This window comes from Lynx canadensis, chromosome B3 (assembly GCF_007474595.2).
Source record: "Lynx canadensis isolate LIC74 chromosome B3, mLynCan4.pri.v2, whole genome shotgun sequence".
NCBI lineage: Eukaryota > Metazoa > Chordata > Mammalia > Carnivora > Felidae > Lynx > Lynx canadensis.
Genome location: NC_044308.2, coordinates 70,137,978 through 70,210,066, shown reverse-complemented (window position 1 = coordinate 70,210,066; position 72,089 = coordinate 70,137,978). Strand labels below are relative to the sequence as shown.

Below are 72,089 nucleotides of genomic sequence, written 5' to 3'. Positions count from 1 at the left end.
TCTGTAGATAAGTTTCTTTCTGTGTTTTACTCTATAATCACCCCTCTCCTTAATCCAATTATTTATACTCTGAGGAATCAAGAAATGAAAGCAGCCATTAAGAGACTCAGCAGCCAGCATATTGGCTCTTGGCTCACTTCCTAAAGAACGTTTATAACAGCTGACTGTTTTGTGTTCTCTGCTATTGGGGTTTTGATATTAAATATCAAATTTAATATTTATCAGAACAATCAAAATTAAAAATTTAAAGACTTTCAATTTCCTCCCTCAAAATTCGTGGAATATTAAGGTCAGTTTTATTAAAAATCTAATGGAAAGTGTTCATAGCAGTAATTTAATACATAAATTAGTGTGCATTCATTACTTCCTTGTACTTTCTTTCCTTAGAAGTCAGGGAAACGACCCTGATGACTGTTTAAAATATCCAATCATATGTCTTCTTACAAAAATTTTATAGTTTTAATGGCCCAGTATGTAAAAATGGGTAAATTTAGTAAGAGAGCACACTATATGGTGTTTATTATCAATTTTTATTTCTAAAGTTATATTAAGTAACTTCATAGGTGTGAAAACATCCATCAATATTTGTTAACCATATGGAGTCTTCACAGAGGCATTGTGATTTGAATGGGGATAAGAGTACTTTCTCACTATATAGCCTCAATATGTTAATCATCTTTAGTAGAATGTAAAAAAAATATGCCTAAAAATAAATGTTTCCAACATACCTTTGTGTACTCAAATAGTTTTCTAAGAATCAATATCAACACAAATATTACAGATTAAAACCATGAACTGCTTAGTGCAGCTTGCTGTACCAGAAAACATGTACACAATGATTTTTCAACTGAATTCAGTCATTTATGAAACAATAAAAAAATATTTACTAGGTACCAAGCACTGTCCAAAGCAATACAGATATATGGTTGTGGTTATAGACACAGACCTGGTCCCTGCTCTGGAGAGAATACCAAAGTGAGAGATCTATGTTAGGAGTGGTTGTCTCAGAAGATCACTTTCAGGAGAGATGTTTATACCAACACATTAAGAAAGCCCTAGAATTAGACATTTGTGCAAGGAAAAGAATATTCCAGGAAAAGGCCAGTGTACATAGACATTGTGAAGTGAGAAAGAGTTTGTAAGTATTAAAAGTAAACCTTGTGAAGGAGACGGATGAATGAAAGGGAAAAGATCTATGCCGAGATTTTTTAAAAAAATTTTTAATGTTTATTTATTTTTGAGAGAGAAAGAGAGAGTGTGTGTGAGGGGGGAAGGAACAGAGAGAGATGGAGACACAAAATCTGAAGCAGGCTCCAGGCTCTGAGCTGTCAGCAAAGAGCCTGACAGAGGCCTCGAACTCATGAGCTATGAGATCATAAGCTGAAGTTGGATGCTTAAGCCATGGAGCCACCCAGGCACCCCTGTGCTGAGATATTATAGAAGGGAAGAGACCAGAGTTTTCAGGCCTAATGGGTTCCTTTTTATTGCCAATGTAAAGCCATCGAAGTGTTTTGAGAAAGGGAAGGAGGGGATGCCATATTTATTACAGTTTGGTATATACCTCAGTCCTCATAAGTAGAGAATATAATGCATCAAAAGTGAAAGCAGAGGGAATAGTTTTTGGGCTGTTTCAGATAGTAAACCTGAATTTCTTAAATAAACACAAACAATGAGTATGTGGAAACTGTAAAGACTTCCAAAGGCAAATAGAAAACCTAAAAGTATTTGAACATCTTGGGGACATCTTTTTTGAAGTCTTTTTAAACATTTTTAAATGTCTCAGTTTAAAAATTGTTTTAAATATTTATTTATTTTTGAGAGAGAGAGACAGAGCACAATGGGGGGAGGGGCAGAGAGAGGGGGAGACAGAATCTGAAGCAGGCTCCAGGCTCGGAGCTGTCAGCACAGAGCCCGACATGGGGCTCGAACCCACAAACCATGAGATCATGACCCGAGCCAAAGTCAGATGTTTAACCGACTGAGCCACCCAGGTGCCCCTAAATGTCTCAGTTTAGAAAAATAATATTTTTATTTGAGTTTTTGATAAAATAAAATAAAAATATTTTTGTTTGAAAATTTTTCTTTGAGTATAGTTGACACACATATTACATTACTTTAAGGTGTACAACATTGGGTTTTGACAAACTTTTACATTATGCTATGCTCAACACAAGTGTAGCTCCATCTGTCACCATAAAACAGTATTGTAATTTCATTGACTGTATTTCTTATACTGTGCCTTTTATTCCTGTGACTTGTTCTTTCCATAACAGGCAACCTGTATCTCCCACTTACCATCACCATCCCCCTACCTGCCTCACCTCTGGCAAGCATTAGTTTGTTCACTGTATTTATATGTCGAATTCTGGTTTTTGTTGTTTTTTTTAACTCATTTATTTTGTGTTTTAGATTCCACATGAGTGAAATCATACAGTATTTGTCTTTCTCTGTCGGACTTATTTCACTTAACACCCTGTAGATCATTATGTTGTTGCAAATGGCAAGACTCCATTCTTTTTTATGTCTGAGTAATATTCCTCTCTCTCTCTCTCTCTCTCTCTCTTTCTCTCTCTCTCTCTCTCTCTCTGTGTGTGTGTGTGTGTGTGTGTGTGCATGCACATGTATAATATCTTCCTTATCCATTCATCTAGTAACGGACACTTTGGTTGCTTCCATATCTTGGATATTATAAATAATGCTACAATAAATGTAGGGGGTGCATAAATCGTTTCAAATTAGCGTTTTCATTTTCTTTGGTTAAATATCCAACAGTGGAATTACTAGATAACATAGTAATTCTATTTTTAATTTTTAGAGAAATCTCCATAATGTTTTCCACAGTGCCTGTACATTACATCCCACCAACAGAGGTAGGTGCACAAGGTTCCTTTTTCTCCACATCCTCACCAACAATCGTTATGTCTTGTCTTTTTGATTCTAGCCATTCTGACAAGTTTAAGGTATTATGTCATTGTGGTTTTGATTTGCATTTCCCTGATGATTAGTCATGTTGGGCACTTTTGCATGAGCCTGTTGACCATCTATATGGCTTCTTTGGAAAATGTCTGTTCAGGTCCTCTGCCCATTTTTGTCAGATTTTTTCCTTTTTGTGTGTTCAGTTGTATGAATTCTTTACATATTTTGGGTATTAACCCCTTATTGGATATATTACTTGCAAAAACCTTCCCCCAGCCAGTACGATAACTTTCTGTATTGTTGATGGTTTTCTTTGCAGTGCAAAAGCTTTACAATGTACTTTGCATATCAAACTTAGATATTTTCCCTGTTTATCCCCTTCTTCATCCTTTTAAAAATATATTTCTCCTACTTTAGTTTGGCTCCAGATTGTGTGCTTCTAACAGTTCAGATTTATTCTGAAAAATTCTATGTATGCCATCCTTACCAACTGGCTTGGACAATTAGGTCAGAGCACATAATACTGTTCTAATATTATCTTTTGATTTCTATATTTAAGAGTCTTCTTCTTGAAGCATCTCAAATGCCACACTGAACTGTGACACACACTTACTCACCATAAATATTCTTAAAAGGTTTATTTTTCATGGCAATTCTAATCGCTGTGGCTGTATAAGGAACTAAATTAAAAAACAAATTCTTGGTTTCAATCAAAAAGTGTGAAAAATTTGTTAACAATGTCTGTTGTGGCCTTTGGAAATTAATGTGGCACCACATATATCATATATTTGTTACCCTCGCTTTCTTGTAATCTTTTCAAGAGGCTTTTAATTGGACAAGCATGGAAGAGTTATATTTAAGAGTATTCAGAAAAATTTCTGTACCATATGAACTCATCTGCAATCACATTGTTACACTGATAGCTTTAAGAATTTTATTTGCTTAATTACATTGTTTTGTAAAGGTGTTGCTACAGATCTTTTTTAATACTTTTGAGTTACCATGAAGTTCTATATAATTATAAAGAGCTAGCAAAATTCTCTATCTTTAGAATGGTTGATTGCAAAACTCCACTAACCATTTATTGATTACCATTATTCCTTTATCGATTACCATGGTGAAAGCCTCCCCAGCTTGCTCATTCAAGCTCTTTCTGCTCTCTTTTTCTCTCTCTCCCTTTACATGTTAAAAGGAGATTTTTCTCTGCTAAGAATTGGCCTATACTTGTGAATTTCCTTATATGCTTTGTTCAGTGTGGGTAATATTTTAACTTTACTTGAATAAAAACAATTACCAAATTAATCACAAATATTCAGATTGAGGAAATCAAATTAATAGAATTATTATTTCCTCAAGACTATAATCTATAATAGATCAATTTTCTATCAATGTGCTTGTCCTGCCCCAACCAAAACACCTGAGTTAGTATGAAGCACTTACTAGAGAAAGTTCACATGGCTGATATACTTCATGAACACAATCCACTTAAATAATGAGAGAAGATTTGTTCATTTTGGCCACTCTGACTGGCGTGAGGTGATACCTGAGTGTGGTTTTGATTTGTATTTCCCTGATAAGGAGCGACGCTGAACATCTTTTCATGTGCCTGTTGGCCATCTGGATGTCTTCTTTAGAGAAGTGTCTATTCATGTTTTCTGCCCATTTCTTCACTGGGTTATTTGTTTTTCGGGTGTGGAGTTTGGTGAGCTCTTTATAGATTTTAGATACTAGCCCTTTGTCCGATATGTCATTTGCAAATATCTTTTCCCATTCCGTTGGTTGCCTTTTAGTTTTGTTGGTTGTTTCCTTTGCTGTGCAGAAGCTTTTTATCTTCATAAGGTCCCAGTAATTCACTTTTGCTTTTAATTCCCTTGCCTTTGGGGATGTGTTGAGTAAGAGATTGCTACGGCTGAGGTCAGAGAGGTCTTTTCCTGCTTTCTCCTCTAAGGTTTTGATGGTTTCCTGTCTCACATTTAGGTCCTTTATCCATTTTGAGTTTATTTTTGTAAATGGTGTGAGAAAGTGGTCTAGTTTCAACCTTCTGCATGTTGCTGTCCAGTTCTCCCAGCACCATTTGTTAAAGAGGCTGTCTTTTTTCCATTGGATGTTCTTTCCTGCTTTGTCAAAGATGAGTTGGCCATACGTTTGTGGGTCTAGTTCTGGGGTTTCTATTCTATTCCATTGGTCTGTGTGTCTGTTTTTGTGCCAATACCATGCTGTCTTGATGATGACAGCTTTGTAGTAGAGGCTGAAGTCTGGGATTGTGATGCCTCCTGCTTTGGTCTTCTTCCTCAAAATTCCTTTGGCTATTCGGGGCCTTTTGTGGTTCCATATGAATTTTAGGATTGCTTGTTCTAGTTTCGAGAAGAATGCTGGTGCAATTTTGATTGGGATTGCGTTGAATGTGTAGATAGCTTTGGGTAGTATTGACATTTTGACAATATTTATTTTTCCAATCCATGAGCAGGGAATGTCTTTCCATTTCTTTAAATCTTCTTCAATTACCTTCATAAGCTTTCTGTAGTTTTCAGCATACAGATCCTTTACATCTTTGGTTAGATTTATTCCTAGGTATTTTATGCTTCTTGGTGCAATTGTGAATGGGATCAGTTTCTTTATTTGTCTTTCTGTTGCTTCATTGTTAGTGTATAAGAATGCAACTGATTTCTGTACATTGATTTTCTATCCTGCAACTTTGCTGAATTCCCTATGACCCAGCAATAGCACTGCTAGGAATTTATCCAAGGGATACAGGAGTACTGATGCATAGGAGCACTTGTACCCCAATGTTCATAGCAGCACTCTCAACAATAGCCAAATTATGGAAAGAGCCTAAATGTCCATCAACTGATGAATGGATAAAGAAATTGTGGTTTATATACACAATGGAATACTACGTGGCAATGAGAAAAAATGAAATATGGCCTTTTGTAGCAACGTGGATGGAACTGGAGAGTGTTATGCTAAGTGAAATAAGCCATACAGAGAAAGACAGATACCATATGGTTTCACTCTTATGCGGATCCTAAGAAACTTAACAGGAACCCATGGGGGAGGGGAAGGAAAAAAAAAAAAAAAGAGGTTAGAGTGGGAGAGAGCCAAAGCATAAGAGACTGTTAAAAACTGAGAACAAACTGAGGGTTGATGGGGGGTGGGAGGGAGGGGAGGGTGGGTGATGGGTATTGAGGAGGGCACCTTTTGGGATGAGCACTGGGTGTTGTATGGAAACCAATATGTCAATAAATTTAATATATAAATAAATAAATAAATAAATAAATAAATAAATAAATAATGAGAGAAGAGGTCCTTGCTCTGAACTCTAGGGAACCCTAGCATATTTATTTTAATAATTCCCTTTGGGAGTTGAGCACAAGCCTATACCTTATGTATATGATTCTTGTCCTTTTTTTAAAAAAACTGCAAATGATGGTCATATATATTCATGGTGTAAAAAAGATATATATTCAGGATCTCACTGTGTCTGCACGTCTTTAAAGAGACCACTCCTCAGCTAGAACTGGTAGGTTTAGATAGCAGTGCTAACACCAAACTGCAGTTGCACACTTTAATAAAAGAAAAACTCAGAACTGAATTTTACAGAAACTTAGAACTGAATGATAACCATATTATCTGATAATGAGGGCAACAGTAAAAGATAATTTGGGTCAACTAGCAACTGCACAAATGTATCTAATTTCAGTAAGAGGAACAGCTAGTCTGACTGATAAATAGCACTCACATTCCTGATTTTAGGGGTCAGTTTTACAGTGCGAGTTTATTTTTTGCAATACAAACTTGGGTTTGTTTAATATGTTTGGGATAAAAAAAACTAAAAGAATTTAGAGTGTTGTAAAATAATGGAAAAATCGGATTCTTACTTGGCTAAGTTTAGCATTTGTGATAAGTCTAAAATGTAATCTATCAACACTTCAAATAATAAAATGGGAAACATTGACTTATTTTTTTCATATTAATTTACTCACATATGTTTTTACCTTCATACATTCAGTATGTATTTCAACACAGAAAACACTTAGGGAACATTAGGTGAGAGCAATGATTAATTTCAATCAGTATTTTTTAAAAAAATCTTCTCCCTCAAGTCTACAAGTATTTTCTTCACTGAAGTAATATAACTTTCTATTCAATATAATTATCTAATTGTACTGGTAATATATTTGTTTTTGGTAATTGTGCAAGCCAAGGACTATCTTCTATTTTTCTAAATCCACTGGTCTTCTTCCAACGTGTGTGTGTGTGTGTGTGTGTGTGTGTGTGTGTGTGTGTATTGAGAGAGAGAGAGAGAATGAGTGTGTGTACAAGCAGGGGAAGGGCAGAGAGAAGGACAGAAAGAGAGAATCCAAAGCAGAATCTGTGCTATCAGCACAGACCCCCAACACCAGGGCTCGAACTCAAGAACCATGAGATCATGACCTGACCTCAAATTAAGAGTCTCTCACTTAACCTAACTGAGCCACCCAGTGCCCCCTAACTACATTTAAAAGTTACTTTAATATTTCAAACTTGACCAATATATGAGAATAAAGTCCTTTGTGTATTTATAATGTTAAGTCTTTTTCTATTAATTGTAAAAGTTTATTTTTTAATCAGGAAAATATTTATAATGGCTATTTTGGCAGAATTTGAATTTTGCCTATAAAAGTGAATATTCCCCTTGGGTTAGATAATGTAGGCATGGCCTAATTCTCTCATAAGATTATTCATTTAAAAAAACCCTCAAGATCACTAAAAAGTGCAAAGCCTTTATTCTTATTAAAAGAACTGCCCGTTACACATTTCCACATATATTGTTTAAGTGCATTTGTGGAAATGTATGGAAAAGACTTTGTTACTGAATACAGAGACTCAGTATTGGGCATCCCACAGCTTTTCTTCCCCAGACAAGTGCCCTCAGTGGAAAAGAGTGCAGTACGTTTCCATACTTTAGTCACAAAAAAGGCACAGAAAGAGCCAGGCTCTCCAGTCACAGGTCAAGCATCCCATTCTCAGACAAATTCCTGCTACAGAGAAACCAAACCAGGCCCTATCCACTTTTATCCAATTATTTTTCATTCCTGTTCAGCTCATCATGTCTGTATAATACAGACCATGCAAAAGTTTAAACTTTCCACTTAAGGTTTAACTGTGACTTATGTTAGGAAGAATTATTTTCTTTTTCATACTCTATCTTATTTTTGTCTGTGTCTGAGCAGAAAAATATAGATTTTAAAGATATTTTATCTTTGGTCATGTGTATAAATTGTCATAATGAATGATTTCATCTATCGTAACAGAATGGAATCCATCTATATGATGGATATATTTAATGAAGAGGCTTGCAAATTGTTAAAAAAACTAAATTAATAAATATCCATTTTTTCTTTTAATTTTCCAATTTTACATATTAAATATTACAAAATCGCTTTTATAATTCTCAAGATTTTCTCCTGTTAGTACCATAAGACTGAGAAATGCATAATTTGAAGCTATACATAACTAGTACGCAGACTCAAGTACTGCATGAAATGGAATAACAATGATGGTGTTAAATCTTTATAATGAAGACAACTAAGGTAATTACATCATTTATATTTATAGAGAAAAATACTTTGACACTGTCTTCTTTACCAAGTCTTACATGGTAAGATTCTTCTGTGGTTCCTACTGGTTTGAGCATCCTTAAAATCATCAGAAAATGAGATAATGCTACAGATAGAATTATGTGATTGTACCTATGTAGGATCTATGGTTGTTTAATAAAATATAAAAATATATTCCAAATATGTTACCCTGGGGTCTCATAACAATCTATGAGGTAGTCGAGTAGGTATTATTTCATTTTATGGAAAAATAAATCAACGTTCAAAAGTTAAGAGTATACATCTCTAGTAAATGTTGAGGCCAGGGGCAGAATTTAAATCTTTATTCTTGATTCAGTTTCTTTTTTTAATTCTGATAGTTAGGCTAAACAAAAACTTCTGAATATTTCCTGAACTACTAAGCAAAAGAAAAAAGAAAAAAAAAGAAATTCAGAGTAGGTTTTGCATGCTCTGTTTTGGTGCTCCAGGACTAGAATGTGCTGTAAGTATCGTGCTTTTTGTTTGTATATGTATGAGCCTTCACCTATGTGTTTGGTGTATATCACTAATAGTTTTTTTTTAAGAAGAAAGAAAAACATGCTAGGACCAAAAGATCTAAATCAAAATTAAAAGTAGATAAAAGTAAGCCAACAGTGTCAGCCCAATCTGGATACATATACAGGGTACAAATGTCAAGGATGTGGGAGCCAAGATAAGAGTTGAGTCAGTCTGCACACAAGTGCAAAACAGTATCGGAGGAAAGCACTGGGTACAATAATGATAAGCATTTAGGAGCCAAGGAAACATAAACACTACTTGTAAAGGGTTTGTTGGTTGTTCACAGACCATCTATATACACAATATAAAGGGACAAGGAAAAAAAAAACAAACTCCAGCCAAGAACCCAGCAATAATACATTCAGGAAAATAGGCGAAAAGGCTCAGCAGTGGAGGACACAAGTTTTGTTCTGAATGCACAATGCTATTCAGAAGAAGGAGGAAGAGGAGGACAACATTGATGGGAGGAGGAGGAGGGGAAGGATGAAATGAAGACGGAAGGAAGGAAGGAAGGAAGGAAGGAAGGAAGGAAGGAAGGAAGGAAGGAAGGAAGGAAGGAAGGAAGAAAAAAGGAAGGGAGGGAGTAAGGAAGGAAAGAATGGAGGGAGGGAGGGAAGGAGGAAGGGAGAAAGAGAGAAACCTGGAAACTGAGAAACATTTATGGCCTTGCCTGGAAACTTCCTAGGAAGCTTGTTTTATTATAATTTAGGGGGGGCAATAAGAACATATGATAATCCATAACCAGATTATAGCTTCAGGAATAAGTGAAATCATTGCTATACCTCTTTAAGATAAAAGGGAGGGGTGATGATATAGTATAACTGATATAATAAATTACCCTAAAGCAAGTTGCTGAAAAAAATATATCAACTCACATGCACATATCTGAATATTTTATATTAGGGAAGGGGAAAGAAGCAAAAGATCAAATCCTAAGCACCATCACCACAAAGTTACACGACTGTATTAATACCCACTTGAATTAAATCATTTGACTAATGGTCGTTTGGCTCTTTTACTCATTGACACATTGAACTCATGGTTCATAAACTCATAAACTCATGATAGAAACAACAAATCAACGTGGAGATGCATTCTATACCTGCAAACACTGTTTACAAAATTTTACAATAAATTTCTTATCTTTGGTGCTTTTCTGGCTGAAAATAGATTTGGTAATGTGAATGTTGCTTAAATCAATAAATTGAATGTATTTTTTCAGAAATGTTCATCTTTTCTCTTTCTATAGGAATCAAATGCTACTTTCTATATGTTCATATCTTCAAAACTATCAAAGTTTAAATCATCACTTTTTTCAGATTTTCTACATTTTAATGACTTTCTGAAAACCCCTATATAGACTAGATGGATACAATGAATAGCTCAATGATATCAGAGTTTGTTTTGTTAGGACTCACCAACATTTGGGAACTTGAAATTTTCTTTTTTTTCATATTTTTGTTGGCCTATGCAGCTATTGTGGCAGGAAACTTTCTCATCGTGGTCACCGTAACCTTTGACTCACATCTGTACTCCACACCAATGTACTTCCTCCTTGGAAATCTCTCCTTTCTGGATATGTGTATTTCTACAATCACAACCCCTAAGATGGTCACAGATTTTCTCAAGGAGAACAAAACTATTTCCTTGTGGGGTTGTATGGCTCAGATGTTCTTCCTCCACTTTTTAGGGGGCAGTGAGATGACTCTTCTCATAGTCATGGCTGTTGATCGGTACATTGCAATATGCAAACCTCTTCACTACACATCCATCATGAACCACCGAGTCCTCACCGGCTCTGTGCTGCTGTCCTGGGTTGTCGGTTTTGTGCATACGATGAGCCAGATGATTTTTACTATCAACTTGCCCTTCTGTGGTCCCAATATATTGGACGATATTTTTTGTGACCTTCCCCTAGTTCTAAAACTTGCCTGCACTGAGACCTATGTTCTGGAGTTGCTGGTAACTGCTGACAGTGGACTGTTGTCTTTCATCTGCTTCATACTCTTGCTCATTTCCTACACTGTCATTCTGGTAACTGTCCGACGTCGATCTTCTGGTGGACTCTCCAAGGCTCTGTCCACACTGTCCGCTCACATTACTGTGGTCACTCTGTTCTTTGGGCCATGTATCTTCATTTATGCTTGGCCTGTCAGCAGCTTTTCAGTGGATAAATTTCTTTCTGTGTTTTATTCAATTATTACACCTTTACTGAACCCCATTATTTACACTCTGAGAAATAAGGAGATGAAAGCAGCCATGAGGAGGCTGAGGACCCAACATGTCAGATCCAGACAGATCTTCTAGGCAACAATCATGATGATAAAGCTTTTCAATGCAAAACTCATGTACAGTACATCTCAGAATAAGTTGATATTAATTCATTTTTGTAGATTTAAAAAATATTCATAATGTATATTAAAAATATCAAATGTGCCATTATACATTTCTATAACATGTTTTATTTTTTGGAAGAATAATTGTTTTAATTAAAATTCAATCCAAGTAGGGTTAATCATTTTTCAATGTAATAAAGAATTAAAAAGAAAAAAACTGGCTCACCAAGTATAGTCGGAAACCTAGAAATGTCCAAGACTAAATTTCATTAAATAAAGAGGAATTAAATAGGAATTTATTTATCTATTTTTAATTCAGAATTAGGGCTCTTTCAGCTAAATTCTCTAGTTGACTAAATGTGCATAAGATTGTATGAACTCTTCTAAAGTCTTTTTTTAACCCTGTTTTTTTTTAAACATGAAATTTATTGTCAAATTTGTTTCCATACAACACCTCATGCTCATCCTAACTCTTCTAAACTCTTTAACATTTATTCATCTTTGAGAGACAGAGAGAGACAGAGCATGAGAGGGGAAGGAGTAGAGAGAGTGAGACACAGAATCCTAAGCAGGCTCCAGGCTCTGAGCTGTCAGCACAGAGCCCAACATGGGGCTCAAACTCACGAACTGCGAGATCATGACCTGAGCCAAAGTCAGAGGCTCAACCGACTGAGCCACCCAGGCACCCCCCAACTCTTCTAAACTCTTAAACACACACACACACACACACACATGCACAAACACATAAGCTCAGATTTTTGTGGATCCTAATATGTGTAAGAATTATTACTTTTTTTAACAAGGCAAACAGGCTAGTTTCTATGAAGATAGATCTGTCATCTACTTACAAGAAACACATATTTCTTTCTTAAAAAATAGAAATTCCACCTGATATATATGTTACACACAGCTCATTTTACCTTATTCTTTCATTTATGTTTATACACATATTTGTTCTCATGTATCTCTCAAGAATCCAGTAAGAGCATTAATATTGTGTTAATCCCCATGGACAAAGGAAAATGAAGAAAGCCCCCTTATGTTCCAGGAAATAACACTACAACAAAACAGGAAGTATGCAAGCTCTCCAAGTTGTATAAAGTGTACTAAATTATAATGTTTCATCTATGGTTCATGGATATTAGAATAAAATGACATTGTATAGCCTCTTTGATATCAAATCCAAATGCTCTGCTCTCTTCTGAACACCCAGGAACATTTTTAGAGGCTTTTACCCAATTCTTTCTTCATTGCCTCTTAAGCAATATGTGCAATATACTAATTATAGATTAAAGAGTGTTTTAAAAATAGTATTTTGAGCCATGTGTGCATGCCATATTTTAGACTAAAATTTTATTTTCAAAACCTAAGGGAACCAGGTCCCTAAAGTTCATTGGGTTCTTTGGGTATATTTGTATTTATTTCTTATGAATTATTTCAATCATAGAATTAAGGGTAGACATTGATATAGCATGTAGTTTTATCAAATTTCTAACATTTTGCCACATTTTAGATTCTCTTTGACTACCAAAATATTTTATTAGAGATAATCAAGACCCCAAGCAATCATCTACACCCAGTTCTTTTATTGTAGCAAAGGTCATGGTCATCATTATCATCAACCCACAAGTATCATTCCTTTGTATGTTCTTAAAATCATTTCCCTCATATTTCATACATTGTGCATAAAAACATTTTGTGTGTTTTTAACTTGATATAAATGGAATTTATATAAATGTTATTATTCTAAAATGTATTTTTTTACTCAGTTTAATGTTTTGATGATTTATCTGTTTAAATATGTGCTTCTCTGGTTCTTTTTTATTGTGACAAAAATCATACAACATTTAAATTTTTTTTTTACATTTTATATATTTTTAAGTGTAGAGTATTGTTTCTATGTGTACCTTTTTGTGCAACAGATTTCTAGAACTTTTTCATCTTGCAAAAGTAAAACTCTATCCTCATTTACCAAAAACTCCCCTTTCCACATCTTGCTAGCTCCTGGCAAACACCATTCCAACCTTCTGTGTCCAAGAGTTTGACTACTAGAGATTTATGTAAGTGGATCATGCAGTATTTGTCATTTTGTGCTTGGCTTATTTCACTTACCATAACATCTTCGAATGTTAACCATATTGTAGCATGTAAGGATTTTTTTTTCTTTTGTAAAGCTGAATTCTAGGCCATTATGTATATATGCCACATTTTCTCTATCCATTCCTCTACTGATGGATATTTAAGTTGTTTCCTCCTCTAAGCTATTGGGAATAATGCTGCAATGAACACAGGTGTGCAAATATGTCTTCAAGATCCTGTTTTCAATTCTTTTAGATATATACCCAGAAGCCAGATTGTTGTATAATATGGTATTTCTACTTTTAATTTTTTGAGAAACTTCCCATAGTTTTCTAGAGTGGCTGCACCATTTACCTTCTTACTAAGTGCAGAAGGTTACAATTTTTCCACATCTCCACATCCTTGCCAGCACTTGTTATTTTCTGGTGTCTTCTTGTTTTTATTTTGATAGTGACCACCCTAAGAGGTGTGAAGTAATACCTCAGCGTGGTTTTGATTTGTACTTCTAATAATTAGTGATGTTGAGCATTTTTTCATATACTTGTTGGCTATTTGTGTATTTTCCTTGGATAAATATGTATTCAAATCCTTTGCCCATTAAACTGTTTGTTTGTTGTTGTTGTTAAATTATAGAAGTTCTTTATATATTGTGGATGTTAACTTTTTTATTTTAATTTTTTATTTGAATATAGTTGATACACAATGTTACATTGTATATAATTTATAAATATTTTCTTCCATTCTATGGGTTGCCTTTTCACTATATATATATATATAGTGAATATATATGTATATACTGTGTGTATATATATATATACACACACACACACACACACACACAAATTACATGAAAGGAAAGCATCTTCACTCCTACAGATTATATTAACACTTTGTGATGTTTATAAATTTATAAAATTTAAAATTGTTACATTTAATTATCTTTTTCTTTAGGTTTATGATTTTGTCTTTTATGTAATACATCTTTACATTTGATAGCCCAAAATATTATTTTCTTTTTTATAATTTTAAACTTTTCTCATCACATTTAATTATTTAATCCAACTGGAAGTTAAATTTTATATTGGTATCTGATAGGAATCTACTTTATTTTAATATGAATATAAATTATCATCCAAATACCAGCTACTAAATAGTTTCTCCCTACTGATTGTTACCCTTGCCATATGCCGAGTATCCAGGCATCCATTCCTGGCCTCTGTCACCCCTTCTAATGGACATTTTGTTTCTCAAGGAAAACACTACACAATCTTAAACATAGTTGCTATTTGTCATAGGGAATCTGTACCCTCAAAATGCTCTACTTTAAATATATCCCTGTTCTTGTCAATCAACTCATTCAGATGATTTTAGGATAACTTACCAAATTCTAGAGAAACAATTTAGAATAGCAATTGAAATCAGAATTTATAGACTTAGAAAAAATTAACAACTTTGTAATTTTTATTATTCTAGTTCATCAGTGTAGCATATCTTTTCATTTTGTTATATTTTATTTTATAATATATTTAGTGATATTTTAGTAGGTTGGATTTAATTTGGCTAAAACAATCAGTACAATGCTGAAGGGAAGGCATTTTTTAACCCTGAATTTACAGCGTTTGTTCACAAAATATCATGGACTATATTTTTTAAAATTAAGATATGTCTCTTTTATTAATTTCCAATCTTTTAAAATCATAAATGATTGTTGAATTTATGAAAAATTTATGCACATTTTGAGATAATTGTATCTTTCTTCATTTAATCTGTTACACTAGTGGATTGACTTAATATTGTCAACATGTCCTTGAATTTGTACTTGAAGCTCCAGTTTGTAATAATATGGATTTTATTTTGCTTTTCATCTTATCAGAATTATTTTACCAGTTGTTTCTGTTTTGGTTTGTTTTAGAATTGTTCATTGTGTAACTTTCTCTTTCTATTTTCTGAAAAGGTTTAAAATACATTAACGATAGCTCAGTTTTAAAAGGACTATAAGCTCTTTCACCTACCACCATCTTCTCTAAACTCACACCTACTCATTTTCAGGGAGAGCTCTGACTTCATCTGAGAGAAGCCTTCCCTAATCCTGCAAACGTGAGCAGAACTCTGTTGCAGGACTCCAAAGCAGCCTAGATTGCTGTTTTTTATGTCTGTCATACTGTAAATTATTTAATCAAATGCTTACATCTATCTATATTTCCCAATAGAACATAAAGGAATCATGAAGTCAAGGACCATGTCTACCGTACTCACTGGAACATCCCTAGCACATGTCTGCCATACGGTAGTTACTTAATAAACACTGCTTGACTGAGTGACTGATTAGATTGCAGGTGTCACTGACTTACCTTGTCAAATACATAAGCTCATTCTTCCTTGTAATTTTTAAGGGAAATTGTAGCCAAAATTTGAGAGACACTCTTCTTCATAACAGGACTTAATTAATTAATTGCTTCTTTATATCATGCAGAGAGGAAAAGATTTAGATGTCATTTATCAGTCGTTTTTCCCTTTTCTATAGTATCCTTTATGTAGCATCGAGATAAAAACAATGCCGCAGTTTATTGTACATGAGTCTATTTATTTTTATCTTTTCTTCCTAAATTAATTCTTCACTGAAATGATCTCATTCTAAATACATTTATTCCCCTTTAAATATGAAAATTTCCTTATTTTATAAATCTATGTGCATTAATTTACAAAAATACCGTTCTATTTTCTTTTCCTCTGAATACAATTCATATTGTTTTAATACAAAGAGAGTTCATCACTTCAAAGCATTGTTATTATTCACTAGTAAACTCTCGTTACTACCTACTCATCAAATGATGGACAGCTAAACTGCTTATGATTTCCTATTACCATAAATGATTTCATGATTAATATTTGTCCAACAGCCCTATGTAGGTGTAAGCGTTTCTCTGAGATAAACACCCAAAAGAAGCAAAACTGGATAATAAAGCATTTACCCACATAATTTCACTAAATATTACAAACTGCTTTCCAGGGTGACTCTAATTCCAGCTACACAGCAAGAATTCCCATTGCTCATGTCCCCACTAAAAAATTTACTGTAATTAGCCTTTCTAAATTTTTGTTTAAATGTAAAATAATATCTTGTTGCTCTAATTTGCCTTCTTTTTGCTTTTTTTTTTTTTTTTTTTTTTTGGTTATCAGTGAATTTGGTACCCCTCTCATACCTATTAGCTATTCAAGTTTTCCTATGGCTATTCTTTTAAGATTCTGGCTGACTTAAGTTTTTGAGCTTTTCTTGTTGATTTGCATGCTGTACTTCTGCACTGTTCAATACAGTAGCTGGTAACATATATATCTGTTTATTTTTAAGTTTTTGTATTCATTTTGAGACAGAGAGAAAGTGCAAGTGGGGGAGCGGCAGAGGGAGCGAGTTCCTTCCAAGCAGGCTCCACTGTCAGCACAGTGTAGAGCCCAACTAGGGGCTGATCTCACAAACCACGAGATCATGACCTAAGCTAAAATCAAGAATCAGACACGTAACCAACTGAGCCACCCAGGCACCCCTTATATGTCTGTTTAAATTCTAAGTTGAATGAATTAAAATAAATAAATTAAAATAAAATTGGAGACTAACTCATATTAGTCTCCTTCAGGTGTTTAATAGATATATGTAAATAGTGGCTACCAAATGGGACAAGACAGGTAGGTATAAACCATTTTCATTATCATAGAAAGTTCTATTTGGCAAAAGTGATTAGATATTAATATCACTTTAATTTAATTAATAGATTACAAATATTTCTTTTGAATTTCTCATGCATTACTCTTGTCTCTAGTTTCCTTGACTGGGTAAAAATTTGTGTTCAGGAACTTATTAAACGTTTGTCTTTTTATTCATTTAAAAAAGATATGATTATAAGAAATTCTTCCTCAACCATAAACCACACAGATATTCCTCAACATTTTCTTCTATTATGATCATATTTTTCACATTTTTGTGGTTAAAATGTGCCGAAAATGGTTTTAACCACATTTTGTGGTTAAAATGTGCCGAAAATGGTTTCGGCAGACCACCTTTGTATATTTGAAAGGTAGGGACCCAAATTTATTCTTCTCCTCTTAGTTAACCACTAGTCTCAGAAGCAACTACAAATCAATCTGTCCTTTCTTTACTGTTCTGCTTGGTCATCACATAAGTACGTGTGTGTGTGTATAAATATGTATATATGTGTGTGTATATATGTTTATATGTACATTGTATATGTATATCTCATATGTACACTCTTACATATATGTATCTCAGAAGACATTTGTATGCATATACATACATGACTTGAGTTTTCTACTCAGTTCCATCTATTCGTCTTTTATTTTATATTACCTTATTATTTTTGGTGCTCTCACTTGACATATGGTTTAATATCTAGTTGATATGTTCACCCGCTTTGTTATTCTATTCACAGTTCACTTAGAAAATCATGCACCTTTATGTAGGTTTCACTGTAAGCTCATTTAAAGTGCAGCTAAATTTTGGGGCATGAGCAGCTCAGTAGGTTTAGCATCCAACTCTTGACTTTGCCTGCTTGGAATTTTCTCCCTCTCCCTCTCTCTGCCTCTCCCCCACTCATACTTTCTCTCTCTCTCTCTCTCTCTCTCTCTCTCTCTCTCAACATAAATAAACTTAAATTAAAAAATTTAATTAAAAAAGCAGGTAAGAATACATATATTTAGGACAGTATTTAGCAGTAGAATACATATATTTAGGACAATACTAATGTCATTGCTATGTTATGTCATTCAATTTATGAGCATGATATGTCCTTCCATTTAATCAAATTGTAATCCTTATCTCCTAACAGAGGTTTTAATTTTTTCTATAGTATCATCCATATTTTCAACTTGCAAACATAATTTTAAGTTTGCCTATTATAGGTAATTAGTAAAGTTCATTTCTGCTGTAATATTAATAATATTTAACAGTGCTTTTATAGGTACATATAAAGGTATATAGTATAGGTATACAAAAAATATATTTGCATATATAAATCTATGTAAATATAAGATAAATAGATATTTACATATATTAAATTATATGTGTATATAGATACAATTATATGTGTATATATTCATATGTATATAATACATATGTGATATATGTATATTATATGTATACACATATATTTTTATTTCTGAATTTTGAGAGTAAGTTCTAGACATAATGCTCTTTTACCTCTAGCTACTTCAGTATGTATTTTCTAAAAAAATGTAATTTTCAAATTTGGAAATGAATATTAATATGATATGGATGTCTAATCTATCAAACTTATTCCTTTTTTTGCCAATTATGGCAATAATGTCCTTTAAGAAAAGAAAGTATGTGGTCCAGGACCAACCCAGGATCACAAGTTGTATTCCAATGCCATGTCTCTTTTTTTAAAGTAATCTTCAACAATTCCTCAATCTTTCTTTAATTTTCATGCACTCACTGCCTGTAAGTAACTAATCTCATTATTTGGTGGTTTGTTTCCTATGTTTAATTTTGCACAAATGTGAAGCTATATGGTTCCTTCCCCCCTTATTTTCCTCTTTGCTTGCATACTATAGACATTATTTTGGTCATTTCATTTGACACTGTATCCTAGAAATGACAAGTCACATGACCTCCATATCAGGTCATAAAGATCTTTCCCATTCTTCATCACAGCTGTGTGTATCAAATATTCTACTAAATATAATGAAAAAAGAAAAGAAAAGCAGCACAAATCAAATGTTCTGTGGCAGCTTGTCACACAACCCTCACAAGCCCTCATCTGCCTGGGACTAAAGTATTCATGTCAGATCAGGGCTACCATATGCTTCAAGATATTCTCATAAATTTTACTCTAGTTTCTCAGATCATTCACTTTCTTCTCATATCGGTGTCACCAGAGTTTGACCTCAATTAAAGAGTCTATATTCACTAATATCTGGATGCCAATATATCAGGGATGTCATTATTTTGTTTTCATAGTTACATTATAACAGCATCCTGTATGAATTCCATATTCTCTGCTGGTGAGGTTTGATTCAAAGTACAAACACTGAAAACTTGCTCCCCATCTCTCCTATCCCACTGTAGGACACTTAGACAGAGAGGGATTGAACCACATTTAAATTCTAGGGAAGTAATCCGATCACATCTTCCCTGGGGTAAGGAGGTGACATGTTTTTGCATTAATATCTGAGTTCATTGCAAATGATTTATATGTAGAGAATTCTATGTTTTGTGTCTTCTATTAAAAGCTTTGAACACCTTCACATTTTGGTAATCCCATTAGTGTAACTGCCTTGCCAATAAGGGATTTTTTTAAGGATATATTTCCTGGGGCACCTGGGTGGCTCAGTTAGTTCAGGTCATGATCTTACGGTTTGTGAGTCTGAGCCCTACATTGGGCTGTCTGCTGTCAGAGTGGAGCCTTCTTTGAATCCTCTGCCTTTTTCTCTCTTTCTCTCTCTCTCAAAAACAAACATTAAAAAGTCATTTAAAAAATAAAATAAATAAAATACAATAAAATAAAATAAAAACTATATTTCTCAACCAGATTCACAGCCAAGATGCAAGTACATGACTTATATTCCATCCATCTCATATCTCTATCCATCGGAGAGTTTTACATGAAAATGAATCATGTAGATACTAAGGCTAGTAATAGTCATTCATTTTGCTGGCACCAGAAGCAACAACATTTGCTTAATCTGATTATTTTACAACCAAAAAAATTTTTAAAACTTAATGGTTGCATAGCCACCTGAAGACAAGAGAAGAAAGTAAGCCACCAGCTCTAAAAATATCCCTAATCTCCCTAGTGGTCTCACCTCATCTGTCCTTTCAAACTGTTATTGCTCTAAAAGATGAAACCATCACAAAACACATTTTTGTGAAGCATTATTCTCTCAACAGACAGAATTCCCAATAGAATCACCTACTGAAGATTCTGAGAATTTTCTAGTACACACTACCTGATACCAATAGAAACTATATTCAGAAATCTAGGTTGGAGTTTATACATCTTATCAACCTGTTCCTTCTAAAAGAATTATGAATTCAGAAGATTCGCAGCCATCTAGAAATTTTCCCATCTCAACACATTGCCTGTAACTGTCTCTGAACTGGTAAGCAAAAGAGATGTTGCAAAGATAATAAAGTCAAACCACTTGCCTCTTAAAGCTCACACAAAATAGCAAATGTTAGCTGAGTTTGTTATAATCAGTAGTGAAAAGCACACTCAGGTTTGGAACGATGTGTCAGAGATTCTGGATGAGCTAGAAAGAAAATTTAAGTCAGAGCTATGAGAATTAAGAGAGATAATTTACATGAATTTCCTAAAAACATAATATGGCAAATAGCAGAATCTCAATAAATGACTGCATTTGTCATTGAGGAAAGATTTTTTTGCCAGGCAGCATGCTAGGAGCTAACATGACAATAAATAAATTTTAAAAATTTATAGTCTTTGAAGAAAGATATATATTTCTATATATATACAAATAATTATATCACTAGGTACCATGAGGGCACAGAGATGAGAAGCATTAATTATGACTCAACTTGTTAGGAAAAGATCCACTGAGAATTTTATGTAGGCATTAAGGACAAAGCAAAACAGTGATAAAGTCAAGAGGATTCATTTATGTAGGTCCATGTATCTCTTCTTGATATGGAGTTAAATTTCCTGAATCTATCTTTTTTACAAGCCTTTTCAAAGAGAGTGAGGCTGCTTCTAAATTAAGCTATTAAAACTTATAGCCAACTATCAATAACCCATGCTAATTTAAGAAAATTTAAGCATTTTTGTACCTAAACTGATAGCTTTATTTAGGGTTTTCTTTTGATGTGGTTGTTTAGACTACACCAGCTCCAAATAAATTATAGGAGATGTATTGCTGATCTTGGAACTGTTCCTGTGCAGCTAGAAAGAACAAAGAGTTTAGAAAGTATAACACGATGCTATACAATACAGACCTGCCCTGAACTACTCTTAGAACCTGCATAAACAACCAAAATGAGATCACCTGGGATCAGCTTAATTCCAGTGACCTCACCCATAATTACCTCTACTTCCCTGAGCCTGGGCTCCCTTTTCTGTATGATGTGCTCAGCAGCCCTGTCCAATTCCTATCCTCAGTGGGAAGAGCAAAAATTCATCACCCACTTTCTTTTCGTTGTATATTGAGCTAGAAAACAAAGAAAGGAAAGGGGGCTCTGGAAAGACTGACTAGGTCAAAGTAAAGAAAACAACAAATTGGACCTTACCATTTGAGGAATGAGGAAAAGAATGGGAGTCAATAAAAGAGCAACATAATGTTTATAGTTGGGAGTGCTTGGGGGAGGCAGGGAGGGAACAATTACTGGGACTGGAGAAGTCTTCAAGCACTGAGGAATCTTGAAAGCTGATAGGTGTTAGTTTCATCTAAAACTATGAATTCAGAAATAAAGTTTAAGCTCCTCAAACTCTTGTTCATGTTGCTATATTGACCTTTTCATGAATCAAAAATGTTCTTAATGGCATTTAGAAAGGTGAATCCTTTCCAGAAGGTTTTCAATCGACTTCTCCTAAGTCCATCAGAGGAATCACTATCTGTGGCAGTTATAGCCTTATAAAATGTATTTCTTAAATAATAAGACTTGAAAATTGAAATTACTCCTTGATCGCCAGGCTACAGAATGGATGTTGCATTGCCAGGCAGGAAAACAACATTATTCTCATTGTACATCTCCACCAGAGCTCTTGTGTGACCAGGTACGTTGTCAATGAATAGTATTATTTTGAAAGGAATCTTTTTTTCCTAAGGAGTTGTCTCAAAGTGAGCTTAAAGTATTCAGTAAATAATGTTGTAAACAGATTTGCTGTTACCGGGATTTGTTGTTGAAATTATAGAGCAAAGCAGAGAAGATTTGGCATAATTCTTAAGGGCCCTCGGATTTTCAGAATGGTAACTGAGCACTGGCTTCTACGTAAAGTCACCAACTGCATTAGCCCCTGACAAGAAAGTCTGCCTGTCTGTGAAGCTTTGAAGCCAGGCACTGACTCTCCCTTTATAGCTGTCAAAGTCCTAGATGACACCTTCTTTAGATATAAGATTGTTTCATTTACATTGAAATTCTGTTGTTTACTGTGGCCACCTTCATCAGCTGTCTTAGCTAGACCTTCTGGATAACTTTCTGCAGTTTCTACATCAGTACTCGCAGCTTCACCTTGCACTTTTATGTTTTAGAGGTAGTTTCTTGCTTTAAACTTCATGAACCAACTTCTGCTAACTTCAAACTTTTCTCCTGCAGCTTCCTCACCTCTCTCAGCCTTTCTAGAATTGAAGAGCGTTAGGGCCTTGTGCTAGCTTAGGCTTTGGCTTAAGGGAATACTGAGACTGGTTGGATCTTCTATCCAAAACTACAAAAACTTTCTGCCTACCACCAAAAATGCTGTTTTGCATTCTTACTATTTCATGTGTTCTTGGGAACAGCACCTCTAATTTCCTTCAAAAACTTTTTCTTTGCATTCACAACTTGGCTGTTTGGCACAAGAGGCCTAGTTTTTGGCCTGTCTCAGTTTTCAACATGCCTTCCTCATTAAGCGTAATCATTTCTAGCTTTTAATTTGAGGTGAGATGTGTGACTCTTCTTTTTACTTGGACACCTAAAGGCCACTGTAGGATTGTTAACTGGCCTAATATCAATGTTGTTTGCCTCTGGGAATAGGTAGCCCTGTGGAGATGGAGAGAGATGGGGGAACAGTTGTTGGAGCAGTCAGCACAAACATTTACCAATTAAATTTGCTATCTTATATGGGTATGGTTCATATACCCCAAAAAATTACAATGAAAGCAACAAAGATCAATGATCTCAGATAACCCTAACAAATATATAAAAGTTTAAATATTGTAAGAATTACCAAAATATAACACAGAGACACAAAGTAAGCAAATGCTGTGGCCTTAATATCTAGTGGCTCCCATTTCCCCTCTTGGCTCTGGCCTCATGATATGGAGAGATGCCCAGTGTGAACATTGTAAACAAGAGGGGTCTGGAAGCCCTGCCTGAGGGAGGGGACTTCATTTGGAGACAAATGCAGAAAATCTATGTCCAAGGCCTATTGTTTGAAACAATCAAGGTCACAGAAGAAACACCACTAGGGATCCTAAAAAAAATAAAAACTATTTTAAAGGAATAGTATGGAAAACTATATGCCAACAAATTACATAACTTATATAAAATGAACAAATGCCTAAAAGACACAATAAGAAATAGAAAATCTAAAGAGACATATAAGAAATAAAGACATTTTGTTCATAATTTTAAAACTTTTCAAAGGAAAACTCCAGGCCCTGATGGCTTCACTGATAAATTCTCCAAATTTTTAAAGAAGAAATAAGACCAATTCTCCAAAAATTCTTCCAGAAAATGGAGGAATGACCACTCACTCTATGTGGGCAGTTTTACCCAGATACCAAAGCCAGACAAAAACAGCACAAAATAAAAACAAACAAACAAAAAAACTATAAACCAATCTTCCATCAATATAGACTCAATGATATACTACAGCATAGAAACCCACTTTAAATATAAAGACAGATAGGTTAAACATGTAAAGAAAAGGAGAAGGACAAAGTCAGAGGACTGACACTACTCAATTTCAGGACTTACTATACAGCTACAGTAACCAAGACAATATGGTGTTGACACATATCAGTGGAATGAAATATACAATCCAGAAATAGACCCACATACATTTAGGCAACAGATCTTTGAAAGTAGCAGAGGCAATGCAATGGAGCAAAGATAGTTTTTTCAACAAATAACACTTGAGTAACTGGACATCAACATGCAAAAAAAAAAAAAAGAATCTATACAGACCTTACACATTTCACAGAATTTGACTCAAAATAGATCACAGATCTGTGAAGTGAAAAAAAATAAATCTCCTAGAAGATAACATAGGACAAAATCTAGATGACCTTTTATGTGGCAATTATCTTTTAGATACAACACCAAGGGCACAGTCCACGAAAGACGTAACTGACAGTCTGGATTGCATGGAAATTTAGACCATTTCTCTGACAAAGACAATGTCAAGGGAATGAGAAAACAAGCCAGACTTGGAGAAAGTATTTGCAAAAGATATATCTGAGAGAGAACTATTATCCAGTATACTCAAAGATTTCTTTAAACACAACAATAAGAAAACAATTTGATTAAAAAATAAGCAAAAGACCTGATCAAACATCTCACTAAAGAAATATATAGATGGCGAATAAGCATGTGAATGATGTTCAGCATCATGTATCATTAGAGAACTAAAAATGAAAACAAGATCCACAATAAACTTATTAGGCTTACTTACTACCTACATTGACAACATCAAGCGCTGGCAAGCATATGGAGCAACAGGAACTCCAATCCTGATTGGGAATGGAAAGCAGTACAGACACTTTGGAAGACAATTTGGCAATTTCTTACAAAACTAAACAAACTCTTACCAAATTCAATCCAGCTGTGCCGGTTGCTATTTACCCAAATGCATTGGAACAAAACCCTGCATACTGAAGTTCACGGAGGTTTTTTTCAAAATTTCCCAAACTTGGAATCAACCAAGATCTGCCTCATACAGTGAATGGATATATAAACTGTATTACATCCAGACAATGATATATTACTCAGTGCTAAAAGTAAATAAACTATCCAGCCACAAAAAGACACAGAAGAACTTACATGCATATTACAAAAAAAAAAAAAAAAAGCCAATGTGAAAAGGGTATATTTTGTATGATTCCAAGCATATGCCATTCTGGAAGATGCAAAACTATGGAATCAGTAAAATTTGTAGTTTCCAGGGGTTAGGAAAGAGGGAAAAGTAAGTAAGCAGAGCACAGATGATTTCAGGGAGGTAAAACTATTCTGTGTGATACTACAATGGTCAATACATGTCGTTATACATTTTCCAAAACCTACAGAATGTACAACACCAAAAGTGAACCCTAATGTAAACTATAGACTTTGAGCGATAGTCATATGTCAGTGTTGATTTACTAATTGTAAGGAATGTTCCACTGTAATATCAAATGTTGACTGTGGAGGTGGTTGTGTATGTGGGAGTACAGGAGGTATATGGGAATTCTGTACATCCCACTCAATCTTGCTGTAAATCTTAAACTACTCTAAAGAAAAAGTCCATTTAAAAATTTAAATAAAAGAATGAGATATATATTTACCATATGAACACAAATCAAAAGAAATCATCAGTGGCTATTTTAGTATCAAAGTATATTTCAGAGCAAAGAATATTACCAGGGATAAAGAAAGTTATTTCATACTAAGAAAGAAATCAATTAATCAGGAGGTAGTAACAATTTTAATTATTTATGTCCCAAATAACAGAGTTTTAAAATATATGCAACAAAAACTGATAGAGCTGCAAGGGGAAATAATTTTTTAAAATATAATCAGAGAATTGGAAGGGGAGGTCATCGAGAGGACATGACCACCAGTTGATCCATGAGTTAGAACTGGGCAATGGGAGGCTCCCCCCACCTCCCCTGTACTTGGAATGTGCATTCCACATACCTTCCTCCCTCCCAGAAGCTGCCCCAAGGATACAGCCTTGAGAGAGTGATGTGGTGTTGAGACTGTCTGGACACTATACATGGCTGAATCCACTTAAGGCCGCTATATTAACTTTAAGATTGGGCAGGTGGGTACAGAGAGCTTCTCATCATGAGGTCACCTATGATGTTGGTTATGTATCATACCAGTCAGGATATGACTCCTCTGGCAACTGGAAGTAAAACCTTAATTGAATTTGATGATATAAATCTACTTAGAGATTAATATTGCAAAAGACATGTCCTGAGTACTTATATGTTAAATGAAAAATACTTTAAAACTTCACTAATGTTTAATGCATAGCTGTTTATTTTTTTATTATTTTTTTAATATATGAAATTTATTGACAAATTGGTTTCCATACAACACCCAGTGCTCATCCCAAAAGGTGCCCTCCTCAATACCCATCACCCACCCTCCCCTCCCTCCCACCCCCCATCAACCCTCAGTTTGTTCTCAGTTTTTAACAGTCTCTTATGCTTTGGCTCTCTCCCACTCTAACGTCCTTTTTTTTTTTTTTCCTTCCCCTCCCCCATGGGTTCCTGTTAAGTTTCTGAGGATCCACATAAGAGTGAAACCATATGGTATCTGTCTTTCTCTGTATGGCTTGTTTCACTTAGCATCACATTCTCCAGTTCCATCCACGTTGCTACAAAAGGCCATATTTCATTTTTTCTCATTGCCACGTAGTATTCCATTGTGTATATAAACCACAATTTCTTTATCCATTCATCAGTTGATGGACATTTAGGCTCTTTCCATAATTTGGCTATTGTTGAGAGTGCTGCTATGAACATTGGGGTACAAGTGCCCCTATGCATCAGTACTCCTGTATCCCTTGGATAAATTCCTAGCAGTGCTATTGCTGGGTCATAGGGTAGGTCTATTTTTAATTTTCTGAGGAACCTCCACACTGCTTTCCAGAGCGGCTGCACCAATTTGCATTCCCACCAACAGTGCAAGAGGGTTCCCGTTTCTCCACATCCTCTCCAGCATCTATAGTCTCCTGATTTGTTCATTTTGGCCACTCTGACTGGCGTGAGGTGATACCTGAGTGTGGTTTTGATTTGTATTTCCCTGATAAGGAGCGACGCTGAACATCTTTTCATGTGCCTGTTGGCCATCTGGATGTCTTCTTTAGAGAAGTGTCTATTCATGTTTTCTGCCCATTTCTTCACTGGGTTATTTGTTTTTCGGGTGTGGAGTTTGGTGAGCTCTTTATAGATTTTAGATACTAGCCCTTTGTCCGATATGTCATTTGCAAATATCTTTTCCCATTCCGTTGGTTGCCTTTTAGTTTTGTTGGTTGTTTCCTTTGCTGTGCAGAAGCTTTTTATCTTCATAAGGTCCCAGTAATTCACTTTTGCTTTTAATTCCCTTGCCTTTGGGGATGTGTCGAGTAAGAGATTGCTACGGCTGAGGTCAGAGAGGTCTTTTCCTGCTTTCTCCTCTAAGGTTTTGATGGTTTCCTGTCTCACATTCAGGTCCTTTATCCATTTTGAGTTTATTTTTGTAAATGGTGTGAGAAAGTGGTCTAGTTTCAACCTTCTGCATGTTGCTGTCCAGTTCTCCCAGCACCATTTGTTAAAGAGGCTGTCTTTTTTCCATTGGATGTTCTTTCCTGCTTTGTCAAAGATGAGTTGGCCATACGTTTGTGGGTCTAGTTCTGGGGTTTCTATTCTATTCCATTGGTCTGTGTGTCTGTTTTTGTGCCAATACCATGCTGTCTTGATGATGACAGCTTTGTAGTAGAGGCTAAAGTCTGGGATTGTGATGCCTCCTGCTTTGGTCTTCTTCCTCAAAATTCCTTTGGCTATTCGGGGCCTTTTGTGGTTCCATATGAATTTTAGGATTGCTTGTTCTAGTTTCGAGAAGAATGCTGGTGCAATTTTGATTGGGATTGCATTGAATGTGTAGATAGCTTTGGGTAGTATTGACATTTTGACAATATTTATTTTTCCAATCCATGAGCAGAGAATGTCTTTCCATTTCTTTAAATCTTCTTCAATTACCTTCATAAGCTTTCTGTAGTTTTCAGCATACAGATCCTTTACATCTTTGGTTAGATTTATTCCTAGGTATTTTATGCTTCTTGGTGCAATTGTGAATGGGATCATTTTCTTTATTTGTCTTTCTGTTGCTTCATTGTTAGTGTATAAGAATGCAACTGATTTCTGTACATTGATTTTGTATCCTGCAACTTTGCTGAATTCATGTATCAGTTCTAGCAGACTTTTGGTGGAGTCTATCGGATTTTCCATGTATAATATCATGTCATCTGCAAAAAGCGAAAGCTTGACTTCATCTTTGCCAATTTTGATGCCTTTGATTTCCTTTTGTTGTCTGATTGCTGATGCTAGAACTTCCAGCACTATGTTAAACAACAGCGGTGAGAGTGGGCATCCCTGTCGTGTTCCTGATCTCAGGGAAAAAGCTCTCAGTTTTTCCCCGTTGAGGATGATGTGAGCTGTGGGCTTTTCATAAATGGCTTTTATGATCTTTAAGTATGTTCCTTCTATCCCGACTTTCTCAAGGGTTTTTATTAAGAAAGGGTGCTGGATTTTGTCAAAGGCCTTTTCTGCATCGATTGACAGGATCATATGGTTCTTCTCTTTTTTTTTGTTAATGTGATGTATCACGTTGATTGATTTGCGAATGTTGAACCAGCCCTGCATCCCAGGAATGAATCCCACTTGATCATGGTGAATAATTCTTTTTATATGCCATTGAATTCGATTTGCTAGTATCTTATTGAGAATTTTTGCATCCATATTCATCAGGGATATTGGCCTGTAGTTCTCTTTTTTTACTGGGTCTCTGTCTGGTTTAGGAATCAAAGTAATGCTGGCTTCATAGAATGAGTCTGGAAGTTTTCCTTCCCTTTCTATTTCTTGGAATAGCTTGAGAAGGATAGGTATTATCTCTGCTTTAAACGTCTGGTAGAACTCCCCTGGGAAGCCATCTGGTCCTGGACTCTTATTTGTTGGGAGATTTTTGATAACCGATTCAATTTCTTCGCTGGTTATGGGTCTGTTCAAGCTTTCTATTTCCTCCTGATTGAGTTTTGGAAGAGTGTGGGTGTTCAGGAATGTGTCCATTTCTTCCAGGTTGTCCAATTTGTTGGCATATAATTTTTCATAGTATTCCCTGATAATTGTTTGTATCTCTGAGGGATTGGTTGTAATAATTCCATTTTCATTCATGATTTTATCTATTTGGGTCATCTCCCTTTTCTTTTTGAGAAGCCTGGCTAGCGGTTTGTCAATTTTGTTTATTTTTTCAAAAAACCAACTCTTGGTTTCGTTGATCTGCTCTACAGTTTTTTTAGATTCTATATTGTTTATTTCTGCTCTGATCTTTATTATTTCTCTTCTTCTGCTGGGTTTAGGCTGCCTTTGCTGTTCTGCTTCTATTTCCTTTAGGTGTGCTGTTAGATTTTGTATTTGGGATTTTTCTTGTTTCTTGAGATAGGCCTGGATTGCAATGTATTTTCCTCTCAGGACTGCCTTCGCTGCGTCCCAAAGCGTTTGGATTGTTGTATTTTCATTTTCGTTTGTTCCATATATTTTTTGATTTCTTCTCTAATTGCCTGGTTGACCCACTCATTCGTTAGTAGGGTGTTCTTTAACCTCCACGCTTTTGGAGGTTTTCCAGACTTTTTCCTGTGGTTGATTTCAAGCTTCATAGCATTGTGGTCTGAAAGTATGCATGGTATAATTTCAATTCTTGTAAACTTATGAAGGGCTGTTTTGTGACCCAGTATATGATCTATCTTGGAGAATGTTCCATGTGCACTCGAGAAGAAAGTATATTCTGTTGCTTTGGGATGCAGAGTTCTAAATATATCTGTCAAGTCCATCTGATCCAGTGTCTCATTCAGGGCCCTTGTTTCTTTATTGACCGTGTGTCTAGATGATCTATCCATTTCTGTAAGTGGGGTGTTAAAGTCCCCAGCCATTACCACATTCTTATCAATAAGGTTGCTTCTGTTTATGAGTAATTGTTTTATATATTTGGGGGCTCCGGTATTCGGCGCACAGACATTTATAATTGTTAGCTCTTCCTGATGGATAGACCCTGTAACTATTATATAATGTCCTTCTTCATCTCTTGTTACAGCCTTTAATTTAAAGTCTAGTTTGTCTGATATAAGTATGGCTACTCCAGCTTTCTTTTGGCTTCCAGTAGCATGATAAATAGTTCTCCATCCCCTCACTCTGAATCTAAAGGTGTCCTCAGGTCTAAAATGAGTCTCTTGTAGACAGCAAATAGATGGGTCTTGTTTTTTTATCCATTCTGATACCCTATGTCTTTTGGTGGGCGCATTTAATCCATTTACATTCAGTGTTATTATAGAAAGATACGGGTTTAGAGTCATTGTGATGTCTGTATGTTTTATGCTTGTAGTGATGTCTCTGGTACTTTGTCTCACAGGGTCCCCCTTAGGATCTCTTGTAGGGCTGGTTTAGTGGTGACAAATTCCTTCAGTTTTTGTTTGTTTGGGAAGACCTTTATCTCTCCTTCTATTCTAAATGACAGACTTGCTGGATAAAGGATTCTCGGCTGCATATTTTTGCTGTCTAGCACCCTGAAAATCTCGTGCCAATTCTTTCTGGCCTGCCAAGTTTCAAAAGAGAGATCAGTCACGAGTCTTATAGGTCTCCCTTTATATGTGAGGGCACGTTTACCCCTTGCTGCTTTCAGAATTTTCTCTTTGTCCTTGTATTTTGCCAGTTTCACTATGATATGTCGTGCAGAAGATCGATTCAAGTTACGTCTGAAGGGAGTTCTCTGTGCCTCTTGGATTTCAATGCCTTTTTCCTTCCCCAGTTCAGGGAAGTTCTCAGCTATGATTTCTTCAAGTACCCCTTCAGCACCTTTCCCTCTCTCTTCCTCCTCTGGGATACCAATTATGCGTATATCATTTCTTTTTAGTGTATCACTTAGTTCTCTAATTTTCCCCTCATACTCCTGGATTTTTTTATCTCTCTTTTTCTCAGCTTCCTCTTTTTCCATAACTTTATCTTCTAGTTCACCTATTCTCTCCTCTGCCTCTTCCATCCGAGCCGTGGTGGTTTGCATTTTGTTTTGCATTTCCTTTAAGGCGTTTTTCAGCTCCTCGTGACTGTTCCTTAGTCCCTTGATCTCTGTAGCAAGAGATTCTCTGCTGTCCTGTATGCTGTTTTCCAGCCCAGCGATTAATTTTATGACTATTATTCTAAATTCACTTTCTGTTATATTATTTAAATCCTTTTTGATCAGCTCATTAGCTGTTGTTATTTCCTGGAGATTCTTCTGAGGGGAATTCTTCCGCTTGGTCATTTTGGATAGTCCCTGGTGGATGAGGAGCTGCAGGGCACTTCCCCTTTGCTGTGGTGTATAACTGGAGTTGGTGGGCGGAGCCGCAGTCAGTCCTGATGTCTGCCCCCAGCCCACCGCTGGGGCCACAGTCAGACTGGTGTGTGCCTTCTCTTCCCCTCTCCTAGGGGCGGGATTCACTGTGGGGTGGCGTGGCCCATCTGGGCTACTTGCACACTGCCAGGCTTGTGATGCTGGGGATCTGGCATATTAGCTGGGGTGGGAAGGCAAGGTGCACGGCGGCAGGGGGGGCAGGCTTAGCTCGCTTCTCCTTAGGTGATCCACTTCAGGAGGGGCCCTGTGGCAGCCGGAGGGAGTCAGATCCGCTGCCGGAGGTTTGGCTCCGCAGAAGCACAGAGTTGGGTGTTTGTGCGGAGCGAGCAATTTCCCTGGCCGGAACCGGTTCCCTTTGGGATTTTGGCTGGGGGATGGGCGGGGGAGATGGCGCTGGTGAGCGCCTTTGTTCCCCGCCAAACTGAGCTCTGTCATCCGGGGGCTCCGCAGCTCACCCTCCCTTTGTCCTCCAGCCTTCCCGCTTTCCGAGCAGAGCTGTTAACTTATGACCTCCCAGACGCTAAGTCGCGCTTGCTGTCGGAACACAGTCCGTCAGGCCCCTCCGCTTTTGCAAGCCGGACTCGGGGGCTCTGCTTGGCCGGCGAGCCGCCCCTCCACCCTGGCTCCCTCCCGCCAGTCCATGGAGCGTGCACCGTCTTGCCGTCCTTCCTACCCTCTTCCGTGGGCCTCTCGTCTGCACTTGGGTCCGGTGACTCCGTTCTGCTAATCCTCTGGCGGTTTTCTGGGTTATTTAGGCAGGTGTAGATGGAATCTAAGTGATCAGCAGGACGCGAGGTGAGCCCAGCGTCCTCCTACGCCGCCATCTTCCCAGAATCCACCAACGCATAGCTGTTTAAAGTGTAATTTGTCTTGTCTCCTTTTTCTGATTTCTAGAATATGAAAAAGTTTTTCTTGACAAAGAAGTCCCCAAGAGATGTCCAATGTATTTTCATGATTCTTGTTCTTCCCAGAATACAGAATAGGAGAATTTCACCCAAAGGATTCCTTCTAGTGGTGAATATGTGTCAGCCTGAGGGAAAGTACTTCTACAGATACTGTCTCCACCCAACTGCGAATGTCGTCTCAAGCATAAATCAGAAGAGAAGAGGAAATAGCAATCTGGTCTTAGAGAAAATTTGTGTTTAGTAAGTTATCTCATGTTCTCTGTAACTCTCTTCTTAAAGTAATTTTTAGAATATCTGTATGTATCTGCATTACCCATGCCCACTTGCTTCGAGTTGAGTGTGGCTTGTTTAACTTCTGACCTTTAAAGAAGGTAATATAGTTTTTCTCCTCCCATCCTATTCCTATGGGAGCTCCTATGGTCTCTTTGACAAAGGTGTACATATCATCATCATGCAGAACCACAGAGAAGTTCTCAGGTCAGCTTTTGGAAGATCTCCATTCTTTGATGGCTACTGGATATTAGCAAATTCCAGCTATCTTGACTCAAGTGGCTTTTTCCATTTAAGGAGATAAAGTTTTTCACATCAGATAGAGTATTTTATCTTAAAACAACGTTTAACATAGAGATAGAAGTAAAAACGGATATATATCCGGTGAGAAGTGATATAAAACTGAATTACTACAGAAATAAGATAAAACTCAAAACCTGAGAGAAAACGAAAGCACCTTAAGCTAGCAGAAGGAACTTGGACTTACTTCCTGAACACCTCACCAAGGGGGTATCTTAGGCAATGATTAAATTCGCTGAGTCCAAGTCTCTCCTTGAAAAAACATAAGTGATAAGATTCTCACAGTTTTAGAAAAATTATTATTTAAAAAAATCTTAGTGGATGGACATTGAATCCAGAAGAGCATGGAAAATGTGTTGCCATATTTTAATACTCCTAAAAGAGTAACTCAATTTGTCTCCTTTCCCTGTTTTTTCAAGTTATTCCCAAAGTTATTATTACACTTCTTGTGAAAATTCTCTGAATTACAGCTAAGAATTTCAAACATGCTTTAATAGAATGTGCTAATGCCTCTGGTAGAGATTCTTAAAATTGAATAACCCCTCTTGGATAAAGCCAGAAGTAAAAGGTGAAAAAGTTGCTAAGCTACTGTAAAGCAAGCAGCATGTCTGAAACTTCTTTTGCATCTGTATATCCTATAGGGTTGCTAAAAATACGCTTGTTAACTAGGAGAAAATGTAAGAGGTACTTTTTTAGTTTTTTTTTTTAAAGATAGTACCATGTATTTTACTTAAATAACATAGTTGGCTGGTCACTAAGATTGCCTCCAATAAGCTTTGGACACTTTACCGCTTTATGTTGCATATTTTAATGAACAAAAGAGGGAAATAATTGGAAGTTTGTAAGAATGTTTACACTTTTTTTTAAATTTTTTTAATGTTTATTTATTTTTGAGAGAGAGACAGAGTGTGGGCGGGGGGGAGGGGCAGAGAGAGAGGGAGACACAGACTCCCAAGCAGGCTCCAGGCTCCAAACTGTAGCACAGAGCCTGATGCAGGGCTTGAACCCACAAACCATGAGATCATGACCCGAGCTGAAGCCAGAAGCTTAACCAACTGAACCATCCAGGTGCCCCTACATGTTTTTTTTAATGTTTATTTATTTTTGATAGAGAGCATGAGTGGGAGAAGGGCAAAGAGAGAGGGGATCAGAGGATCTGAAGAGGGCTCCATGCTGACAGCCCAAAGGGAGGCTCAAACTCATGAACCACCCAGGAGATCATGACCCGAGTCGTAGTTGGACACTTAACCAACTGAGCCACCCAGGTGCCCCTACATGTTTAATTCTAAATATTTCCACTTCTTCCTAAGTAATGCCCTAAATTTCACAAACTATATTGTTATTCTGCAAACTACAAAAATAAATTTTGTGGCCAACTTCAGCAGGATCATATCTATATGTACAGAAGTAAGATATTTAAGAGCTGCCATAATGTTTTTCTGGTTCTCAGACTACAACCTGAAATCAACTTTTAAAAATCTGAGTTTGTCATTTATTTCTATAAGTATTCAGAAGAATCCACCACTCACCACACTCCTTAAAATCATCATTAGTAACAAAATGGTCAAGTACAATAGCCACTTGCTTCAGTTAGCCTTCAATACAATCAACACAATTATTTGTAATGCCACTGCCTACTGGTAATGGGTCACTAGCATGCCATTTCCCATGGGCAAGGATCTCAGGCTGTGCTCATTCCCAAGGACAAGACCAAGCCAATTCCCAATCCCCATATTTAAGGAGCTACTTCCTGGGACCAATTCTGTTACAAATTTAAAATTAGAACACACCAAAAAAAGACTTACTTGTTCTTTTAATAAAAAAATATCATTTAAAGATGGTTACCTAGGTATTGAAGAACTAAAAACAGACTTTTTAAAGCACTAAGGGATCATTTTAAAAGCAGCTGAAGGAAAAAAAAAATACCAGCTTCAGGGCTGCAGGAATAAAGGGGAGAGTTTGGCATTATTAAAACTCAGAAGCTTAGAGGACCCCACACACTGGAAACTCACACCTATGAAAGGGGGTCAGTGTAGGAGTTTTGAGAAGAAACATAACTTCTCTAAACCAGTTTCTGTAAAATAGCACTACATTCTCATAGCATGTTAAGGATAAAATGCATAACTTACATAAAACACTTAACAGTGTCTTTCACAAAGCAAACATACATACTATGAAAGCTCCCAAAGGCCATCCATTTATTGTTAGGATAAAGTTCAAACTGTGATGTTTTTCAATACCTGCATAATGTGGTTTCTGTCTGCAGACACACCTCAAAACCACGCTCCTCATTATCATCTCAGCTTCTCCAGGCCATGAATGGAAAACAAAACAAAAACCACAGATGATGCAATCCTAGAAATTCATAGTATATTTATTATTTGCTGTTGGTTTATTGTAGGCGATGGTTTCTTTACAAGGACACCCAAAGCACAATCAACAAAAGAAAAAATAGGTATACTGGACTTCATCCAAACTAAAAATATTTGTGTCAAAGACTCCACTCAAGAAAGTGAAAATAAAACCTGCGGATGAGAGAACGTAGTTGTAAGACCCTCTGATGAGGGTCTTGTAGCCAGTGGAGTGGTGGCCCTCAAAGAGATAGGTCTATATGCTATATCACAACTCCTGAAACTGTTGATGTGACCTCCCTTGGGGAAAAAAAAGGTCTTTGCAAATGTAATAAGGGTGCTGAGATGACATTAATTTGGAGAACCTGGGCTGGCTCTAAATCTAATTAACAACTGTCCTAATAAAAGACAAAGCGGAAAAGACAAGAATACAGAGGATAAGACCATGTGAAGACGGAGGTAGAGGATGAACTCTTATAGTCACAAGCCAAGGAACATCTGGAGCAACCAGAGCTGGAAGTGGCAAGGAAGGATTCTTCCCTGGAGCCTTGGAGGAAACGTAGCCCTGCCAACAGATTGATTTCAGAGTTCTAGCCTCCAAAATTGCAGAGACCAAATTTCTGTTTTAAACCACCAAGGCTGTTAATTTGTTATGACAGCCCTAGAAAGCTAATACAGGTCTAAATATAAAGAACTCTTAAAACTCAATAATAAAAACACAAACGACAAAACTAATTTGGACGTAAATTAAAAAAAAAAAAAGAAGCTTGGGAAATAAATGTATCACAAGGGAAAAAAAAAACACAAATGACAAAAAATATGAGATGACATTTCTCTCAAGAAGATGAACAAGTGGCTAACCAGGAACCACATGAAAAGGTGCTCAACACCTAGAGGAATGCAAATCAAAACCACAATGTGATCCTACTTCATATGCATTAGATTGGCCATAATAAAAAATAATAAAATAAAATAACAAGTGTTGCTGAGGATATGGGGAAATTAGGATGTTCATACACTGCTGATGTGATTGTGAAATGGTGCAGCTACTGTGGAAAAGTTTAACAGTTCTTCAAAATGCTAAACATAAAGTTACTATATGACAGCAATTCCACTCAAAATAATTGAAAACAGGTGTTCAAACAAGCAAACAAAAAAAATAGCACAAATGTTTGTAGAACAGTACTCACAATAGCCAAAGGTAGAGACAATCCAAATATTTGTCAACATATGAGTGGAAAAGCAAAGTGTGGTATGGTCATACAATGGAATAGTATTCAGCCATTGAAATGAATGAAATTCTGATACATGGTACAATATAGATGAACCTTCAGAACATTATGCCCAGTGAAAGAAGCCAGACACACACACAAACACACAAAATTCCATTTATATGAAATGTCCAAAATAGTCATATCCATAGAGACAAAAAGTGGTTTCATGGTTGCCAGGAAATGCGATGAGAAGGGAATTGGGACTGACTACTAACTGGTATGGGGTTTATTTTGGGTGATGAACATGTTTTAGGAAATGAAAAATAGGAAGTGTTGCATTGGCCAAAATTTATAAAAGGTCAGGAATGTAAATTCACTCACCACAAATTAATTTCCTCTATTCATGGATGTTCACATGAAAGAAAAAAAACTGAAATATAGTATGTTAGAAATGTTGAAAGAAGATCTCAATTGGTTTCCAAATGTGGGCAATTGGAAACAATCTTCATTACCAGGAACAAGCTGCTTTTAAGAATTCATTCATTCCATCCCTGACCTCCTACTGAAAATACCCAATAAACACCAGATACTGTGTCAAGTTCTGGCACAAAACTTTCACCTGCCTTCAGGAAGTATACTCCCTAGTGAAGGAACTAGACATTAAATAACCATTCACTGGTGTATCCAGTTACATGTTACATGTACACCTGAAAAGTGTATTCATTATAATTAGGTTAAAAAATCTGATATATATCCACAGACCCAAAACATCTAGCTTAGTGTGATCATATTTCTGATAATTTTAATTTTCAATTATTGTATTTCCCACTTGACCTGTCTTAGATTGAACACTGTTTATCAACGACTGTCAATAAATCTGTCCTATTTTGTTGTTTTGCTATACATCCAACATTGTACAAAATGTTACTTTCTTAACATCATTTTTCTTTAATACTGATAGATTTGAAGGATGGACTAACTATACCTTAAGGGCAACTATACATTGCCGCCAGCCTGATTTTCTGTCCTATTTAGGTTACTTCAGTTACTTTGAAAGGAGGCTCAGAAGATACAATACTTTAAATAGCAATAATTTTATTAGTATACATCTTGAAATTGACCATCTTGGATCAGATTTCCCAAGATGACTATAAGGTATTTCATTATACAGATTCCGGTCTTTTATTTCTGACACATTAATAACAGCATGAAATGTTAATTCTATTATATTGTCTCACTTTCAAATTATACAAATATTGAATATCATTTGCCTACTTCTATACAACTTTCTCTCTGAAAATTTTTTACTTTTGTCTTTAACTGGGTTTTATTTTCTTGATTCTTTTCATCTTTGTTTCCTGTATCCTTCATTGTAATTTTGGCCATTCTGGTCTCTTTTGAGTACCTAGTAGTTTATTTCTCATTTCTGAAATGATTTTGTCTTGTTCAAATTTTGTTCTGAGTATAAGTTGGCTCTTACTTTTTATTTCCAAATTATTCATTTTCAGTTAGAGATTCTGAATTTCTGATCCAAATGTTCTTATATATCTTGTGTTACAGGTTTAATGACATTTCACTTATGATAGAATATTATCATATAATTTTTCTCTGCTTTGTGGCTAGAATCAGTATCAGCTTATGCCCAGATTCCAAAAGAAATAAGTTTTAACAGAAAATTAAGTTGACATTTCAGGCTGCCTCATAAATACATACATACATAACCCTCATGAAAATTTCTAAATGAGGAATTTTGCTTAAAAAGACTTAAGATGTGTAGCCTCAGAAGGAATGTTTATCTTAACAGTAGAAGATATTATATTGCCATTTTTATTTTCAGACATAAAAGGAGGAGACATTATGGAAGATATTTCATTAGGCACAATTCTAGGTTACAAATAAGAAATACAATATGAAATACATAAGGAAGCAAATTCCATCTCAATATCAGTATAAAATGTCAGGGGTGCCTGGGTGGCTCAGTCAATTAAGCATCCCACTCTTGATTTCCACTAAGGTCAGGATCTCATTATCTGCAGGATCAGGCTCTGTGCTAACAATGCGGAGCCTGCTTGGGATTCTGTCTCTCCCTCCCTCTCTGCTCCTCCTTCTCTCTCTTTCAAAATAAATAAACTTTAAAAACAAAATGAGGGGCGCCTGGGTGGCGCAGTCGGTTAAGCGTCCGACTTCAGCCAGGTCACGATCTCGCGGTCCGTGAGTTCGAGCCCCGCGTCGGGCTCTGGGCTGATGATGGCCCAGAGCCTGGAGCCTGCTTCCGATTCTGTGTCTCCCTCTCTCTCTGCCCCTCCCCCGTTCATGCTCTGTCTCTCTCTGTCCCAAAAAAAAAATAAACGTTGAAAAAAAAAATTAAAAAAAAAAATGAAACAATAAAATTTCAATACGTAAGCATTTTCAAAAGGCATCGTTTTGCTTCGTGGGGTGGTGAACTGTCAGGCCTATAAGTCTAAACAGCACAGGCTTAATGCTTGAGCATGGAGTGGTATTCAGTATTGCATTGTATCCATGCTACATAAAGATATGTGGCAATACTACATAGGAGTTCCTTGTCTTTAACATTTTCTAAACCCCATCCTAGTTCTATTCTCTTTAATATATGTTATTTCTTAATTCACATCTTTCTAACACCAGTACACATTTAAAGGGAATAGTTAAAAGCAGAGTTGAGAGGAAGAAGTTATAACTTTGCCCACTTGGAAACCAGATCTTAATATGATCGCAAATACTAAGAGCTGTTTGACTGTTTTTTGTTGTTGTTGTTGTTGTTGTTGTTGTTTGCCCACTTTGTTGTTTTCTGCTTATGTGAATATCAGACAATATATAATCTATGACAAAAATTATATTCATGTAATGGAGTATATCTGTTAACATAAGTAACAAAGAAAAGGAAAAAGTAGCAGCACACCTGAACCAACTTAAATGCTTTGTTCACCCCCCCCCAAAAAAAAAAAGTTGTAAGAATCAATCATTCTGTCTACATGAGAATATATTCCAATCCAGTAACACAGAAAACTTTGTTTACACCATTGCTCTGCAAATACAGCACAGTGACTTCAAATTCATGAGCCACACAAAATGCAGGTTTTCAGTATTTTAAAATTTTAAAATAGGCAAAATGGTCTTAGATAAATAAATATGCATATAATCACACCACTGACCATTAACATGGAATAAACTATCTGAGATTTTTGTTCTAGTGAAAAATAAATTGTCTTAAGATAGTATATAACCCTTCAACACTTATCCACACAGTATTGCTTGCAGAAGGCACCACTTGTTTTCCCATGAGTTATTTAGGAGATCATTCTCAAACTCAGGAATTGACTGCTCAGTCTTTTCATTGCCATCTTCATTTCCTTGTTCCTCAATGTGTAGATAATGGGATTCAGAATGGGTGTGATCATAAAGTCCAAAATGGCAAGAAACTTATCCACTGGCACTGTGGGAAATGGCCACACATAAATAAAGATGCACGGTCCAAAGAACAAAACCACCACAGTGATGTGAGCTGACAGAGTAGAAAAGGCTTTAGACAAACCACCTGAGGGACGTTTCCATACAGTGACCAGGATGAAGATATAGGAGATGAGCAATAAGAAGAAGGTGCCCATGGAAATGAACCCACTGTTGGCAGTAACCATGAATTCCATTCTGTAGGTGTCTGTGCAGGCAACTTTGATAAACCAAGGAAGGTCACAGTAAAAGCTATCTATCTCATTAGGACCACAAAAAGGCAAATGGATGACAAAAGCTACCTGGATCACTGCATGAATGAGGCCAATAACCCAAGCACCGGACAGAAGCAAAATGCACATCTGTGGGCTCATGATAGTCAGGTAGTGGAGGGGCTTGCATATGGCCACATATCTGTCCAAGGCCATGGCGATGAGCAGGACCATCTCGGATCCACCCAGGACATGAAGGGCAAATATTTGGATGACACAGCCCTGAAAGGATATGGTTTTGTGCCCAGAACATAGGTTATGAATCATCTTAGGAACTGTTAAGGTAGAAAGGCACAAATCAATAAATGAGAGATTGGCTAAAAGGAAGTACATGGGGGAATGTAAATATGGGTCAAAAGTCACTGTAAACACAACAAAAAGGTTTCCCAAAACAATTGTTACATAAAACACGGTAGAGAAAGCAAGGAGGAAATGCTGCACTGGTCTATAGGTAGAAAGTCCCAGCAACACAAATTGAGACACTTCAGAGTAATTTGTTTCAAACATTGGCTTTACCTGGTGATACCTAAAAGAGCAAAAACAAAACAATAAAAAAGGAATTTACCAAAAATTATTATTTTAAAACAGATTTAAGCTTTCATTAAATCTGGTTTTAAGAAGAAATCTTTAGTAACAGCCAACAGGTGTTTTTAAAATATCATGTTAATTTATCTGTTCAGCTAATATACACACATAGTATAACTAATATTCCTATTGAAGGCTACCATATGTCCAGTTTTGAGGTAAAACACTGACCCTGACTTTAGGAGGCTTACAGGCTAATGGTGGATCTAGACATTAAATAGCTTTAGAGACAGATAGAACCCTCTTTTCCTTTAAAGAACAGAGTACCATAAGAACAATGTGGCTCATCCAAGTGGTGATTGATCAGATTCTGCTTAACAGGGAGTTACTACTGAAAAGTAGAGCCCACACTATGGAAATGCCAAGTGCAAAGATCATGAAACAGGAAGGTTAGCAGGGCAAAGGGATAAACAATTGAGATCAGGCTGGAGTAACAGGCCAGATAGGATGAAAGTTTGTATCCATAAATTGAACTTTGCTTTATATCCTATAAGCAATAGAGAATTATTAGGGATTTTAAGGAGTGGCTTGATATATTTCTGCTGTCAAACAGTCACAAGGCTTCAATGTAAGGAATTGAATGAAAGGCCTAAAGTAAAGTTAGTGAGACTACCGAAGAATCATATCAGTGTGGATAGGGTGAAGTATCCAACTAACAAGATTGGAACAGCAGATGGAACTTGGATAAATGGAGATCTTTGCCTTTTAACATAAACATAAGGAAATTTTTAATGAATACTTAAATGTTAAGAAAAAAACACAAGAAATATATAAATACTAAAAACAAACATTAAGATGGAAAATTCATTCTTAACACCCTTCATTAACAAGACAAGGAGGAAATAGTTGACAGTAACCAAGACATGGAAATCAAAATCACATTATATGTCGATATACACAGATATAGGACAGTATATATAGATATACACATAGGTATTTTTACATGAAGATAAGAGTGCTATAAAAATAAAAGTAAAAACACTGTGGAAATAGATTTGTTTGTTTGTTTGTTTGTTTAGAGAGAGAGTATGTGCATGCGAGCAGGGTAAGGGGTAGAGGGAGACACAGAGAATCTTAAGGAGGCTCCACACTCAGTACAGAGCCCAACACAGGACCCAGTCTCTCTAGCCTGGGATCATGACCTGAGCTGAAATCAAGACTCAGACACTCAACTGACTGAGCTACCCAGGCACTCCCAGATGATTAATATTTGTAATATGAAATTACCTCTTGCAAATACATTTCAAAAATGTAATATATCAATTTTAAAATGAGTAGAACATATGAAGACTATTGACAAAAGCAAAATGCCTATTAATCATAATCATGAAAAATAAAACACTCTTTAATCAGATAAATGTAACTAAGATTACACTAGAGTGCTATTTAGTTCTAACAAATTGTCTAAGTTTAAAAAAAATGATGATTGTCATGGATGAGGCTGTGAGGAATCAGACACACTCATACACTGATAATGGTAGTACAAACTAATACAATTCTCCAGAAGGTACATTCAAAATAGATACAAAAAGGCCAACAAATTAGACAAGCTAGAAGAAATGGATAAATTCCTAGAAACATACAACCTTTCAAAATGGAATCAGGAAGAAATAGAAAATCTGAATAGACAAATTACTAGTAATGAAACTGAGTTGGGTGGGGGGGGACTCTCAACAAACAAACGTCCAGGACCAGGATTTACAGGTGAATTCTATCAAACAATTAAAGATTTATTCCCAATTTCTTTCAAACTATTTCAAAAAATACAAGAGGAAGGAAAGTTTCCAAATTCATTCTATTAGGCCAGCATTACCCCAATATCAAAACCAAAGACACTACTAAAAAGAAAAACTATAGGCCAATATTCCTTATGAATAGACATGCAAAAATACTCAATAAAATATTAGCAAACTGAGTTCAACAATATATTAAAGGGATCATTCACCACAATCAAGTGGGATTTATGCCACAGAAGCAAGGATGGTTCCCTATTCACAAGTAAATCAACATCATATTAACAAAATTAATTAAAACTATATAATCATATAAAAACATACAGAAAAAGCATTTGACAAAATTAAACATCTGTTCCTGATAAAAACTCTCAACAATGTGGGTTTAGACAGAATATACCTCAACATAATAGAAGCCACATATGACAAACACACAGCTAACATCATATTCCATGATAAAAAAAAAAAAAAAAAAAACTGAGAGCTTTTCCTCTAGCAACAGGACCAAGACAAGGATGTCCCTTAGTGCTACCTTTATTCAACATAGCACTGGAAGTCATGGCCACAGCAATCAGACAACAATAACAATAACAACAAAATTAAAGACATCCAAATTGATAAGAAGGAAGTAAAACTGTCACTATTTGCAGATAACATAATACTTTACATTGGCAATCCTCAAGACTCAAAAAAAAAAAAAACCTACTAGAACTGGTAAATCAATTCAGTAAGGTAACAGGGAACAAAATTAATATACAGAAATCTGTTGCATTTGTATACACTAATAATGAAGTAACAAAGGGAAATTAACACACAAACACCAGTTACAATTGCACCCAAAAGAAAAAATATCTAAGAATAAATTTAACAAAGAAGATAAAAGAGGTGTGCTCTGAAAACTATAAGACATTGAAGAAAGATATTGAAAACAACACGCAGAAATGGAAAGATATACCATGCTCATGCACTGTAAGAATTAATATCACTAAAATGTCCATACTACCCAAAGGAACCTACAGATTTCAGGCAATGGCTATCAAAATACAAATAGCATTTTTCACAGATCTAAAACCAATAAACCTAATCTTTGTATGGAACACAAAAGATTCCAAATAGCCAAAACAATCTAGAGAAAAGGACAAAGTTGGAATTATCACAAGCCTTGATTTCAAGATATCCTACAAAGCTATCATTTATAAACAAATATTATGGAACTGGAACAAAAATAGACATGTTAGGTCAATGGAACATAATAAAGAGCCCAGAAATAACCCCATAATTATATGATCAATTTATCTCTGACAAAGGAGGTAATAAGGAAAAGGCAATCTTTTCGATAAGTGGTGTTGGGAAAACTGGACATCTACATACAAAAGAATGAAACTGGACCATTTTCTTACACTATACATAAAAATAAACCCAAAATGCATTAAAGGCCTAAATGTGAGACCTGAAACTATAAAATTCCTAAAATAAAAGATAGGCAGTAATCTCTTGGACATTGGCCTTAGCAACATGCATATGGATATGTCTCCTCAGGCAAGGGAAATAAGAGCAAAAATGAACTATTGGGTCTACATCAATCTAAAAGGCTTTGGCACAATGAAGGAAACCATCAACAAAACAAAAAAGGCAACCTATGAATGGGAGAAGATATCTGTAAATAATATATCTGACAAGCGGTTAATATCAAAAAATATCAAAGAACTTATAAAACTCATACCAAAAAAACAAATAATTTTAAAAAATCACCAAAGTACCCAAATAGACATTTTTCAAAAAAAGGCCTACAAATGACCAAAAGACAAGTAAAAAGATGCTCACTCACTAATCATCAGGGAAGTGCAAATCAAAATTAGAGATATCAACTCACACCTGTTGGAATAGCTAGAATGAAAACAACAAGAAATAACAAGTTTGGGCAAGGATGTGGAGAAAAAAGAACCCTCCCTATGTATTATTGGTGAGAGTGTAAATTGGCATACCCACTGTGGAAAACAGTTTGGGGTTTCCTCAAAAGATTAAAAACAGAAATACTAGATAATCTAACAATTCCAGTACTGCAATTTACCCAAAGAAAACAAAACCATCTATTCAAAAAGATATCTGCATTCCTAAGTTTATTGCAGTATTATTTACAAGATATGGAAGCAACCTAATACTAATATATATATATATATATATATGTATAGGTTAATATATATTACACACACACACACACACACACACACACACACACACACATACACACAATGGAATATTACCCAGACAAAATAGGGAATGAGATCTTTCCTTTTGTGATAACTTTGGTAGACCTAGAGAATGTTAAGTGAATACCAAATTATTTCACTTATATATGAAATCCAAAAAGCAAGGCAAACAATAATAAAAAATACAGGAACACACTCATAAATATAGAGAAGAAATTGATGGGGGTGTCAGTATGGGCAAAGTAGGTGAAGGGTATTAAGAGATACTCTTCCTGGGGGACCTGGGTGGCTCAGTCAGTTAAGTGTCCAACTTCAGCTTAGGTCATGATCTCACAGCTCATGGGTTCAAGCCCTATGTTGGGCTCTGTGCTGACAGCTTGGAGCCTGGAACCTGCTTCACATTCTGTGTCTCCCTCTCTCTCTGGCCCTCCCCTGCTCATGCTCTGTCTCTCCCTCTCAAAACTAAATAAACATTTACAAATTTTAAAACAAAGAGGTACTCTTCCTATTATAAAATAAGTAGGTCACTAGAGAATATAGGCAATAATACTGTAATAATATTGTTCGGTGACAGACAGTAACTACACTTATCATGGTGAGTGCTGTGAAATGTATAGAATTGGTGAATTACTATACTCTACACCTGAAGCAAGTATAACATTGTATGTGAACTATACTTCAATAAAAAATAAACCAGAATTCTTTGACATGACAATAATAATACACACCAAAAAGTTTCAATTATCCTTCATTTATGACCAAGAATCTCACTTGAAGAAAATTTGCTTAATGCTACAATAGATCAGTTAAAAAATAAGCTATAGGGCTACATATATATTAGAACCATACTTATTAAAAAATATTAGAAATAACCTAAATGTCTACAATAGAGAATTAAATTATTAATGATAATTCCACCTGAGGAGCCATTCAAACATGTATAATGAAATAAAAGTCAGTAACATGAAAATATATGAATAATTTTCATTAAATAAAAAGAAATGGTTATCAAATAAGATGAATAGGAAATCCTAACCCCTAATCCATACCCTTGGGAGAGGTCTCTGAACAGCAGGATATTAGGTACATACCCTAACCCTAACCCTAGATCTGAGAGAAACAAATGAATAGGAAACCCATTTTTTAAACTTATATGTCCAGGAAAAAAAATAGAAATTCTTATCTTCTATGCTTATCAATAAATTGTTACTCTCTGGACTTCTGTGTATTTATTAGTTTGAAGCATATGGAATTGTTCTTTCTGTAGGTCCAAAGATGATTAAATTTTAATGTTATAAATTTCAATCTAATATATTAACTAATTTGTTTCTTACATAATTTTCTAAACTACCATTAAGCAACCAAACTAAATTATGGATGCTTATTTCATGTCTGAATTAAATAACGTGGTTCCCCCAATGCACTGCCACCACCAATTTTCCCCCCAGCGCCACACTACTAACAACCATTCTTTCTTATGTCATCATTCTTCCCTTTTACTACCCCACATCACCCAGGTTCCTGCATGTCACAAGTCTGTGCTTCCTCAGCAGGAAAGAAGCATAAGAAGGTGGGAGCACCATGCTCCCACTATAGCCAAGAACAGACTTGAGAGGAGTCAGGCCAGGCAGTAATAGGAATCCTGAGGGTTACTGTAGCCAAAAGGAAACACTACAGAGGTCCTACTAAGAGGACCCACCACAAGGGCAATGGATGTAGAATTTTATAGCCAATAACTGAGATAAAATACATAAAGATTAAGCAAAGAATAATGGGGTAATTACAGAACTGAATAGCTGTGGATATGACATCTCAAAGGACCTATAATCAACTCTATCTAAAGATTTTGAACACACAATGTGTGGATATTTTAAAATATGGATATTCTGGAATACAAAAAGACACACATTTAGTATGTTCCCAACTGTATAAAATAAATAAAAATATTTTAACGACCAACAGAAAAGTCAGTAAAAATAAAAGATTATTTTTTTTCTTAGTCACAGGAAAATTAGGTGTTTTTCCCTGTTTTTCTATTTTCTTTATTTTCCAAATGTTAAAAAAATCCTTTATTGAACAAGTGGTCTTAATTTGACACATTTCAATAGATAGGAAAAATATTCTCGTCAATCAGAGTGGTATATTTGATAGAAAAATCAATATATTAACTCTACAAGGAGAAGGTCTAACTTTAAAAAGTGGGAAGGCATGCACAGGTAACTAACACCAGGAACAGCAACAACACATACAACTGGCCAATAAACATATTTATTGATATTTAGTCTCATCATCATCAGTGATCATCATCAATCTTCATTGTTTTGTGTTTTACTGATCAACAGAGAAAGAGAATTCTCAGTATTATCAAGGTTTCAAAAAAAAGTTTCTCTTACACATTGATGAAGGGATTATGAATTGATATTTGTTAGAATTTAAAATGTACAAATCTATTCCTAGAAGTACTAGCGTAAGAGCAAATATTATGTACATGCAGCACATATGTTCATATAATATATGTGTATTTACAAACAGATACACACATGTATACAAATAATAGAATGTTGTTGGCCCATGTCAATCAATAGAAAAGGTATTAATCACATTTTAGTATATTTATATAATGGAATACCCTGAAGTTCTTAAAATCAACTAAATAATTCTACACATACAGATCTGGAAAGATTTAAATTTTACGTGAAAAGAAACTGCATAAAATTAATATGAAACTTTGTGTTTGAATAAAAAAATTCTCCAAGAAAGAATACAAAATATTATAAATAGTAAGTCCTGAAAAGTAAGGTTACATGTGGCTTTCACTTCCTCAAGTCTGTATTTCTGTTCTGTTTAAATGATCTGAAACAACTTAAATTGTTTTTGACTTAAAAAGTATGATTTTTAAATACAAAATAAGGGGTTCAAGATGTACACCCTTTCAAATTCAGATTATAGTGATATCAATATTCAAATAAGCATTTAAAAATTGAAATAAAATTTTACAAATGTGTGAACAACTGTATAGTCATAAAAGTATCACAACCGTCACTTTAAAAATGTTCTCAGAGATTCATTGCCATGATAAAGTGACTTGTGAGCAGTCTATTGCTATTGTTTAGTTGATGGATACTAGTAAGAAAGGAGAGGGTAGGAAAAGGCAGGAGAAGGGAGGAGCGAGAAAGGACAGGAGCAATGAAAGAAAAGAAAGAGAGAGGAATAGAAGCAAGGATTACCATAAAGGTTTTAAGAGAGGCAGTTAACATACATACCAGGAGAATATTTCCTGTTTCTTCTGTCACCTACTTACTGCTTAAAATTACACAGTAATTTTTCCTGCTCTCTCAACATCACAGCATTTTGGCATATAAAACTCTTGGGAGCTGTCTATAGCCCATCTTTCTTGCACCTCACAAATGTCATGAACTACCTTGCTCCTTCATGAATGCTCAGCTTTACCCATACTTTTGTTCTGCACTTAAGGCACCCTGACTTTTTTCATTTAGCTGATTATTTCTTATTATAAAAATTCATTCCATCTATTCCACAACTAGTCAATGATGTCTCACTCTCCTCCAGTCTGGATTAGATATTCCCCTTCTATGCTTTCACATCATACTTGCAAACCTTTCATAATTTTTCATGATAATATAATTTACACTTAAATAGTCTCTCCATCACCCCTGCTAGGTCTATGAGCTTCTTGAGAGAAGGGACTGTGCTTAGTCATAAATGCTGGCCCATGTAAGTGTTGTGAGTTTGGGGAAAAAGATGAGTGGTTGGATGGATGTGGGCATGCATATGTATATAAATGCATGGATAGTTGATGGTAATGGTTTTGTGATAAAGACTTTGATTTTATACTTTATTCCTATTGAAAACTGATTCCAGTAGAATAGAAAACAATTTCCACTCTAGAAATTGCCACAAATATATGGCAGGTATAAGGTTACTCACATTAAAACCAGTTGCTAAGATCTTTTCTAGTCTCTATCCAAATGTAATACAATCAAGACTCAGAAATTTCCCTGTAAATCAAGACATAATCTAGGCATATGGAGCAATACATACAGCCTGAAATGAAAATTCTCACTTCCCTTGGAGAGACCAGCACCACTGGGTGTCCAAAAAGTGCTTGTCAAATTGGAAAACAGAAATGGAGATTTATTAGTTTTATTATTTTTTTAAATTTTATTTATTTATTTCTGGGAGAGAGAGAGCACAAGCAAGGGAGGGGCAGAGAGGGAGACACAGAATCTGAAGCAGGCTCCAGGCTCTGAGCTGTCAACACAGAACCCAACACGGGGCTCGAATCCACAAACCATGAGATCATGACCTGAGCCGAAGTTGGTCGCTTAACCGACTGAGCCACCCAGGTGGCCCCAGAAATGGAGATTTGAAAAAAAAGGAAAGAGGGAGAGATTTTCTAATGTTGTGCCATAAATGTATACACTGTTAGGATAAAAAGAATAGCCAATAATTTTAGCAGGCTATTGACATAATATCTCCACTTACCTGGCCAAAAAAAAATTTTTTTTAACCCAGAAAGTAATATTTTCACTGTTACTGGATCTTTTAAAAAAATGTTTCCCTCTTTGATGCTATATGGGTAGTGCTTCTCACAGCTGCTCCTGCTCTAACAATAATCTAACAACACCTTTTCGGGACCACTTAATGGTTCCATGACCTGAGTCCCCAAGCCATTCATCATGGGAGTTTTACTTAATTCTCATGGCATGGCATTAAGAGAAGGAAAGAGTATTAGAAGTTTGGTTAAATAAGTAAATGGAAAGCAAAGGAAACTGCGTATAATAAACTATGACAGCAAAATATCTTTAAGGAAAGTTAGCATCTTCTAAAATTTTAATGTCTATTTATAAACTAATTATCATATAGATCAAATACCAGTGAAAAAGGAATAGTTATTAACAAATTCATTAAGAATCATTTAGGATATTTTTGAAAGCATATCCATGGACTATCCTTGGAAACACTGTACTTGCTTTTTACCTTATTTATACAATTAACATCCCCATTTTAGAGATACTAATATTATATACCAGAAAAAGACTAAACATGTTGGCAAAGGTCACTATGCTAGAGTCAGATCTATATTCAAAAACCGTTATTTTTTAATTTCAAAGTACATGGATTTAATCCTACACTCTACTGCATCCTTTTATATGATTGCTATAACATAAAAATAAGAACTTACAGATTTGTCTTTTAAATTTTCTGAGTGTTTTTTTTTTTATATTTTTATGAAATTTATTGACAAATTGGTTTCCATACAACACCCAGTGCTCATCCCAAAAGGTGCCCTCCTCAATACCCATCACCCACCCTCCCCTCCCTCCCACCCCCCATCAACCCTCTTCTGAGTGTTTTTACACATATTATCTCATTTATTTTTTCAAACAAAATGGTGAGATGGAAATGCAATATTCCTCCCTATAAGATGAAGAAACAGGTTGTCAGTTATATCCAGTTAATAGCAGAAAATAGTTAGAATTCATGTTCCTTGGGATTCAGTGCAGTGATCTTTTTATTCATTAACTGAATGCAGACATACTGAATGTCTCTAACTGCTTAGAAAAGCAATGTCTGTTTTTAAGACACAAAGAAGAAAAAATATCACACATTCTCGTATCTTGTAACACTACTATAAGAGCTCCATTTCAACATATTGTTCTAATAAACTTGATTGTTATTAAATTGTTAATAATTATTCTCATTATATAAAATTTTTTAAACTAAATTCTACATAATATCTGACCTGGAGAGTTTAAAATGAGCAAAAACTTAGTGTGTGAATTTTAACATACTTTTTAAGATCAAAACTGAATTTTCACCTAAATATCTAGCAGAGGGAAAGGTAAACCTAAGCCAACTATGACTGAAAAACAATATGCCAAAATAAAGTAGACAACTAAAATCTTAATTCATAATAGAGAATAATATGTCCTCATTTATCTTTCTCAGGTATTTAATTTTATTGAGGGAAAATTCACACAACACAAGATCATTTGAAGGGTAGAATCCAATGGCACAATTCTGTGCAACCACAACTTCTATCTAGTTCCAAAATATTTCCATCACCCCAAGGAAAACTCCATATCCATCGAGCAGTCACTGGCCATTCCTCTCTTCCAGCTCCTGACAAACACTAATCTGCTTTCTGTCTCCATGCACTTACCAATTCTGAATATTTCATATAAATAAAATCAAAACAATATGTGACCTTTAATGTCTGGCTTCTTTCATTTAGAATTTTCAAGTTTATATATATTGAAGTGTATATCAGTACATTTCTTTTTATGATTGAGTAATATCCCTTTGTGTGGATAAACCACATTTGTTTCTCCATTCATCAGATGATAAACATTTGCATTGTTTCCACCTTTGGCTATTGTGAAAAGTTCTACTAAAAATATACATGCACAAGATTTTTTTTTACCTGTTTTCAAATATTTTGTATAAATACCTAGGAGTAGAATTAATGGGTTATATGCTGTAGAATTAATGGATTATATGGTAATTCCCTGTTTAACTTTTTAAGGAAATGCAATACTGTTTTCCACAGTGGGTGTCCCTTTTTATATTCATACTAATGATGCACAAAAGTTCTAATTTCTCCACATCCTAGCCAACACTCATTTTGTTTTTTTGTTTTTTTTTTCTTGCTAATAGACAACTTAATGGTCAAAAGGCGGTATTTCATTGTGGTTTTGACTTATAATTCCCTAATGACTAACAATGTGGAATATCTTTTCATGTGTTTGTTGGCCATTTGTATATCTTCATTGGAGAAATGTCTATTCGGGGGCTCCTGGGTGGCGCAGTTGGTTGAGCGTCCGACTTCAGCCAGGTCACGATCTCGCGGTCCGTGAGTTCGAGCCCCGCGTCAGGCTCTGGGCTGATGGCTCAGAGCCTGGAGCCTGTTTCTGATTCTGTGTCTCCCTCTCTCTCTGACCCTCCCCCGTTCATGCTCTGTCTCTCTCTGTCCCATAAATAAATAAACGTTGAGAAATGTCTATTCGGGTCTTTTGCCCATTTTTATTGAGTTGGTTTTTATTTTTACTGTTGAGTTATAAGAGTTCCTTAAATATTGTCAATAGAAGACCCTTATCAGATATATGACTTGCAAATATTTTCTCCAATTCTATCTAACATACTATCTTTTCACTTTCTTGATATTGTACTTTGATACACAATTATTTATTTATTTTTTCTTGATGTCATACCTCCTTAGGCTGTTCTTGGCTGTAATACTTACCTAGACTTTCTATGTATTTAATGACCTTGACAGTTTTAAGGAGCACTGGCCATAAATGTTGTAGGATACCCTTCTATTGGAATGTATTTGATTTTTTTTTTCATGATTAGACCAGAGTCATGGATTTGGGGGAGGAACACCACAAATAAAGTGCCATTTTAATCACCTCCTATCAAGGTTATATTCATTTCTCGTGGCCTTGATTATCAGGCTGAAATAGTGTTTGTCAGTTTTCTTCATTGTAAAGTTACTTTTCCCTGCTTTCCATACTGTACACTTTGGAAAGAAGTCATCATGCTGAACCCGTATTTAAGAAATGAGGGGTTATGTTCCTCCAGGTTTAGGTTTAGGTTAGAGTGTCTACATAATTTACTTGTAATTCTTCTGTATGGAAAATTTCTACCCTACTTATTAATTTATTCAATCATTTATATCAATATGGGCTCATGGATATTTATTTTATAATTTGGATTAAGATACTTATTTGGATTAAATATTATTTTATTTTGTTGTACAAATTTTTTCAGTTTAGCCCAGTGGGAGCTCTTTCATTTGGTTCCTGATATACCCTGATATCCTCCATCAAATGGGTGAGTGTGTATATATTTGAACATTTCCTTATTTTCTGGCATTACAGAATGTTCCAGGCTTATCTTGTGTATTTCTGCCCTATTTCTATAGTCAGCCACTTCTCCAAGGATGTCTGGTTCCTTTTACTGGAGATGATATTAGAAACAAACATCTGGGCACTACACATGCTCGTTGTTGCCAGGGCATCATTCCTTTTAGGTTCTCATTGATGACACAGTATGCATAAAACCACATATCGAAAATTATCCTATCATATAGAATAGTATCACTGCACTGAAATCTCCTGTACCTCACCTATTCATCCACCCCACTGAACCCCTGAACCCTTGATAACCACACATCTTTTCACTGTCTCCATAGTTTTGCATTTTCCATAATGTCATATAGATGGAATAAGTATGCAGCCTTCTCAGATTTGCTGCTTTCACTTAGCAATATACACTTCAGTTTCCTGAATATACATTCATGATATGATACCTTATTTTATTTATTGCTAAATAATCCATTGTATGATATACCACAGTTTTTTTAATCCATTCACCTATTGAAGGACATCTTGGTTTTCTATAGTTTTTGGTAATTATGAATAAAGTTCCTATATACATGCAGTTTTTATGGGAACATAAGTTTTTAACCAATCTGGTAAATACCTAGGAATACTATCGCTTTATCTTATGGTAATATTATCATCAGCTTTGTAAGAAACTACCAAAATGTATGTCCCATTTCCTATTTCCACCAGCAGTGAATGAGAGTTTTGAAAAAAATTTTTCAGTTTTATTGAGGTATAAAAGAAAGACAAATACTACATGGTATCACCAATATGTGAAATAAAAGAAAAAAGCATAGAAACAAAGAGTACAAAGTGGTTGCAAGGGGCTGGGTAGGGGAGGGGAGGAGGAAATAGGGAGATGTTGGTAAAAATACAAACTTTCAGCTATAAGATGAATAAGGTATGAAGATCTAATGTAAAACAAGGTTACTATAGTTGATCACAGTGTATTGTATAATTGAAAGTTGCTAAAGGAGTAGAACTTAAGTGTTCTCACAAAAAAATTAAATAAATATGTAAAGTGATGGATGTGTTAATTAATGTTTTTATCATGATGAGGATAATGTTTTTACAATGTATATGTATGTCAAATCACCACGATGCACACTTTAAACTTCTTACAGTTTTGTTAAAGAGAGTTCCTCTTGCTCTGCATCCTTGCTACCATTTAATGTTGTCAGTTTTTTAAGCCAATTGAATAGGTGTACAGTTGTATCTCATTTGTTGTCAAAAGTTGAAATTCCTCAATGACAAATGATGTTGTGTCTTTTCATGTGTATGTGTGTGTGGGGGTGTGTTTGTTTCTCTGTTTGTTTTGCCATCTGTATATCTTTTATGGTGGGGTTTGGTCTGTTTAGAATTTTTGCCCATTTTGTAATCGACCTGTTTATTTTCTGAGGGTTGAGCTTTAAGAATTCCTTGTATATTTTGGATATATTTCTTTATCAAATATGTGTTTTCCAACGATTTTCTCCCAATCCTTGGTTTGTCTTTCAATTCTCTTACCATGGTCTTTCACAGAACAGAAGTTTTTAAATTTTAGAAAGTTCCACTTATCAATTTTTTCTTCCATGTATCATGTTTTTTTGGAATTGTGTCAAAAAACTCCTCTCCAAATCCAAGATCACTGAAATTTTGTCCTCTTTAACTTCTGGATGTTTTGGAGTTTTGCAATTTATATTTAATTGTATGATCCATTTTTAGTCATTTTAGTGAAAGACAAAAGGCCTATGTTTTCATTCCTTTTCTGCATATGAATGTCATATTATCCCAAAACCATTGAAAAGACTATCATTTCTCCACTGAATTGCCTTTGCTCCTTTGTCAAAGACCAGTTGACTGTTTTCATGGGTCTATTTATAGACTGTCTCCTCTCCTCCATTGCCATACATGTCAATTTTTACACTAATGCCACATTATCTTGGTTACTGTAACTTTATAGCAGTCCTTGAATTCAAGTAGTAGCTATCTCCTACTTTGCTCTTTTTCTGTATTGTGTTGTGTATCCAGATTTTTTTCTTTCCATATAAAGTTTAGAATCAATTTGTCAAAGTTCACAAAACAGCTTGCTGAGGTTTGGGTTGGGATCGCATTAACTCTCTAGATCAAGTTAGGAATAATCCACATCTTAACAATATTCTCCACTATTCAGATATTCTTTGATATCTTTTTTTTACTTTTTTTTTTAACATTTATTCATTTTTGAGAGACAGAGACAGAACATGAATTGGGGAGGGGCAGAGAGAGCTTGAGACATAGAATCCAATGCAGGCTCCAGGCTCTGAGCTGCCAGCATAGAGCCCCACATGGGGCTTGAACTAACAGACCATGAGATCATGACCTGAGATGAAGTTGGATGCTTAACTGACTGAGCCACCCAGACACCCTGAGTCTTTGGCATCTTAACAGAGTTTTATAACTTTCTGCAAATATATCACATATATATTTCATAGGATTTTACCTAAATGTTTCATTTTTCATGGTAATATAAATGGTATTGTTTAATTTTAGATTCCAATTGTGTAGGGCCGTATATAGGAAAACAATTTACTTTGGGATATGAATTTTGTTTTTATGACATTGCTATAATTGCTTATTAGTTCCAGGAGGATTTCTTCTCATTTGTTTGGTATTTTCTACGTAGAAAATTATGTTATCTGTGAACAAACGCAGTTTTATTTCTTTGTTCTGAGTCTACATACCCAATATTTTTCTAGTCTTATTGCACTAGTGAGGGCTTCCAGTATAATGTTGAATAGGAGAAATGAAATATTGTTGCAGTATTAGGGGGTAAACAACCAGATTCTCCCTCTCAAGTGAGATGTTAGCTGTTTTAGTTGTTGGTTTTCATAATTGTTTTTTCACCAAATTGAGAAAATTCTCCTCTATTGTTAGTTTGCTGAAAGTTTTCACCATGAATGGGTGTTGGATTTTATCAAACACAAAATGCACCAAATATTTTAATGTATCACCTCATATGATCATGCGATTTTTGTTCTTTAGCTTGTTATAATTTAATTGCTTTTCAAATGTTCAAGACTTGTGTAACTAGAATAACTCCCCATCGGTCTTGGGTATAATCTTTTTAAATATTGTTGATTTAGATTTGCTAATATTTTGTTAGGGATTTTGCATGTATGTTCATGAAAGATATTGGTCTCCAGTTTTTCTTTCTCATAATGTCAACATCTGATTTGGGTATAAGAATAATACTAGAAGGGGCACTTGGATGGCTCAGTCAGTTAAGTCTCAGACTCTTCATCTCATCTCAGGTCATGATCTCACCATTCTTGAGTTCAAGCCCCGCATTGGGCTATGCACTGTCAGTGCCAAGCCTGCTTCGAATTCTCTCTCCCTCTCTCTCTGTCCCTCTCCCACTCATCCTCTCTCTCTCACTCTCTCAAAATAAATAAATAAACTTTTTTCTTAAAACAAAGAATAATGCTAGAAAGCATTCCCTTTGCTTTTTATTTTTGGAAGAAATTGTAGAGAATTAGTATCATTTATTCCATAAATGTTTGGCAAATTCACCAGTGAAATGAATTGGGCAAGTTGCATTTTTTGAAGGTTATTCATTATTGATTCATTTTTTTATTACAGATAAGCCTATCATATTATCTATTTCTCTATTAGGTAAGTTTTGGTAGTTTGTGTCTTTCAAGGAATTAATTGATGCATTTCATCTAAGGTATCAAATTTGTGGGCTTAAGGTTGTTAAAAAATATCTCCTTATTATTCTTTTAGTATTCGTGGAATCATTAGTAATGACCCTTCTTTTATTTCTAATATTGGTATTTGTGTCTTCTCTCTCTTTCTTTTGTTTGCCAGGCTGGAAGTTTATTACTTTCATTGATTTGCTTAAAAAACTACCTTTTTAATGTTGTTGGTTTTTTCTATTTTGTTTTAAATTTTATTGATTTCTGCTCAAATATTTATGTCTTTTTTTCACTTGCTTTAGGCTTAACTTGTTCTTTCTCTTTTTTTTCAGTTTCCTAACATGTAAGCTTTAAAGTACTGAGTTTAGATCTTTTATCTTTTCTAATATATGAATTCAATGGTATAAATTTCCCTCTAAGTACTTTTTTCATTGTGTTCCACACATTTTGATAAATTGTAGTTTAAAAAATTTTTTTTTAACATTTATTTATTTTTGAGAGAGAGAGCGACACAGAATGAACGGGGGAGGGTCAGAGAGAGAGGGAGACACAGAATCCGAAGCAGGCTCCAGGCTCTGAGCTGTCAGCACAGAGCCTAACACGGGGCTCGAACTCACAGACCACGAGATCATGACCTGTGTCGAAGTTGGGCGCTTAACCAACTGAGACACCCAGGCGCCCCGATAAATTGTAGTTTAATTTCCATGTGGTTAAAAACATTTTTAGGGGCTCCTGGGTGGCTCACTCGGTTAAGTATCCAACTTCGGCTCAGGTCATTATCTCACCGTTCGTTGAGTTTGAGCCCTGCCTCGGGCTCTGTGCTGACAGCTCAGAGCCTGGAGCCTGCTTTGGATTCTGTGTCTCCCTCTCACTCTGTTCCTTCCCTGCTTGCATTCTGTTGTCTCTCTCTCAAAAATAAAGATAGATTTTAAAAAATTAAAAAAAAACATTTTTAATATCTTTTAAGACTTCTTCTTTGATCCATGTGCTATTTAGAATTGTATGGCTTAATCTCCAAATGCATTAGAATGTTCCAGCTATCTTTGTTACTGATTTTTAGTTTCATTCCAATGTGATTTGAGAACATACTTTGTCTGATTTCTACTCTTTTTGAGGTGTGTTTTATGACCCAGAAAGTGATCTATCTTGCTGAACATTCCATGTGAATTGGAAAAGAATGTATATTCTGTTATTGTTGGATGAAGTGATCTATAAATATAATTAGATCAAGCTGATTGATGGTTCCTTTGAGAGCAACTATGAGCTTACTGAAGTTCTGCCTTCTGGATGTATCAATTACTGAAAACAGAGACTTGAAGTTTCCAACTATAATAGTGGATTTGCCTATTTCTCATTGGACTTATATCAAGTTTTGCCTCATGTATTTTCATGGTCTGTTTTTAGGTGCATACAAACTAAGGAATGTTATGTCTTCTTGAAGAATGAGTGATTTCTCTCTGAGAACTTTTTTTTTCTCCTACACTTTTGGAGGATAATTTTGCTGAACATAGAAATCTAGATTAATTTTTTTAACAAGGTAAATATTTCACTTCACTCTTTCAACCATAACATGGGTATGACAAGAAGTCTGATGGAATTCTTATCCTTGTTCCTCTATAAATAATGTTTACCCTCCTTGGATTCCTTCAAGATTTTCTCTTTTGTTTTCTACAGTTTGAATATAATATGCCTATGTATAGACTTTTTTCTTGTTTCTTTTTTTTTTCATGTTTGTCATTATTTTTGGAAAATTCTCAAGCCATTATTATTTCAAATATTTCTTCTCCTTTTCCTCTTTCTTTTCCTCTGTTATTCCAATTATACATATATCCTTTTATTATTGTACCCCATTCTTGAATAATATATATGATTATTTTTGTCATTTTTTTCCTTCCAAGTATTTGAATTTGGGAAGTTTCTACTGATGTATCTTCAAGCTCAAAGATTCCATCCTTGTTATGTCCAATCTAGTGATGAGCCTATGAAAGGCATCCTTCATTTGTCTTACCATGTTTTTGATTTCCAGCATTTCCTTTTGATTCATATAGCTTCTATCTCTCTGTTTACCTCACCAATCTGTTTTTGCATATAGTCTACTTTTCCAATTAGAACGCTTTATGTATTAATTATAATTATTTTAAATTCCTTATACAATAATTCCAAAATATGTCATATCTGACTCAGCTTCTGATAATTGCTTTCTCCCAAGATTGTAGTTTCTCTTGCTTTTTATTGTGCTTTGAAATAAACCTGATTTTAAAACACTTTTATTTCTTGTGGCATATATATACATACATACATGTGTGTGCATACACACACACACACACACACATATATATATACACACATATATATACATATATATGTATATACATATACATATACATACACACACACACACACACACACACACACACACATATATAAAATGAGAAGTTGGGAATAAGTTTAGAAATTCCATGGGCTTGCACCAATGGGTTGACAAGGCATGAAGAATTACAAAGCCATAGGATGCTCACACCCAAATTTGGGTAAACAAGATTAGTCAAATAAGGATAGAGAGGGCGGGGCAAAGGCCCCCAAGATAGAGACAAGGGGCAAAAGCCCCAAAACAAATGTATATGGAGTATACAAGGTTAGGTATTCAGGGTGAAAACACCTCCCAATTTAGTACAACAGCAGAAAGTTGCTTTCACAGGAAGGAAGGACCAAATTAGGTAAACAGGTAAATAGGGCTATAGACCATGGTGGGGGGTGAAGCTGCCCAGAGAGGAGCTAATTAGCAAAAGAAAGGTGCCTTGTTAACCCTGAGGCAGCATGGTTTATTTGTCTTATCCCCTAGGCTGGCTAAGATAAACAGACACAGAGCCTCTTGTCTGCAGTTAACATCCATCTGCCCTGAGCCAGGATTTTTATATTGACCTAAACCCCTAACACTGTATATCTTCAAAACCCCCTTTCCCTCACACCCATGAGTTAATGTTCAAAGATTCACTGTCTCTTTGTGCACATCCATCACGCTTGTAAGCCTTCTGATGCTAATAAGTACGGAGCAAGGACCCTTATTCAGGACTCTTGTCTTTTCCTGGACATCTCTCGCATTTTAATCCTGCATCCCACTTTCTTGCTGGACAAGAAAGAACTCTAGACCCAGAGTCTATGACACAATTGAGGCCAGAATTACCCTGAGACCAAAACCAGAAAAAGATACCACACAAAAAAGAAAACTATAGGCCAATAGCCCTGATAAACACAGATGCAAAAATCCCCAACAAAATGCAAATGGTATATAGCAATGCATTAAAAAGATAATTCACCATGATCCAGTGGGATTTATTCTGGGCTGCAAGGGTGGTTCAATATTCACACATCAATCAATGCATAAAGGACATCAACAAACAAAAAAGATAAAAATCAAATTGCCTTATCATTAGATGGGGGGGGGAAGCATTTGATAAAATTCAATGTCCATTCATGATAAAAACTCTCAACCAGATGGGGTTAGGGAAAACATACTTCCACATAATAAAGGCTATATATGAAAAACCATAGCTAACATCATACTCAATGGTGAAAAACAGAGAGCTTTTCCTCTAAGATCAGGAACAAGACAAGGATGTCCACTCTCACCACTTTCATCTGACATAGCACTGAATATGCTATGCCACAATAATCAAACAAGAAAAAGAAATCAGAAGCATCCATATGGGTAAAGAAGAAGTTAAACTGTCACTATATGCAGAAGACATCACACTATACATAGAAAATCCTAAGGACTCCACCAAAAAAAAAAAAAAAAAAACTACAAGAAGTAATAAATGAATTCAGTAAAGTGGCAGGGTACAAAATTAACAGCCAAAATATGGTAGTGTTTCTGTATACTAATAATGATGTAGCAGAAAGAGAAAAACAGAATTTTTTTAAATAACACCATTTACAGTTGCACCAGAAAAATAAAATACCTAGGAATAAACTTAAGTGAGGTGAAAGACCTCTATCCCCAAAACCATAAAACATTGATGAAAGACACTGAAGATGACACAAACAAATGGAAAAATGGAAAGTTATTCCATGCTCAGGTATTGGAAAAAATTAATATTGTTAAAATGTTCATATCACCCAAAGCAATCTACAGATTCAAGGCAATCTCTATCAAAATATCAGCAGCATTATTCACAAAACTAGAATAAGTAATACAATAAACAAATAAATAATAGCCAAAGCAATCCTGAAGAAGACAAGATACCTGGAGGTATCATAATCCCAGATTTCAAGATACATTGCAAAGCTGTAATAATCAAAACAGTATGGTACTGGAGCACCTGGGTGGTTCAGTTAAGAGGCCAACTCTTGATTTAATCACCAAGGTCTCAGGTCATGATCTGAGGGATCTGTTGGTGGGATCGAGCCCTGTGTTGGGCTCTGTGCTGACAGTGTGGAGCCTGCTTAGGATTCTCTCTCTCCCTCTCTCTCTGCCCCTCCCCAACTTGTGCACACACACTCTCTCTCTCTTTCTCTCTGTCTGTCTCTCTCTCTAAAAATAAATAAATAAACCTTAAAAAGACACAATACAAAAACAGATACATAGATCACTGGAACAGAACAGAAAGCCTAGGACAAACCCACACTTGTATGGCCAATCAGTCTATGACAAAGGAGGCAAAAATATCCAACATCAAGACCACCATGTATGAGATATATTCGGTGTCCTACAACATCTGGTGTATAGGAGTCAAGGCCCTGCTGAGGAGCCGGCTGCAGGTCCTGTGCCACACCACCCAGGTGACCAGACAGTTGCTCATCTACACTGGCACGTACATGCCCCAAGTGCTTGGTGACACAGAAGAGCAGACTCCTCCCAGGTCACAGTCCCGACAGAGGTTCACATGTGGATAAGGATGCACACTGCAGGGGACCCAGCTGGCTCGTGACCCTAACATTCCCTCTCAAAAAATGAATTTTGAAGATGCTTATGTTCCAAACCATGTGCACTTATACACTGTGGGTCATGTGTGCTTGGGAGTGGCACCCAGGGGAAGAAAAAGGGATTGATAGCATATGAAATGGGGCTATGTATCAGGATGCCCTGAAGGGAGGAGATACCTAGGGGCTTCTGTGGGGGGAAGAAGAACCAAACGTGTGGTATCTCTGGAGCAACACAAATTATGCGTTAAGCCTCACCTCCTGCAATACACCAATCACAAGAGCTACTTTTAATATGGATTAAAGAAAAATGGAGAGTTTCTTCAACAAATGGTGCTGGGAAAACTAGACACCTACATACAAAAAATAAAACTGGGGATCACTTTCTTATATCCTGCACAAAAATAAATTCAGCATGGATTAAAGACCTAAATGTGAGATCTGAAGCCATAAAAATCCTGGAAGGGAACACAGACAATAATTCCTGACACTAGCCATAGCCACGTTTTTCTAGATATGTCTCCACAGGCAAAGAAACAAAAGCAAAAATACACTATTGGGACTATGCCAAAATAAAAAGCTTTTGCACCGTGTAGGAAACCATCAACAAAACAAAAGACAACTTACTGAATAGGAGAATATATTTGCAAATAATATATCCAGTAAAGGATTAACATAAAAATATATAAAGAACTCATACAACTTAACACCAAAAAACAAACAAACAAATACCCCATTTAAAATATGGGCAGAGGACCTGAATGGACATTACTCCACAGGAGACATAAGATGGACAACAGACACATGAAAAGATACTCAACATCATTAATCATCAGGGAAATGCAAATCAAACCCTCAATGAGATATTACCTCACAGCTGTCAGAATAGCTACAATAAAAAGATAAGAAATAACACGTGTTGGCAATGATGAAGAGAAAAAGGAACCCCCAAACACTATTGGTAGGACTGTAAATTGGTACAACCACTAAGGAGGTTCCTCAAAAAATTAAAAATAGAAACACCATATGATTCCATTTTTCCACTACTGGGTATTTACCCAAAGAAATGAAAACACCTTTTCAAAAAGATATATGCACTCCCATGTTTGGTTTTTTTTTTTTACGTTTATTTACTTGAGAGACAGAGCATGAGCAGGGAGGGGCAGAGAGAGAGGGAGACACAGAATCAGAAGTAGGCTCCAGGCTCTGAGCCATCAGCCCAGAGGCCGACGCAGGGCTTGAACTCACAGACCGCGAGATCGTGACCTGAGCTGAAGTCAGACGCTTAACCGACTGAGCCACCCAGGCGCCCCTGCACTCCCATGTTTATCACAGCATTATTTACAATAGCCCAGATATGGAGCAACCTAAATGCCCATCAATAGACAAATGGATAAAGATGATGTGGTATATATCTATATCTATATCTGTATCTATCTATCTATCTATCTATCTATCTAATAATGGAATATTACTCAGCCAAAGAAAGAATGAGATCTTGCCATTTGTGATGACTTTGATTTTGTTTGACCTGGAAGGTATTTTGCTAAGTGAAATAAGTCTGAGAAAGATAAATACCATATGACTTCACTTATAACATGAAATCTAAAAAAACAAAACAAGTAAATAAACAGAAAGCAGAATGAACCTATAAATACAGAGAACAAACTGATAGTTGCTGGGAGAAGGCAGGCAAAATGGGGGAAGGGGAATAGGAGATATAGGCTTCCACTTATTGAATGAATGTAATGGGATAAAGGCACAGCTTAGGGAATATAGTCAATGGTATATACTACAATGTTGTATGGTGACAGATGGTAGCTACACTTGTGTGCTTTATATCATAGCATGATATAAAGAGAAAGTGAATCACTATGTTGTACATATGAAACTAATGTAATATTATGTGTCAACTCTAGTCAAATAAAAAAATTAACTAATAAAAAATTATTTCCTCTTTCACTCTCTCACAGCACTATATACCTTTTCTTCCACAGAAGTTATGTACAGCTTTCAGTTATTTATTTATTTATTTATTTATTTATTTATTTACATAAGTATTTGTTTGCTATCTGATTTTTCCTCAAAACTCTAAGTTCTTGTCTGAGAAGGAGACAGAACAATGTCTTATCATGCCTGAGAGATATCAGGGATCTATAGAAGCAACCATATTGGGCCCCTGGTTGTTAGCAGAGGCAAAGACAATCATTTTATGGATACTGGGGCTAGAAAGAAAGCAAGGAAGGCAAGAGTGAATACTGGTGTGTTGTATAAACTAAATCGGGTCCACTACTATCACCATTTTACATATTATGCATTTATTTGTTTACCTGAGCTAGATTGGTTGGATACTGTCCAGAAATATACAAAAAAAAAATTAAGGTAATACAAGAATCCCATTTTAGATAAAAGAATATGAGGCTCAGAGTTTGTAACTTGACTAAGTTTGGATAGTTCACAAGTGACAGTGCCAAGTTTCAGGCTACTTTTGCCTGTCTTTAAAACCTGGGCTCCCCGGTTTATACCATTCACTGTCCTCTTTTCATAATACGTCCTCTTTCACGTATTATGCTAATAGGGGTCTCCACTATTTGAAATCACATTCCTTACTCTCGGTATCTTTGGAGAGTCTATCGTTCAATCAAATTAGCCATATCCCATAGTACTTTCACCAATCTGTGCTGCCCATGTTGACCTTTAATCCTTTGAAATTTGTAGTCCTTTAATTGTATAGCACCGTCTGCTGTTCAGTGTCTTACCACTGTTGACTTACCAATCTAATAGCACCTTCTTTAAGGTAAGGGATCTACACTACATATATTTACATCTAGTACTTGTTATAAGATACAGTCTTAACTCAGTCTCTTCCTTGAGTAGACTGCTAGAAAATGATGGGCTAGAAACTAATAGGCACCAAGCAGGTGGGACTCCACCAAACAAAACTTTGTTTTGAAAACAGTAGGTTAGAGAAATCATAACCTTATATGTCCCAGGCTTCTATATCTGGATGGAAAGAAGTTGAAGATAGAAGTAAAATAATCCTTAACAACACAAAAAATGTTATCTCTTAGGGGCTTATGAGGATATCATCAAAATAGTACTGTTAAAAATGTAGGAAGTGGGGGCGCCTGGGTGGCTCAGTTGGCTGAGCATCCAAGATATCCGAGATCTGAGATCCAAGATCTCAGTTCAGGTCTTGACCTCGGGTTGTGATTTCAAGCCCCACTTTTGGCCCCATGCTGGACACGACCCGGCCTGACTCAAGATGCTGCAGGTGCACCTCCTATGCTAGAAAGGCAGAGGGAGGAGGAATAAGGTGGCCTTCCTGCTGAGAGTTTGCCTGCTGGAAACTCAGTGCCTGGATGAGCATCCTGGGGTCTCAGATAAGTTGACACATTGGTGTTAGAATAAGTTCACCCTGAAGTATAAATGTTTTGCAGATTCAGGCCTTTCTGTGCAATATCCTAATAGCCTGTTGATCCTTCATCCACAGGGAAATAAAACTTGAATTGTTCAATCTTCCAAATACATTGCATGAAGAGGCATTGCAGGTGTGGCTGCTTTTGTGTCACATTTGTGTCATTAGGTGACAGAAAGGAAAAGTGGCTTATCCAGGCCCAGTGTTCTGGCTGGTGAACATCTGAATGATTAATAGGTTGACACTTGAAAAAAAAATGTAGGAAGTGGAACACATCCATAATTACACCGCTTAATTCTTCCCTCCTCATTACCTGCGCACAACAATTCTTAGCTCATAGATGTCTTGGTCTTATTTATAATTATACTAATCAGGCTGGGTCTTTCAGTATTTTTTTCATTGTAATGGATTAGGAGCCCCATTGCCTAGCAGCTGGAGAAATACAGAAGTACAAGTTAAAAGCCATTGAAATTTTTAATCTAGTTGTCTATCCAAACTACTCAAGACAAAAAAAAAAGGTATTTTTCAAATATTGTTGAGAAAACAACTTAGAAAAACAACTCAGTTTAAGTTGCCTTACTATTTACTACTTTTTCTTCAAACAAGCAGTTGATGTAAAAAATAATAAAGTCAAATAAAAGAACAGAATTTAATTGCCCCCCTATTATTTCATAGAAGCCCATTTGAATTCAGGTGGTCAACACAAACAAAATTATGAGCAGTCTGCTGATCAGAGACCTCAGTGACACTAATCTATTGCTCAGTCTGGGAGAAGATCCAGGCCAACATTCAACAAGTCTACCTACTACTAAGTAAGTAAATTCCTTTTTGTGTAATAATTACTTAACTCCAAATTACAATTATTTTTGAGTCAGTGGTCTTAGAATGGCCCTTCCTAACATAATCCAGAATCCTAATTTAAGAAATGAATGTCTATGTCTTTTTCCTAACATCCCCTGTGATATATACACATGTATCCCTTTTTAAGTTGGCAACAACTCATTTGCAGACATCGTTATTTAAACTTACCTCCTTCCTCCACCTTAAACATTAGTGAATAGTGTAAATCCAATAGGAATTGTTCTGAGTCTTTTTTTTAAGTTTATTTATTTTCAGAGAGACAGCATGAGCAGGGGAGGGGCAGAGAGAGAAGGAGAAAGAGGGAGAATCCCATGCAGGCTCCACATTGCCGGCACAGAGCCCAATGTGGGGCTTAAATCCATGGACCATGAGATCATGACCTGAGCCGAAGTGAAAGGCTTGACTGAGCACCCAGGCGCCCTCAGTCTTTGTGCTTTGCTTTTCTTTTCTTTTCTTTTCTTTTCTTTTCTTTTCTTTTCTTTCTTTTTTTTTTTTTTTTTTTGAGAGAGAGAGAGAGAGGGAGAGAAACAGTGGGGGAGGGGCAGAGAGAGAGGGGGAGACAGAGTCTGAAGTAGACTTCAGGCTCTGAGCTGTCAGCACAGAACCCTACATGGGGCTCAAACCCACAAACCATGAGATCATGACCCAAGCCAAAGTCAAATGCTTAACCGACTGAGCTACCCAGATGCCTCCAAGTTTTGAGTCTTTTTGAGTTGTGTGCATGTGTTTTCACTCTCATACCTGAGCTTATGCTGTTGTGGGTTCTCTGCTTACTTCTACCAGGCACTTATTCAAGGTTTCATAATCACTCTCATACAGCGTGGCTGATCTACTGGCCAGCAAACATTCTAGTAAAAACCTTAGTCAGCTGTGGATGTTGACAGGTGCTTTAGGATTATGATGTACAATATAATATAGTCCCCAAAGTGACTTGCTAATGTCCAGGATGATTGATTGATAAGTGATTAAAATCCCTGGTAAATCAGGGCACCTGTGTGGCTCAGTCAGTTGAGCATCCAACTCTTAATTTTGGCTCAGGTCATTATCCCTGGGTCATGGGATTGAGCCCTATGTCAAGCCCCACATCAAGCCCCTTGTCGAGCTCCACACTGAGCTTGGAGATTAAGTCTCTCTCTCTCTCTCTCTCTCTCTCTCTCTCTCTCTCTCTCTCCTCTCTCTCTCTCTCTCTCTCTCCCACTCACATTCTCACTCTCTCTCTCTCAAAATAAAATAAAATATAAAATAAAATAAAATAAAAAAATAAAATAAAATAAAAATCCCTGGTAAGTGAATATATTAATATAAGCAAGAGGTATTGCTCTCATCCTCTATCACAATTACATTTTTCTCAGTCCTTTAAAATTACTTCCCTCTGCCTGATTGGACCCACTTTAGGAAGATGATATATCTAAGTGCCCTTTGCTACATAAATGCTCATCTTAGGTGAAGTCTCTGAGACTTTTCACTCTTTTAGTTTTACCTAGGGATAAGTGAGCAAGATCTAATTAGGTAACTACTCCATTCTCCCTCAAAGAATAACAATCTTAAAACCTCTCTCAGTTGAACACATTGACCCACTTCTCTACCATGGTTTCTTCTTCCTTAGTGGAGCTGAAATTTAGGACTCATTTACTCCCTAGAATACCTACATAGAATGTACCAGACACAGGGATAGTGACTATGAAGTCTATACTTGGTAAATGCTTGGAACTTGTGTAGAGTCCCCCACCAGTCAGGACTAGTGAAATGCCTATTTAGCAAATGCTTTCTAACCATGAGAAGAGAAGGAAATAAACAACAGAATGTTTGCAACACACTGCATCACAGCCACTTCTTCCTGATGAGCTAACGTGGGGTTGAGGTGAAGGTATGTAACTCTGCTTCACTACATATTCAATGTTATTTTAGTGTAGTTGCCATAATTTAAAATGTTTGTATTCTCCAGACTGTCTAGAATGTTCACACAACGCAATAACTGGTTTATACTCTCTAAATTTCTTAACTACTCCCTTAATTCCCTTCCTCTATCACATTTAAGACAATTTTACAATGTTTTAACACTATATTTCCATTAATACTAATTGGGATGGCTTGGAATTTTTGCAGTTTCCAGAAATATCAAGGGTTTCTTCTCCTAGCTACATTTGGGACTTCTGGACTCCATACAGCATCATAAAGAACACCTGCTATTCAGTCTGAGAGCTCCCTAAATGCCCTGGTTGAGGAAGTATTTGGGTTCTCACAGCACCACAGTCATCAGGGGCTACAGTTTTTCTGGATTATGTTCCAGGCACAGGTATGTAGGCATAAATAACAGAAATTTCCAAACATGGAAAAATGGACTGTTAATGATTTAGCTCAGGAAAAATCCTGATAGAAAATATGGAATGAAATCTCTCAAAAGTTGTAACAGTCAATAGTTACCATGAGAATGGAATTATGCTTTTGGAAATGAAGAGTAGGAAATGCGGAATGATACCAAAGAAGGAGAAAGGACTGGAGTCACAAACATTGGGTATGCATCCCACTCCCCACCCCAGCCACACTATTTCTCTGTTCTGAGCCTTCTAACAGGTTACAAATGGGGACCAACCTCAGGACCTATTTCATGGGGTTATTGTAGAGATTAAGTTAGACAATGTGGGTGAAAATACAGTGGGTATTCAGAGAGATAGAGAGAGCAGGCAGACACAGAAAGAAACAGGGAGACTTAGTTTTTACATGGCCCTAAAATTCATAGTTCAAAAAAAAAAATAGGTATTGTCTAATTTCCTTCCTTCCTTCCCTCTTTCCTTCCTTTCCTTCCTTTCTTTCTTTCTTTCTTTCTTTCTTTCTTTCTTTCTTTCTTTCTTCTTCCTTTTCTTTCTTTTCTTCCTTCCTTTCTTCCTTTTTCCTTCCCCCCCGCACCCCCATCCTAAGTTTTGATTCTCTTTGGGGAGTTCTGCTTTAACTCATTTGATTTTACTATTATACCCTTGGAATCAAGATTTAATTCTCCCACCTAGGACATGATTGAAAATAAATTATAACAGTGTTATTAATATGACTATTAATATAGTTAATTTAGTAGTAATATTTTGTCTTTTGTAATTCAACTAAAATAATGTTAACTTTTAAAGCAAGTATTAGGTGAGCAAGCAGGGATAGGCTTTTACTTCTTTAGTATAACCTACAGAACCTATTTTTTTCATCTATAGTGTCCAAAAGTGATCAGAGTACATAGTAAAAATAAATTCAATAAATTCTTGTTGACCACACTAGAAAATTAAAAGGCCCTCCTGTATCTAGTACTTTATAACTCTGTCCTTTTTTTTATTGCTGGTATCTGGTAACTCTTGTGGATTTAAACAACATCAACAATTTTATAATAGACAACAGTGAGGATAGCAGACTAAATTAGAGGAAACCAGAAGCAGTTAGTGCCAAGAAAAATAATAGAATTATTATAGATACAGAGAATACTTTTCATAGATCTACTGACCATTTATATTTCTTCTTATGTCAATTACCTCTTCATTGGACATGCAATCTTATGAAGAGTTTTATTATTTTTGATTCATAGAAATCATAGTTCTCAGCCAAACTGAACTTTTCTCCAAACCAACATTCTTTCCAGAAGCTAACTCCAAATAGACTATTAACCGTGTTCCTTTTGGGCATTTACCTTTTAACTCATCTTTTCAGCAGTAAAATAAGTATGATTATTATCATGATTATGAAACAATGGTTAAAAGTGTTTATTACAGCTCTGAATTATATAGAAAAAGAAAAAATGAAAAAAAATACTGTGTAGCTGGTTTCCAGCTTTGATAGAGGACTGTGAACACCAGTCATCAAAAACTAGTAGTGGCTGCTGGAGATAATTGATCCACTGTAGCAAAGCCCTTCAGATCAAGAAATTTTTGAAAGAGAGAAGGTCAGGGAACAATCAGAAGGATATAGGAAAAAAATAAGGAGAAAGGAAACTGGGAAAGAGAGAGAAAGAATATGAATCTCTTGTCCAGTTTTATAGGTTTATTAGATCTTTAAAATAATTTACACAGCAAAATGACTAGTTTAAAGGAAAACTTAAAGTTTCTCTAACTTGTTGATAAGAAATATAATTAATATAATTAATTTATATTTTCCACTCTGGTATTCTTCCCTACAGTCTTTAGAAGAAAGCCTAGAATCTGGGCTCCAGGGGTTGCCTCCAGCTGGAACACCTACCAGCAGGGCATCTTTACAGGCATTCTACATGCAGTACTATTGAACTCTGCGGCCACCTGCTGAGACCTTGTTCCTTCCCGTGTCCACCTCCTGCCAGAGCTGCTCCGCCCCCCACCCCCTCTGCTCTGAGGGGCATTCATGCTGGCCCAGGAAGATAGCAGTGCTGCTGGGCTCCGAGGGAGGGGACCGGGCTCCAAATTTCAAATTGTTTTGTAAAGGTAACATGGTCCTGTGTATTTTTGTAATATTCCAAAAGATAGGGTCTCAGGCACAAACCCTTATATAAAATAATTATTATTTCTGTGTATGTGGACACATATACCTATAACCTTCTGATTTTTTTTTGTCTTTTACATCTCTGCACATCAATATGGGTATCTATTGACTTGTCTTTGAATCCACTGATTCTTTCTGCTGTGTTCACTCTGTTTTTAAGTCCACTTAAATTCATAATTTCATGTTGCTTTTACAGTTCTAAAATATTTGGTTCTTTCTTCGATATTCCATTTCCTTAAAATTTTTATTGTTTTCTCCATTTTTTTGGCTTTGTAATCTCTCTCTTAAAATATATGATTTTTTTCCCCTTTACTAATTTCAACAATTGAGCCACCCTTGTTCTTAACTATTTTCCTCTTAATTATGAGGCATATATCTCTGCTTCTTTGCATATTCCTATTTTATGTATTTTAGGCACATTTTTATTAAAAAAAAATCATATAGATCTGACAAAATATTCCTCCAGAAACTATTTACTGTTCCTTCCATGAGGCATAAAATGTTGTTATAATCACTTCAATCCAATCAAGTACTGAGCTTATTTGAATCGGATTGTAATTTTTACAAGTCTCAGTATACTTGTGATTTGTGCCTGCTCCTTGGATATATCCCTTCCAAGTCTTATTTTTTTTAATGGGTTTTTTTGTTGTTGTTGTCCTGTTTTGTTTTTTGAGAGCACACATGCGCACAAGTGAGGGAGGAGCAGAGAGAGGGAGAGACACAGACTCTGAAGCAGGCTCCAGGCTCCTAACTGACAGCACAGAGCCCAATGAGGATCTGAACCCTGAGGTCATGACCTGAGCCTAAGTGATACACTTAACCTAGGAAGCCACCCAGGTGCCCCTCCCTTCCAAGTTTTACTTATGATTTTAATGGTTCTCTTGTTCTTCAGTCTTAAAGATTTTAGGTGATTCAGTTTTGCCCTTCAGAATTTTTTTAAAGATTTTTAATTTGTACGTAATCTCTATAACCAATGTGGGGCTCAAACTCACAACCCCAAAATCAAGAATCAGCACATTCTGGCTCTATGACTGACTGAGCTAGCCAGGTGCCCCGTTCTTCAGAATTTTTGAGCTTAAAAATTTAGTCTTCTCTCTTCTCCGCTCGCCTTAAAAGCATGGCAAATTCTTCACTCAGAATCTGACTTTATGTTTGTCCTTTTCAATGTATTGTACCCAATAAGAATCCATTACAAATATAAATATTAAGCAACAAAGTAATAAATAACAGGAAAAATATAAAATATTACTGATTGTATAACCAGAAAGAATCACAAACACTCAGGACACAGAGTCCATTTATACTCTAGCAGTGAATTTGTCTTGGTCTTCTTGTTATCAAAGCAAAATATAAATTAAATTAGTTTTGCAATTTCTACAGATTATACACACAGATGCACAAGCACATGTATACTTGAAACCAATATCTTGAATAAGAAAAGAGTTACCCAAGACAAGTTACTAGAGAAAAATTGTCAACAAACGGTTTGGACAGAATAATTATTGGATAATAATAATATCAGCCATTAAATGATCACATTAATATCTATTTGACATTTAAAGAATATTGGCTGGTCACAGACATTAAGTCAGAATTTCAAAAATTGTGAAATAAGATATATAAATATAATATATATTCTATATTTATAAAGAATAAAGATACAATTTTCCCTGCCCTAAGCCAACTGGAGATGGCATGAGTCCATTGGAATTGGGCAAGCAAGGGTAAGAGTAGCAGCTACAGGCCAAATATATGAAACACGCAGTTTCTGAGGCTCTCCCTCTTGTTTTCCCACCCACATATTTCAGTCTTTCCTTATTACACTACCTTATCCATATTCTATTAACCTCACACTCCCTTTCTGTTCCTTCTTCCTCCAGGAACAAATGGGTATCTATTTAAATACTCTCTCATATATTTTTTGTTTTTCAGAAAACAATAAAATTGAATCATTCATATCCCAGGTTTAAATTAAGGAAAGTTATATAATTCATAATTCCCTCAAAAGTTTGAGTATGTTAGCTCCAAGTAG

General features: G+C 35.7%; 3 protein-coding genes and 1 non-coding gene across 4 annotated transcripts in view; 3 read left to right on the top strand and 1 right to left on the bottom strand.

Moving 5' to 3' along the window:
• The window catches only part of LOC115517018 (olfactory receptor 4K13-like), a 942-nt gene extending 798 nt beyond the window's left edge, over positions 1 to 144 (top strand). The window contains exon 1 of the mRNA XM_030320194.1: positions 1 to 144. This exon is cut by the window's left edge and continues 798 nt beyond it. Coding sequence (XP_030176054.1) covers positions 1 to 144 — 144 coding nt within the window.
• Positions 145 to 10,418: 10,274 nt separating this feature from the next.
• Positions 10,419 to 11,360, top strand: LOC115517166 (olfactory receptor 4L1-like). The gene has a single exon (XM_030320285.1). It carries the CDS (start codon positions 10,419 to 10,421, stop codon positions 11,358 to 11,360), a length of 942 nt encoding a protein of 313 aa, XP_030176145.1.
• A 28,484-nt stretch (positions 11,361 to 39,844) lies between these two features.
• Positions 39,845 to 40,783, bottom strand: LOC115517165 (olfactory receptor 4F6-like). Its single transcript, XM_030320284.1, has one exon. The coding sequence runs from the start codon at positions 40,781 to 40,783 to the stop codon at positions 39,845 to 39,847; it is 939 nt and encodes a 312-aa protein (XP_030176144.1).
• A 24,039-nt stretch (positions 40,784 to 64,822) lies between these two features.
• LOC115517523 lies at positions 64,823 to 64,957 on the top strand. The gene has a single exon (XR_003969964.1). It is a non-coding gene; the product is annotated as a small nucleolar RNA SNORA17 (small nucleolar RNA).
• Positions 64,958 to 72,089: the final 7,132 nt, after the last annotated feature.

What these genes read in the sequence shown, in the direction of transcription:
- LOC115517165 (XM_030320284.1), bottom strand. Translation starts at nt 40,783, where the DNA reads ATGTTTGAAACAAATTACTCTGAAGTGTCTCAATTTGTGTTGCTGGGA.
- LOC115517166 (XM_030320285.1), top strand. Translation starts at nt 10,419, where the DNA reads ATGGATACAATGAATAGCTCAATGATATCAGAGTTTGTTTTGTTAGGA.